Source organism: Heliconius melpomene, chromosome 13, assembly GCF_056956725.1.
Source record: "Heliconius melpomene rosina isolate 202511_hmr_F chromosome 13, ASM5695672v1, whole genome shotgun sequence".
NCBI lineage: Eukaryota > Metazoa > Arthropoda > Insecta > Lepidoptera > Nymphalidae > Heliconius > Heliconius melpomene.
In genome coordinates, this window is record NC_140401.1 from 7,877,595 (window position 1) to 7,949,683 (window position 72,089).

The 72,089-nt window shown below is 31.6% G+C and overlaps 2 protein-coding genes across 4 annotated transcripts in view; both read right to left on the reverse strand.

The window, feature by feature from the left end:
• Window positions 1-13,106: 13,106 nt before the first annotated feature.
• On the reverse strand, window positions 13,107-53,944 carry LOC146532804 (uncharacterized). Of its 3 annotated transcripts, none has more exons than XM_085195703.1 (11): window positions 53,591-53,944; window positions 39,989-40,244; window positions 38,142-38,343; window positions 22,439-22,577; window positions 19,104-19,220; window positions 18,556-18,804; window positions 17,980-18,084; window positions 17,280-17,510; window positions 16,050-16,209; window positions 15,291-15,421; window positions 13,107-14,712 (listed from the first exon to the last, which is right to left on the reverse strand). In XM_085195703.1, exons 2-11 carry the CDS (start codon window positions 39,996-39,998, stop codon window positions 14,638-14,640), a joined length of 1,419 nt encoding a protein of 472 aa, XP_085051829.1. In that variant the 5' UTR covers window positions 39,999-40,244; window positions 53,591-53,944; the 3' UTR covers window positions 13,107-14,637. The 3 variants fall into 3 exon arrangements, with proteins under 3 accessions (XP_085051829.1, XP_085051828.1, XP_085051830.1); XM_085195702.1 differs by having other exon boundaries at window positions 13,107-14,766; XM_085195704.1 differs by lacking the exon at window positions 17,980-18,084 and having other exon boundaries at window positions 13,107-14,766.
• Window positions 53,945-69,969: 16,025 nt separating this feature from the next.
• LOC146532805 (uncharacterized) overlaps window positions 69,970-72,089 on the reverse strand; it is a 3,023-nt gene continuing 903 nt past the window's right edge. Inside the window, exons 2-4 of the mRNA XM_085196581.1 lie at window positions 71,291-72,089; window positions 70,814-71,020; window positions 69,970-70,672 (exon numbers count right to left, since the gene is read on the reverse strand). The exon at window positions 71,291-72,089 is cut by the window's right edge and continues 362 nt beyond it. Of these exons, the coding sequence (XP_085052707.1) occupies window positions 70,605-70,672; window positions 70,814-71,020; window positions 71,291-72,089 (1,074 nt within the window). The 3' untranslated portion in view covers window positions 69,970-70,604. The remainder of the gene's footprint in view (window positions 70,673-70,813; window positions 71,021-71,290) is intronic.

Genomic DNA, 72,089 nt, shown 5'->3' on the forward strand with positions numbered 1-72,089 from the left:
ACACGACGCTACTTCTTGTGACATACTCGTACCTCTTCGTGACACTCGTAAGCGATAAAAACTTTGCAACAAGTATAATTGGTGTAACTTTCTCATTTAAGAGTTCAAAAGTAAGTAATAAAATATAATATTGTACAAATATTTCTTTTTAGGTTATTTATGATTGAAGGAATTTCATACTTATTTTGGATACCTGAAAAACGAATATAATTCTAGATTCATTTCGTCTTCTCTCCTATGCGGGATAAAAGCGTGAAGCTATGTATATAGCATTGGTAGTAATCTCAATAAAAAATATCGAGTAAAAAAAGAAAACAAGAATTAAATGAAAATTAAAAGTATACAAATTGTATATTTTTTATTGAAATTACTACCAAAATCGATTTAGAACACCTCAGATTCGTCAAGTTTAGACAACTTAACAAGACTTTCAACTCTGGCAGTTTTTCCGACGGCTTTTGTTTAACATTTGAAGCATAAAAAATATTTGAATACACACCAAGACTGAACGTCTGGAAAGTTTCCACAAAACGAAATGAGCCTGAACTTTTTATTTCCTCTTAAAATAAACGGACGGGCTCCTTTTTATTTCGTGCACAAAATAAAGTTAAATAGAAAAGTTTAGGCTCTTACTTCTTTCAGCACATTGCTGGAATTATAACTGCTAAGCTAAGCTTATATCAGGCCTTACGTAACACTGTTTATTTTTAAAATAGTCGATTTACTGTAATCTATTTAGTACTACATAATATATATTTCGTTTTGGAATTAGACAGTCTGAGTATCTTAAAAATAAATAACATTCTGAAGATGAAACTTGTTTCATGTCAAATCTTTTCTCATTTTTAATCTACCACATTGATTTATTTATTCTTTGTGTATTTAAATGGTACCGCCCTACAAATGATACTGATAAATTCTCTACAGGCATTATCTAAGGGTGCTACACGTTACCCCATTGAGGATATATAGGCTTGAATTCCGGGGAACTAAATACTTCTACATACATTAAGAGTAATTTGTTTTTAAACCACTAAGTAGGGAGATTTTTTATTAAAATTAACGCTATATGAATACATTGATTGACTATTAATAAAACACATGCATACATACATACAATATGTACATCTTTAATTTCAAACCGCGTTAAATGACAAAGTAACTTTATTTTAAACGGTGTGCTAGTTTAGATTTCGTTTAAAATTGAGCGGAACTATTTAAAGTGTGAAAAGGAACCGAGGGAGGTATGAAGGGGAAACCCTAATTGTGTGGGAATAGGGGAATCCCGTGGAGAACTAGTTTCCGGCGCAACGTGGTGTGAGGGTAAACGGCATTAAGTTTATTTTGCTTTGGCAACTTTACACGTTCTTGAAACGACACGGTCATTTAATAAGAACTTGGATAATATTATTTTTATATGTAACATATAAAGTACAGAATAATATAAAGTAGAAGTAGAGTCATGTTTAGCGCATTAAATGTATGTCTGACCTCTGAATGTTTAAATATTTTAAGACTTTACTTTTTATTTAATTTATTTATTGAAACTAATTTCTTTTTACTAAGCTGTTATGACTCTGGTCATTCAACATAGTGACATTCATCTATAATATTTTCTTCATCACTAGCTTCTTACAGCTTCACTTTTCTCATATAGCATGGGAGGGAGAGAGAAGATACTGTTTTCTGCTTTCTGCCTAAATTCGAGATATTACAATACATTGAAAAGTGGAATTCGATGCCACAAACAGTCGTTTCTCTTCTTTATTTTCATAATTTTTTATATTAGTTACTTCATTTTCCAAATAGAAACTCCAAAACCTAAAGATAAATTCAGTATTTGTTCAATAGGTATCATCCATCACAAAGCCGTTTAAATTTGTTGAGCTATTCAGTGGCAATAGTAGTAAAAAGCATAGATGTGAAGAGAACAGTAAATCCACCTTTTTCACGTTTAAGCCATATTTTATAGGAGTAATAAAATATGTTATATTACAGAAACACTTCTCATGTTCTCGTCGGCTTGTCTTCAACGTAATGTGAGCTCTATAAAATATAAACATTCAGGGCTACCATAGTGTTTATCTGACGCTAAAATTACATAGTATTGTAGTTATATAACCTTAAATAATTATAACCGGGTCAACAAGCCATGCAACCGATATATGGTGGCTTAATTAAAATAAACATATGGAGTTATCATTATACGAGGGATTTCCCAGAACGCTACCCCTCCAAGTTTAGTAACTGTTATACATATACTTACTTATAAATCACACACGGCTTTGCCCGCCTAAACATACATATACCTAACCTAGGTGACCTAGGTTCCCTCTGCCTACCCTACTATGCGCAGAATACCGCGTGAAGCTAATATAATTTGATTTGATTTGCCGCATAGTACAGGATTTAAATAAAAAAAAAATCTATTATATACATAGACATATGTATGTATAAACCTTATTTACATTTATATATTTATACACACGTATTAAGAAGATTGTTATAAATTATTTCATTTTTGTAAATAATATAAAAGAGTAATGTCGCAATGCAGACTTGATCAACCAATGATTTATAAAACGTTACACGTACTGGGCGTCCGTACTTTTACTGAAGAAAAACCGTTTTCAAAGAGTAAATAATTAAGCTAACCTCAATAGTAATTAATGTGAAGAATAATAGAAGTATTACTTTCTATTTCTAGAATTGTTTATTTAAACAAAGTAAATAAAAACTAAAAAAATCTTTGTATTTGTAAATTCAAGATTTAAAAGATTGTAATATGTAGAAATTACTCTAACAGAGTCTATAAATATTTTTAAATATATTAGTAAAGTGACGACATAAGTTAGCTACTATTGTCCACTTAACTATTAGATTACTACTTAATATTTATTAACGTGAAAAAGAAGGAAATAAATATTCTTTTGTAAACTTTTTTTCAGTCAAAGTCTTTTTCATAGAAATAATTAAAATTTCACATTATAAATACGAGAATATAATAGTAACTGACAACCCTGTTATAAGCACTCTCATTTAAGGTGCTATTGTACATATGGCACCCGTTCATAAAACCCGTCGTGGCTTTTTGTGCTAGCAGATCTTAATGGAACCAGTTAAATATTTGACTTAGCTGTTTCATTAAAGTTAAAGAAATAATTTTAAATTATTTATTTCAATTCAATATTTTTTTTAATCATGATTACTTTCTAGGGAGATTGTACTAAATAATTTAATTAATGTCAAATACTTTTTTAGAAAGCTATTTTCAAGACATTCTTTTCTGCGCAGAACTTAATCGCTTTGATAGAAATGTTTTTTTTTTAATTTATTTTCATGATGACCATACTTATGTTAAGACCACGTATCTTATACATAATTGTTAAAAATAATGGAGAACAGAATGCCTTATTTGCCTTATATTTTACTTTCACTTCTTTACTGCATTAATGTGGAAGAAGCGCCAAGATATAAAAGTTTAATTAATTCTGAGGTAATTAAACCTGCTTCTCTCATTGTTCACTTGTTCAACTTTGGAACTATTCTAAGAGTCTAGCAACTTCCTGAGAGAAAAAATTATAGTGCCAAAGTTTCATTCAGCTAGATAAAAAGGATAACAAAAGATTTAGTTTCAAATATTTAATTAAATTATACGTATCATCTTTATTTAATTTTTCTGATGAAACAAAAGAAACAGATTTTAATCGCAAAATTTATTTATGTAAGTACTTATTTTATGTGAGGTAATCCAACTGTTCATATATGTATGTATGTATATTTGATACATACCTATATCTACATTTAACTAAATTATAACAGATCGTTTTTTATCGATCGATTAGTTGTAATATAATTAAAAAAAATTATAAATTAAATCAGAACACAGCACGGCAGGCAGAGGGAACCTAGTGTTAAGACACTCCGTTCCCCACTTTCTGCTGAATTCTGGAGGCACTGCGTGTTGAGTGGCAGAAATAACTAAACTAATATAGGTAATTTTAATAATATGAAAGAATATTGTATGTTAATACAGCATCATGTCAATGCTAACAATAGTCCTCCTTTTATTATATTAAATAACCGCCAGTGCAGAGTGCAGGCGCGCAGACGAGGGCCGTCTGCGACCGGCTCTTGAACTCTTTGTAGGTCACCTATTTTATCACTTGAATTTTACATAACAGTTGCATTTTAGCCAATATTTACAAAGCGTTTCTATTCTAAATATAAATTATAAAGTTTCTTTGTATTCTTCCTTTTTTTAGCGTCTCGCTTGTATCCCGCACAGAGCTGTCCGCCCTATTTTTGACAAATTAGGTGTTGAGTGAAGGAACTCAACGCCTGTCTCTCTTTGTTTTGTTACTAGAGCGAGAAAATGAAAATAATTTATTATTTTCATTTTATTTAATCTATCTGTATTTTATTTAATCTATCTGTATTTTATTTAATCTAATTGTGCACTATAACGTTATTCCCACTTCTTTATTTTTAGTCCTTTATTTTACAAGGGTTGCCTGGAAGAGATTGCTTGTAGCAATAAGGCCGCCTTTGCATACATTTTATAAAAATATATTGTTTCTTTCTCTTTTATATGTATTTTTGTGTGCAATAAAGTTTTTTCTATTCTATTCTATAATTCATACGTGTTAAGTGAAAATCGATATCTTTCCTCGTGCAAGAATTTTAAAGAAATAGAGTTATCAAAAATAAACTTAATGTTTTTACTTACATTTTACCTACTAAAATATCTATTATTCATGTAAAATGTTTATAATTAATGTATGATTTATTGCTTATAATAATTATAAACTATATTTCTCAATCAACGCGTGAACAAAGTCTCACAAAAGTCAAACAAAGAAAGGTTCTAATCGCATTTATAAAATTGTATTTTTGCCTGTGTCATCTATTGTATTTGATTCAATAATTCAAAAGGATATTTCTGGGTACGTAATACAAAAATAATATATCTAATTTAAATGAAAAAAATATGCTTACTCCCAAATATCTTTTATAAGCATTTATTATTATGGAAGGTCATGGTGCAGGTGCACAAGCACGTGACTTTAAAGGTCACCTCCAGAATTCGGCAGAAAGTGGAGAACAGAAGTGTCATTAGAGGAATAGAGTGTCTTAACACTGGTTTCCCAGGTTCCCTACTGCCTATTATGCTGTGTGCGTGAAGGTACAAGATGAAATATTTTAAATAGATCCGTTCTCTATATATAAAAAACTTTCCCCAATAACTTCCAAGAACAACAGCAAGTTGTACAAAGAGAATACTCGTATAGAATCTTTAAGTGAGCCGTGAATAAACGTGAATAAACCTTTTGTACTTATCTACAAATAATCCACCAAAGTCGTAGAAATAAAATTTACATTCAACTTTCAAACTATCTTTCGCTACAATCATATTCAGTTCTAGTGACTTTTGTTTTTGAAGAACATTAAAATAAATGCTTCAGTTATAAAGTCGGTTATTTCTAAAAAAAGCTGGTATTTTTGGGCGTTGTTTATTAAGATTTAGGGCTTGTTAAAATTATATAAAATATCTTTATAAAAATAATATCTTAGGTTTTATTCTGTTACTAAAAATCCTAAAATATGTTTGCTTACTTTTAAGTTTCACATAGTCACGTAAGTAGGTACTTGAACGTAATAAAGAGGAGACTACTATTGGATCAACACCCTGGACTTGGACCTTCTTTCCCTTTCTGTTGGCTTCCAATTCAAATTTTGGATTAAAATGTTTCTGATATATGTATGCAGGTTGCAACATCAAAGTCAATGGGGTGTTATGTTTTAAACTCAATGTTTTATATTTAGTGCAATAACAAAAACGTTTTCCGCCGATTTGTTCCAGACATTTCGTGTTGAGTGGCGAAACTCAACGCCGGGCTTTGCCTTGGTGTCAAAGCGGAGACATGAAAATATTAATAAATAATAATTCTTTCCCCCAAGTTTGGTACAAAACCACAACCGTCGCGTTACAGTCAAACCGTTGTGCCTCCGCGCTACGACGTTCGCAAATAAAAAAAAAATGTGCTTCACACACAGCAACCCGCTACAGTTGTTAACGTAACAACATATTTCCAACAGGTATTTTTTTATTTGCAAGCGATCATTTTTTCTCATAAAGCTATAGTTTCCGCTTTCGCCGACATTTTCCATTTTCTGGCGTCACGTCTGCCGGAAACGCCGGCAAAAATGTAGCTCTCAGATGTGCTTAAATTCCGCTCAAATATTTGTGCAATGAATATGGTTCTCTATTACGTTTTAGCTTTAATTTTTTACTAGCAAATAGTAGGGTACACAGAGAGATCCTGGTTTCAAGATTAGAAGAAGAAGATTAGAAGAGAGAAGGTATCCACTTCCAGCCCGAATTTGACACATTGCGTAAAGGAACTCAACGCTTATTAACTTATTTCGACGCTTGTTTAAGTTTCTTATCTTCTCGTTTATTGTATATATTTTACAATAATATGCGATTAAGAACAAAACCTTTTCAAATTCAGATCTTCACGAATATAGAACCGTGATAAGTTTTTTTCCCTTCATGTTATTTAAAAATATTTTCATAAATGATGTAATTGACAAAACAGTGAATATTTATATAATAATTATATATATCAACAAATAAACATTTAATACATTCGTTATAACAAGCACTCTTGGAATGCAGAAGGATAATCGCGCAAAGCGAACTTTTCGTTCCGCCATAGTTTCGAAGTAAATTTTACAAACGGGTATAATTGTTTTTTTTATTTTCACGTGGCAATTCAAAGCTATTGATAAAACTCTACTATTTTTGTTAAAATTGTCTGAAAATGAATTTCAAGTGTCAATGCTCTATTTAGATATTGAAAATTTGCATTAAGTATATAAATTATATTTAATATAGTAAATCTTGGTCTCATTTCTTAATTTATCTTTAAAAGATGTATAAAAGGTATTTCTGGCATTACACGGATGGCGGTAATGGTAACACGAGGTAACGTTGTCTCTATTTATTCGTTATATAAGAAAAATAATAACATTATAAAAGATAGGCTAGAAACAATCATAAAATTGCGTTCATAAAAGAGCAGCTACATTCTTGGTCTCATATAGCACAGACAGAAGGAACCTGTAGTTAAGACATTACGTGCTGAGTGGTGGAACTCAAATGGTGCTTAGTCTACCAGAGCTGGGAAATGAAATTATGTTCTTTTACTCATTCCCCAAGAAATATATGTATTAACTTACCTATATTAAAGTAGTTATCGAGGTAACCGGAGATTATTAAAAAAAGAAAATATGGATACTAGTACTAGTATAATATAGTACTATATTGTCGTTATAGGTAATTAAAAAAAACTAAAGGATCTATATAATTGTACAGAAAATTTGAGCAAAAATTTATATTACTGAATTCAAATTAAGTAGCTAAGTACCCTATTAGGAAGCTAATGAGCCGAATTATTCTTTATTTACAGTCTGCGCTAACGACAGCCGGTAATTTAAGAGCCTTTATAACTTATTTGTAAGTAGTGCTTACTAAGATTTACTTCATTCGATCTAATTGTAAGTTATGTGGGATTATAAAAACAAGTTCCAAGATTTTAGAATAATAATACGAATAGCAACGTATGCTCATAAATTATACAAGTTATACTATTTTAAATTTTAATATCCACTCTGAATGTCTGAATGGAATTAAAAATTTACATAAAAAATATTTCGTTATAGGTACATATACGTACATAGGTAGTTTTCTTATTGAGATATAAACCAAAATGAAAAACCAACTTGGCACTCTTACCCCGAAATTTACATTCATACGGCCACTCCACAATTTCATTATATTTTGTATGGATAAGTGTTCACTCAACCATAATATTGTTCCATTAGCAGTGGTTGTTGAGATGTTAATGTGTAGAATCTTCATATCAGGTATACATCGGTTTTTGCTTCTGTATGAATTCTGATGAATTTAAATTTATAACTTTTTTCTTGCGAATACGCAAAAAAAAAATATAGAGATCAGAATGGCGTAGTGACACAAACGTGCTTCTGTAAAACAGGTCGTGGGTTCGATTCCCATTTGAAGAATTAAAATATTTAATATTTCATTTTCTCGACGCAAAGTGCCGCTACCCAACTTCTCAATTCGGTAAAAAGTGGGGAATGGAATGGTCTTAATGGGAACGGAGTGTCTTAACTTAACTAGGTTCCCCCTGCTTACCCTGATATGTAAAAACAGCGTGAATGTAAAAAAAGAGTCACTCTCTTATCCATTTTTGCTTATTCACTTAAATCAATCCCCTATGTGGACCTCATTGTCATCGTACTTGTACTAAAGCACGTCAGGACTGTGCCATAAAGGCATTCGTGTATACGAAATAAAAATTGAAACAGGTACACTGAAAACCTTTCTGCATGTTAAAGAGATTGGGCAATGGTTTAATAAAATTGGAATTTACAAAATTTTGCTGCTTAACGTTTGCCTACTTAATTCTCTTTGAAAAGGTTTCACGGTTAATCAGCTTTCACTCGTATTCTCTAAGTAGAGCGTGAAAGCTGTTTTTGTTGGTTTGTAAAGGTAAGGTACTCCGTATTTACCTTCAATTTAATAATTATAATGGAACTCCGACGTGGAGCAGGTCATAAGGTGTGACTGTAAGGTGTTGTGGATTCGATTACCACTCGGGGGAAAGAAATATTTAATATTTTTATTTCTGCGCTCTGGTGACGAGCCACAGCGTGCGCTTTAAGTTAAGTAAGGAACGAAAGTATCCTAATGAGAACGGAGTGTCTTAACACTAGGTTCTTCTATCTAAAAAAATATATTTGAAGAAGATCACAAAGAAATTAGTGATCTTCATCGTAATACGATATCAGAAAAAAATGTTTATTGATTGCATTTTTTTAGTTTCTATTTTAAGTAATTATGTCGAAAGATAATATGTAAATATTACATTGAAAAATAGTTAAGCAAAAAATTGTTCTTTGTACCACAATAAATCTGAACAGTCTTTTCTATTTCGTTTATGGCTAGATTGAATGAATAAAACAACAGGAAAGTAAACAAGGACGACCTTTAGGCAAGAATATGTGGACTTAAACGTTTTCCAAATAGGGATCCTAATGGAAGAGCATCACATTCTACATTATATTGTATTTCTTAGATAGTGATTTTACAAAACAAACATTTAAATCAATGTATTCAAGATTTACGCTATGATTGTTTGTAAGCTAAGTCTAGAGTAATATCTTTTGTATTTTGGTACAGTATTTGTATGGAGCTAATATTAGTCTAGAGGCAGAGGTTCCCAAACTTTTTTACTCATAGACCCCCTTGCAAAATATACCTGGTTCCGATGGACCTCAAAACTAAATAAAAAATTGAAGTGACTAGACCTAACAATGAAAATTTACTTTGGCTACCTTTAATACTCAGGTACAACAAATTTACAATTTTATTTAATTTTATTTATTTAGGTAATATCAATTTTTATTCTAACAGCTTTTAGACACTAAGACTTGTAACAGTCTCTCTATAAATGTTCCCGCCAGATCGATGCGGTAGTCTATTTCCTTTACATATTGTAGTAGATGGTTGCACGTGTAAGAATAAATTCTATTGTAATACACCCCTTTGTAGTACTATTCTTAGAGAAATGGTAATTTATATGAGGTAATTTTGTTCGAAAAAAGTCAATTTTATAACCAAGTATCGTTTTCAATACTCGCCAAGATGATATTTATTAAGATAAGAATACTATAACTTTTTTGTAATAATATTAACAAAAGCGAACTTAATCGCATTAAGAGACTATATGACAGCGTTAAACTACCATTGATTTGACACCAAAGCATATTTCAAACATGACAGAATAAAACAAAAAATCAGCTTACCGCTGTATACCGTATGTACCAGCATAGGCAGAGGGAATCTAGTGTTAAGACACTTCGTCCTCCACTCTCCGCTGAATGTTATAAAAACTAATATAAATAATTTGCTAACGCAACGTTTCACCGGTATTAATCAAATTAATTTCTATTACTGAAATAGGCAATTACCAAGAAAATGTATTTTAGATAATTAATATACGCAAACATTAACACTCTCTCACTCTCCGCTTATTTGCAGAATAAACAATACGCTAATATATCAAATATTACGTGGCCGTAACTTTACCCCTTTGTACTTAACGTTTATTTTAGTCGATTTTAACTTACATATTTGGATATGTTATCTTCATGCAAATGATAGCTGAAGTTTTAGTTCGTAATAATAATTGTATTATCATATTAACGACATTTCTGAATAGTATCTGACTCTACAAGGTTATGACTTACAAGCGCTATGAATATTAACATTATTATGCTTCCCATTATGTATATGTATTATTTATCACAAATTATATTATTTTATTACAAAGCTTTTTCTGTAATAGACAATTGAATAGATTTCTTTTTGAGATTTTGAGAATCCGGTGGAAATTGGGGGACGGAGTGTCTTAACATTAGGTTTCCTCTGCTTACCCAAGAGAGTAAACATTCCATAAAATTGGATTTGAATCCACAATAATAAAGAAGAAGTAGGTAGAGCAAGAATAAGATTCCTTTAATTGCAAGGTTGTAAGTATACTGAAGAAGTTAAGATATAAACGAATAATAATTTAATGAACAAATAAGAATTTTTTAATTGAAATTTTATCATAATTTAATTTAAAAAAAATTAAAAAACCTAAAAGCAAATTAGTAGAAATAAATTATAAAATATATTATGTAAAGCTAAGCATCGATTTAGTATTTGGTATCTACACTACACTACACTAGAAGTATAATTCCAACAATACCCATTATTTAAGTCGAACCGAGCTCATTATTCGCATTTACTGATGAACTATCTCCGGTACTTGACAAGCTTTGTTTGTATCAGACTATTAAATTGCTCGAGGTCTGTTGTTAGTTTAAAATACTAGAAATATTAACATATTGACACGCAGTACATATTATATAAAGAAATATAGAAGCATTTTATTGAAGAGAATCAGAATATTCTTTAATAAGTTATAGAAGATCCCATAACAATTAAAATAATAAGTAGGAATTATATAAGAGGCGACAAACTTAGAAAAAAAAACATATTTCCTAATTATATAAATGTCTACTTAATTTTAGTAGAGTCACCACTACATAGACAGACATCGTAAAATTAATTATACAAACACAGATGAGATGAGAGCAGACATAGCAAAAACACATTTCGTTAAGTCGATACGTTATACCGTTAACGAGTTATCCTGATAATAAAACGGGACTGTAGGAAATTCAATTAGGCGATGCCGAATTCCGAGTTAAGCGCTGTATCGTTCACATGCCACTTTTTGCCGAGACCACACTGGTTGATGTAATTAAGCGGTATTGCTTTTACGACGTTTCTATCCTATCACACCAGCACACGCATGTGAGTTATGTCCTTGAGTCCATAATTTTTTGATGAAATCATCAAGTTGAGTCGAGGAAAATGTTTTTGTGTAAATAAATTGGAATTGTATATGATCTTTTTTTTCTCAGCTTCACGCTCTGTTCACACATAGTTCAGTTCAAGTTCAGCAGGATAGGCAGAGGGAACCTGGGAATGTAAGATACTCTACCTATTAAGATATTTTCGTCCTTTACTTTCCGCCGAATCTTGGTGGCATTGCGTGATGAGTGTTGAAAATCAACGCCGCGCTCTTGCCTGGTTACCAGAACGAAGAAATATAAATATTAAATATTCTGTTTCCTCGAGTAAATGAAAATATAAATGTAAATCAATATTTCATTTTCTCAAGTGGGGATCGAACCCACAACCAATTGGTGTACAGGCACACTTGCTGCCCCTGTGTCACGACTGGACTATTAAATAGAAATTAATCACTAATAAAAACACTACCTAGATTTTAAGTGAATTGAAAGACACGTACGAAAACAAATTGAATTACCAATTGTGAAATTGTTGTCTCCACTATCTACGGACGGAGCATCGTCGGACAAACCGAGTTACACAAACAATATTAGCTCTACCTACTTTGTCTTCGTATACGATTGAAAGGGGTTTATTTAGCTAATAAATATATGGCGAATACTATAATTTTGTAGGTATGAGTAAAAGGATGTTTATTTATTAGGCGTTTATTTATTGTATACAGCATGTGCCAGATTATGCAAGGAGAACTTACTTTCGTCACACTCTGTTCTTCACTTTCCACACGAAGTTGAGATATTGCATATTGTATGGTGGATCTCAACGCCGTGTTTTATTTTGCAAGAGCGAGAAAATCTAAATAATTAATTTCCGCTAGTAGGAATCGAACTTACAACCATTTTGTACATTCGTCTAGATATTTAGTATTATGAGCATTAAAATAACATTTAATACGTAACGAAACACACTAATTATGAATGTATTTTTTTATTTATTTTTTATAATCTGTATCCCACTCATCAGCAGGATAGGTAAAGGGTATCTAGTGTTAAGACCCTCCGTTCCCAATAAGACTGGTAATAAAGCAAAGCGTAACAGTGGGTTCCGCCACTCAACACGCTATCTCGAAAATGGAACTGACAGTGGAAAGAGAAGTATCCTAACACTACATTACCTCTGCTGACCCAGCTGTATGCGTGAAACTAAAAAAGAAAGAAAATGTAATCGTATTTTTTGGGCAGATTTCTGATTAAATATTATTGTTTTAAATTTTGCAGCATCATTTTCCACGTCTCGTTCGTTCTCGTTCTCTCGTTCATTCTGCGTTTTTCTAATACATATATGTGCGTGTATTATCTTATATAGTGCGTTTTAAGCGAAGAAACTAATCTTTGCATTTTGTCAAATAGATCAGGAAGATGCCTATAAGTATAGAAATTAGTAAACCGCCAAATAAAAAATATTTTAACAGCCTCACTTCCCCGGAATTCCCCTCATTTCATACATTTGATCCAGCAGTTTCTGAGATTAGTACGACCAACCAAACATACTCTTCAATATTATAATATTAGGTTATTTTCATATTCTTGAGGTTACTCTTAATATTATCGGAACTAACTTTGGTGTACTAACAATTAAACAAAAGCAATTATATTATATTCTTTATTTGTATATTTTAACATTGTTATTTAATATATTTTATTATTAGAACACATATATTTTTTTTATATATTTGTATTATTTTTTGTTAATATTTTATATAAATATTTTTATTTACAACCCTTTTAATACTTTAATGTATGTACATTAATTATTTATATGAATAATTGTAACCTATATAATATAATAAAATGTATAGCACAATATAAAAAAAATGCAAAGAAAATTTTATCTAGATTTAGTACTGATTTGGCACTTCATTGCTGCAGTTGCTGTGTTGAGGTGAAAAGTTTCTATATTATAAACGTACAGATAAAAAGAGTATTACCGTCACTTAACTTTCATACTAAATTAAATTTACTTTTTATATAAGAAATTACCTTAACAATATTCATAGTTTAAATAGTATTATATATCTAACTATTTATAATTAAAATTGTAAAAAGTCATAAGACTTAACTATATAAGAGTACTTACATAGAAAAGATAAAAAGTTACGATTAAGTTTAAGAGTAGAACTTTGGGACGACTTTACCCTTATTTTTTTTATAAGAAATAGTTTAACACATCGTAAGAAAATCAAATCAGTCTTGGAAGATACTTAATTAAAATTTATTTTAAAAGTTATATCTCCATATGTAATGGGAGAAAGGGGGACAAATAAATGGAATAAAATTCACTAAGAATTTTAAGAAGTATATACTCGTTGATTAACAATAACGTGTATAGTTTAATTAAGATATTAAAGATACTATATATAGATATTTTTTCATAAGAAAGAAGTAGACGGAGCACGTTTGACAATAAAATGTGATATAAAGTTAAGCATTGTTATAGAACAAAATGTGGATGCCAATTTCAGAAACAATATAAGAAGTCTCTATAGGTTTTCATTTGTACCAATAATTATATTTTTTACTCTCGAATATAAGTTCCGTCTACAGTTTTCTTAAAATTGACGTTAATTATAACATTATTTCTATATCTAAGCGTTTACTTTATATAAAATAAGTAACTACGGAAACAAGTATTTACAAAAGAATTACGAAAAGGATATTTGCTTCTAAGAAAATATACGTATAAGCTGATATTTTTAAAATAGTTTATTTTAAATCTATACTTAACGAGATTACCTGTTATTTGGTGTTACAATTTATAATATTTATTTTAATATTTTTTAAATATTCATTATACGCCACAAAAATATTTTATGGTTATCTATATAAATGATTCTGTATGTGGTCAATGCTTTTATTGCTACTTTAATTGTTTAGAATTGAGCTTTCCGTTTAGTCCTTTATAATATAATAATAATAATAATCTATCTATAAATAGGGACATTTATTTATCTAATACAATATGAATTAAAACACGTTTAGTTTACAAACATTCATAAGACAGATGCTATACTACGTAAAACAGTGTTCCGTAGCGTCCGAGCGGTGCGTCGGTAGCTGGTATAGAGTGGGCACGGAAGGCGGGCAGGATATGTGGCGTGCGGCGTGGCGGGCGCGGCCGCTTCATATGGTGGGTATGAGCGGGCTCGGCGACCGCGGCCTCCGCACACTACTCCACTCCATCATATCCTCGTCTCCCTGCACACGCGCACTCGACATACTCTCAGCATCACACTCGTCAACCTCCCAACTCTGAGATCGAGATTTTGAGATCATTTTACCAGGAGTAGGACTATCACGCTACCATTGACAGCCAATTTTTACGCCACTGACACGCGCATGCAACTTTATTTTGAAGCCAATTACGCCGAAAGCATACACATAGAGTTCCAAAATCTGATCAGTTGGGAGTTATATAAAAAACATGGACATACATAACGTTTAACATGAATCTTTGCTGGGTTTACACCGAGCGAGCGAATGCTGGTGCATCCTGGACATGGCACCTCTTGTCGGTACATTCTAACACCCGAGCATTCCGTCGCTGCTCGACCACGTTCGCACTCAGTTCATTAAACAATACGGGGAGGGAATAAGCGGTCAACAATTGTAACACACCGTCACTCGTAGCGAGTCTACGGGGCTCTAATCGTGTGCTCTCTAATATGCAAGGGCCAGTATAACTCGCTAGGGTAGAGGGTAGAAGGGTGCGTGCGGGTCGTGCGAGTATAAACCACGTATTACGGTGTCAACACTTACATATAAGAGGTAATTACCATCATCGTGTGAGGCGCGGGCGCGGAGGGGTGCGGCGGGGCGGGCGGCGCCATGGGCGGCGGCGGCGCGGGGGGCGGCTCGGGCGACGCCGCCGCGGGGGAAAAAGATGACGGTGCGAGAGGAGACTGGGCTATAAGTCAACTTATTGGTCACCTTTACCTTATAAGAGACTCTACGTATACACAGAATTAATTGGCAAAGATCTTATTGAAACCCCAATTTTCGATTACATCATTAAAAACGTAGAAAATTAACATTTCATCCAATTATTTTTCTCATCAGTAACTCTTATGACGCGCGTACAATTTAAAATATGTGAAGCATTTACGTGATCAAAAATAATTACTCGTGTGATTCCCAGTTTTACAGATTACTACAAATATAAGTAATATTTTATATAACATATCTTATTTCAGAGTTGCATATATGTATAATAAAATTCTTTATATGCTACGTCATAAGAGAATTTAACCTCAATTTACCTTAATTATAAAAGGCAATTATCTCGTACTGTATTTACGCATTAGGCATCGTAGAGCGGGTACTTAATACAAATATGTAAGTATATACAAAACCTACGTTTATCTTTCCAACTACTTTGAAATACCATAACCACTATTCTTGATATTTAAAAAAATATTCTTTGTTCTTACCTTTACAGCTCAATAGGAAAAAGTTTTTTACTCTTATATTTAGAACAAAAAACTGAACTGTACTGTAAATTAGACATATTTTATTCAGTGCATTAACTAACTTACCAGCTGCAGTGAGAGCCAGGACAAACTGACTCCAGTGAACGCAGCAACCGCAGCATAGTTGCAAGGCCGCCCGGCGCAGCGCGCGGTGCAGCGCCAGGAACAGGAGAGGGTTCACGGCGGCGTGCACGTACGATATATGTAGTGTGATTTGGAAGTATAACTGTTGATCGAATTGTTTAAATTATATTTTTTACATTTTGAAATTGTTATTCTCATTTAGAAATAAAATGTTTTTTTTAGAAAACGTATAAATATTGAAAGTCACGGATTTACAAGAGCCAAGGTCGTAAACGCGACCGTAGGTTTGATTCCCATTCGGGAGAACGAACCAAAGCGCGGCGGTGAGTTCCACTGCTCAAAACCACAAAAATTAATATAGAACCACATGTGACAGTTTCACTCTATCTTAAACAGAATACATTGCATTGGGCCCCTAAAGTTGTATTTACTTAGTTAATTAGACAGATGGTCCCAGATTTCACAAGTGTATCATAATGTTCTTGGTCTTAATTAATACAATATATTAATTCATTCATAATATTAAAATTCAATCATTCAATAAAATCTAAATTAAATCAAGTTCACGTTGTATCCCGCACACGACAGGATAGGTAGAGGGAACTTAGTGTTAAGACACTCCGTTCCCCTCTTTCCGCCGTATTCTGGAGGCATTGCGTGATGAGTGGCGAAATTTAACGCCGCCCTTTGCCTCGACACCAGAGCGAAGAAATATTTCATTTCCTACAGCGAGGATCGAACCCACAACTAGTCACATTTAAGGGCACCTACGCCACGAATGGCCCCTTCATTCATTCATTCATTTCATTTTTTAACTTTTATACTTGCTGTTTTAACATATGAATTCAAGACATATACGGCTTATACGGCTAAAAGCGGTATTATAATACAAAAAGTTAACGTTAACTATAAATTTAATTATCTTAATGTCTGTGAAGCAAAATTATTAGGGCTGTAGTTTATGTTCTTAAACAAGTCAGTAACTATGTCATATCTTAGGAATTGTCATGAGCCATGCGTAAATAACATTTTCCTCGTATTTTGCTTACATTTTGAAAATGAATTAGCATAATTATGCATTCTGAGTATGATTATGCGGGGTAGAATATGCTTTCTATGAACTAATTATATTCATATAAAAACTAATTAAAAAGAATAATAGGTACCTCCTAGAAACTTCTAAGTAAAACAATGCTTCTTAATCAAGCTTACCTCATAAGCTACGTGCGACGTCAAAGCTGGATGATGAAGTAGAGTTATAATAAATAGTGGGCCCCAGAATAGGACGTAGGCTGCAGTAATAACTAGGAACATTCGTACACGTCGTACTCCTTCACGTTCTACTCTTGCTAAATATCCTCTTAACCTTCGACCTCCTCCGAGAGGTAAATTAGCACTTCCAGTTGGACGGCATTGACCATCAGCCAAAGCGCCATCAACTGTCTGTAAGAAAATCTTAATTAGTTTTATAAACTTAGATTATACATATAAGATTAGCAAAGGAAAAATATAATATAAAAGAATTGGAAATAAAATACGTAAAAGTCATCTATAGGTGTTCAAGACAAAATTAAAACGAAATTTAAATATACAAAAAGTATTATTTTATTGATAGAGGAGTGCTATATACTACGAGTTACAAGAGTACATTTAAAGAACTCGCAATGTATATATATTTCATAAATAAAACGTAGAAGAGTAATTTAAAGATAAAAAAAGCTAAAGGTTTTAAAGTTTAGATCTAAACTTTGAAACAATTCATTGTGACTTGGAAGTACAAAGGAAAGTGTATATTAGTAAGTGTTTGCACTTTCAGGAGCTTTGGATGGTCTGGAGAGTCCATGCTTGCAAGTGTTGGAGAGAGATGACAGATCTACTAGTATACATGCAGTGCATGCATTACGTTACATACCCTCGGTCCAACGCTGTTGGGAAGCGAGTCCATACGCCTATTGTCTCCGGCCATACTCACGAGCGTGGTCACTAAACCGGCTACTCGAACAGCTTCTACGTTAGCCTGCATGCGATAAGATTTAAATTTTATCCAAATTCCAACATTCATGAACCAATTTTGTGAAATATACCAATTATAGGAATGCACGTGCATGCTATTCCATACGGCTGAGTAATTCGTGCGCGAAAATTTAAATCTTATACATTAAGTTACGTGAATTCTGGCGATAGACCAACTGTCTGATCAATACGTATACGGAATCAACGTTGCGAGTGGAACGACATCAGTACAGCTTTTAGGAAAACTTGGAACTGTCATAACCGTAAATACCGCCGTACGCCACTCCACGTCGTTATCGCTGGCTTTAACGTTTAATTGGCTATTAAGCGATGAGTGATATGCATTATATCTAAATATGGAGAAGTGAAACGAACTATAACAGTTAATACAGTGAATGAATATGCAACAGTGGAAGCGTCCAAGTTAGTTAAACTTCTCCGGGCTTGTGGCGTAAGTGTCTGCATAACTACGAACCTTGGTGAGGTCCCGATGGAGCTTCTTCAAATGGAATAATGTCAATCCAACGCAGACCGCATTAACGCCTATCCAGAGGGCGTTGAGGACGTAATGTCTAAACGGCCCTCGCACTAAGGGACAAGACGGAGAAGGGCCATAAGAACCATAAGACCCGGCGCTTGCTGCCAATGCTCCCGATAAGAAGGTAGGTCCAAGGTTTATTGTGATTGATGCAAACCATATCATGAATGTACCGAAAAGTACACACTGAAACAAACCGTGGCATTAAATTTTATTTGTTTTTGTAGTTCCATACTGTATACTTCATATATATATTTTAGCCCAATTTTCAAATTTTATACCGCGTTTCATATCGTTACCAAATCAGATATCATTTATTTCCCTCAAGTGGGAGTCGAACCCACAAGCGTCGCATTTACTGTTAGACGTTTGCCGTTACTGCTCGAATAGTTTTTTTTTTCGTACAAATATTTATTGCTAATATATGTCCATAAAAAAAACATTAAGTTTTTTTTTTACAAAGCTTTTGTGGAAACCAAAATTACCTGAGGACTGTCCATTAGCAAGGGTGCCGATAAATCGGCTTGCTCCTCTTCATTTTCAGGAAATATGGGGCTGTCGTTAAGTACCGTCGTCAGCATATTTACAGTGGATACTGTTACCTATTATGAATCGTAAAAAAATATTGATGTAGGTATAAGACAAATATATTGATGAATAAAGTAAGGTAGAATAAAATTATGAATAATAAAATTTATTTTATATGAATTTGACAAGATTCTGTTCTCAGTTATCACCTAAGATTATAAAACAAAAAGAAAAACAAATTTAACCAACAAATATCTAACTACAGAGATTTATAGAAAGTTTATTATTTTTTCATCGTCATAAACAGGTACTTAAATAGAGTTAAGTGTAGCGCCAAGCGCAAGCAAACGAGCGGACTCATAAAGTAATAAAAGTTTCGATTAATTAACCGCAGACCAAGCTTATTTACTATTTACCTTTTAAATAAACAATGCAAAACTTTCCCGTTGTATATAAAAATAAAAGTTTACTTTCCCTCAAGAGATCTCAATCCGTTTGCTCTTTTACACTTATATTGACACTGAAACGTCTCAAAGTTTATAGTCGTTTTACGAGGATTTAAGTTACAATTTTGGAAGACATACGAAGACGAGCATAAAAATGTAATCTTATTCGGTTGGAACGTCGATATACCTAAGTTGTGGAGAGACAAGAGGGTTTTTGTGCTATTTTAGAACAATGGCCGTTATCAGCCGCGCCTCCTATCAGATGGGATGCCTTTGATTTTGCGTCATGTATAGGTTCCTGACAATCTGCCATAAACAAAAATAGCTAAAATAATTTTTGGATATCTAACTTTGGGTACGTTTTATATTTATTTCTTTGAAAATACTTGAATTAATATACTCTATTATATATATATAACAAGTTATTTATTGACATGTTTTCTTAAATGTTCTACATTAAGAGCTACTCCTTATCCAGGGTTACGATCGTGTACCGCCAAGTTTCTCAGTCATACGAGTATAACTTAGGGACTTTAACAAGGTCTCCCACAAGCCAGACTGCGGTACGAACTTTTAGTAATCAAACAATTACTTTAACTACCCAATTTCCTTTGAAAATAATCTTTTCTTAGGGTTTACCCGTGTTTTAGTAATGTAGTAGAAATAAAAGCAAAGAACCGTTAAGTGCATTTTTTTTAAGAAAATTATAAAGACATACTTCTTTATCTGCCAGTATTTGAAACCTTTCTAATGGTTCTAATATAATAAACGAGAAATGCTGCAGAAATAAAAGTAAAAAAAATAAATGAAATAAAAACACCCTATTTGAAGAACACTTTTAGTAATATCAATAAAAAATGTATAAACACTTTAACGCTCTCTTACAACCTCTTTACGTACCTAGATAGACGTAGAAATATTAAAATTATATAAATTCAAGAAATATTGAAACAGTCAGATGAAGTGTAATATCGAGAGAAGATATTAAATGCTAGCAATGGACGGACTTAATATTATACAAGGACATTTCGAAAGATTTGACTTGTTCAATGAAACTCTTTTCCAATTTTTATTCATGATATTTTTAAACGAACAAAAGATCTTCTTTATATTTAAAATAAATACTCATACTTTATAACTTTATGCAATTGTAATGTATTTGTATTTAAGTTTTGTTTATTACTTTTAAATGAATCATCTCGTAGCAATTTTCATAGGAACTGTATCCAAATTTATAATTTTAAATGTAGAGTGCATTATTTAAAATGTCCTAATTAATAAAGTCATAATTAATTACTTCCTCTCGTTAATTTAGAACATATAGTAAGCCTAAATAACCTATGTAAATTTATTAATTCGTAGGCGTGGGTGTTAACAACGAAATATTCCGTAATTACAATATACGACTACCCTCATCGTGTTTCTCAAACCAGTATAGCAACAGTACATACTCGTACATTATTAACACTGCTCTATGAAGTATACTTAGAATCCCTATGGCACCTATGAATATTCAACAACCATCGACAGAATTGTTTATCTACGCCTGTAGATACCTACAAGTTTGCGGAATCGTTGATGGAACGTGGGTTTTAATTGCTCGCTACTTTTAGTAACAGAATTGAATTTATATGTTAATGGTTTAATGGAACTGCAATAAAGTTCGTAATTAATCAACCATATGATGGTTAAATTCATCACGTTAATTAAAAAGTAAGCTTAATTATTTATAGAATTTAAATTTAAATTCGTCGAAACAAAGATATATGTTGTTACAAATGAACTGTACAGAAAATACGAGAATTTATATATAGTATATATTTTCAACATTTTTTTTCTGCACCTATTTTATACGGGAAACGCAAGTAGGGAAAAATTATAAAGCTCTCCTAATCTATTTCTTATTTAATTTTATGTAGGAAAATATATCTGGTCAATTATCAAAGTAACTTATTATATTACAAAACAGATCAGCCACTCAATTAACAAATAAACGTATAAGAAGTTCGACTTGACATGAGAACGCATAGCATTTGGCATTGGCAAAAAGGCAAGGGTATAAAAAACTCCACAAATATTTCCATTTCTGCTATAGCAAGGTAGCTCACGTTTACACTTATAAGCATTTCTGGACTAAAAGATATGATTCAAAGGTATAAGTTGGCTGTGGTCCAAAAAACTAATTGGATATTTGCATAATAAAAACGCATATGTAGAGTACGGCGTGTTTTTACGAGCTGTTTCATATTTTACCGCGCGGTGCCTTTGTGAGCTTATTCAGGAAACATTAAGGACGGGAAGGAAATTATTTCTTAACATGTTTTTATTTTATTATAGGTACATATGTTCTTTTACCACCTTTTCCCATAAAATATTGTTTATATCCACGTTTTGAGGAAAATGTTCCATAATTTTCTTATGGTAAATTAAGGTTGTCATATAATAAACAAAGAAATAGGTGTTTGAATAGGTTAATTTTTAAATACAAGCATTAAAGCGGCTAATTAACTAAGCGGCCAAGGCTGTACACCGAGTATAATCTGAGAAAACTGGGTCTTTATGAAGCAGAAGCCAATAATTATTTTTGAAATTTTTGTCTGTTTGTTGTTCGCCTCTCACGCAAAAACTACTAGACAGATTTAGATGATAATAGCTATTATAATTTTTCGACGCAAGGGTGCGGTGACTAACTTATAATCAAATGGACCATTCATTTATTAAAGCCACTACATTAAAAAAAAAGACTGGCAGATAAAACCTTCATATGATGATAAATTATAAGAATAACATTTTTAAAACCTATTTCTGTAAAATTCAACATGTTATCTAAAGTTAATTAAACTTACAAGTAAAAGGAAGGCGGTCTCGACCAGGGAACATTTGTATACAGGCTGACACCGGAGTACGGCGATGCCAATCGGCAGGAGGATGGCTGCGCGCGCACAGTCCACGATCGCTTGATGGAACAGAAGTCCGTGTGACCACCTGTGTAATTAATATTATAGTCTAGTAAACTGAATATTATATAATTTACAAATAAATTATCCTTATAAATACAATAAGAAAATAAATTAAAATAAGAGTTGATTGATTTATTATTTCAACATCATGTAACTTACTAATATTTGTAGTTAACAAAAGAAAACATATATATAAAATAAGAACAAAACCCAGATTTTTAATAGTGGATAACTTTGAATGGAAAGCTAAATATTTTCAGGAGTCACGAGTACCTGAAAATATAGTCTGAAAAATCGAGAATTTCCATGGTTCCGTTCAGCTGCCGGTCAAAAATCATATTATCGAAGAAATTCCCGTTAGAAATCACAGAAAGACATTTCAATTTTATTTGCATAAAGTTTCTGATATTTTGAATGTATGCGGGTATTACATAATTTCAGCCATATTACGTGTATTTTAAATGTGTACTACATTTTATTTATGCCTACTTAATAATATAATATGATCTGTGATGATAATAATAATAATGTTAGTAACGTTGAAGGTGAATATGAAAATAGGATAAAATAAAATCTTTTTAGAAAACTTTTTTTTTTCAGCTTTATGTTGTTATCCGCACATTGACCCTGCTAAGCGTGATAGAGCGTGTATCTGAAAAAAAAATCTTTCACGCAGAGGGAACCTAGTATTAAAACACTTCGTTCTCCATTTACGTGTTGAGCGGCGGAGCTTAACGCAGCGCTTTGCCTCGACACCAAAATGAAGAAGAAATCAAAACATAACATATTTCATTTCTTCGAGTGGGGAACAGCTTACATAATAAGAATTTTTACATTTATATTTTAAATCTTAAGAATACATAATGTTGCGGTACAGGCGCGTTTCTTTCATAAGTATCTTCTCAAGGTGGGGTTATCTTTTAAAAAAAATCACATTCTATGTCTAGTGATGTGAGTTCTTATAAATATGAATACAAATGCTTCTTGTTGTAAAATACAGAAAGAAAAATAATGGGAAAAAATATTTTTATTAAAATATGTTGTTATTTTTTAACCGACTTCTGTAAGAAAAGGAGGTATTTTTTTTTGTTTGTTGCCTCATAACTTTTGACCGGGTGTTTTTCTTTTTGTTAAAAATTAATTAATTTATAACATTCATTTGCAATATGATTAATGGTTTTATGAGTATAAATAAAAAAGTACATATTTCATTATTTATATCTAACACGATAAATCAAATAGGCGGGTAATCAAACTGTCAAAGAATCGATTTATGAAATATACGAATCGAAGAAAAATTATATCTTCAACTTCTTTCTTATTCTTGTTATAAAGTTAAAAAGACTTAGTGCAAGCCGACTTTTTTGTTAAGAATAATGAATGAAATTTCAATACCGCTTAACAAAAAGTTCTCCAGCATCGTTATCTTAGAAAATACCTATCTTTTTAAAAGGCCACCCTTTCTTTTGTAATAAAAACAAGTGGTTCGTAAAGCAAATATTTTCCACATAAACGTTAAGCGCTCGGGAAAGGCAAAGGAAAATACATTTTAACGATTTTTACTTAGTAAAATGTATTCTATTGTTTTCGCTACCTAGCTACTAGTACATATTTTGCGTCTATCAAAAAATAAAACTTGTAAAAAGAACGTTGACAAGTTATCTTACATTCTTCTTTGCCGTCATTTAAGTGTCGTTTAATATAAGCTTTTAGTTTGTCGAACACAGAGTCCATTTAAAAAAAAAACATTTTCACGCTGCATCTCGTATAATAACAAAGCAAAGGGCACCTAGTATTAAAACAACCCGTTCCCCGCGTTTCTAATAATTTTCGTGACATTATGTGTTAAGTGGCGGACTTCAACGCCGCGCTCTGTCTTGTTACCAAAGCAAAAAAAAAAAAAATTTTAACAATGTACATGTCGGTCTATATAAACTTTATTATTACAATAAATTAACGAAGTTTAAAGCAACATTCCTTGTATGAGTAACTTTTATGTCGTACCTAAATAAGTCCAAAATTGTACCTGTATTGAAATTGGTATGTACATATGTTACATAGACGGAGATTGTACTTCAATAACTTTAGTATTTTAGCGCGCTTGTTTCACAAAGTTGCAAAGATCAAGAGCGCTTACTACTCGTGCAATGTTCAACTTTTTACCGCCAGACGAACTGTGTTGAAACAATCTTAACATAATAAAAACAAAGCTAATCTTCCAGGAAATACATATTTCATTAAATTTAAATAATAAATATTTTGTTTTTACTCAACATGCAATGTCTCCAGTGGAGAAAAGGAGGGAAAGTGGGGAACGGAGTACCTTAACACTAGGTACCCTCTGCCTACCCTGCTGTGTGCAAGATACAGCTTAAAGCTAACCTTTTGTTTGATTCTATAACAAAAAAAAAATGTTTATATTCAAATAAATAAAAAAAAATGAATACATAATAAAAATTTGAAATCATATTTATTTTCATCTTATATCGGATTATATAAGCTTTTATGGTGACATAATTATATTAGCAACAACACTAACTCTGTAACGGTAATGGTATGAAATCTGAGAGTCTTCGCAACCCTCTTTGTCAAACGAAACTTTTACTTGTCCGATATCATATACCACTTGTAAGTGTGCACACTTCTCTTACTATGTATGTTTATGAAATACAATATTCACTTTTCATTATTTTTTTTTATCTAAATCTATTTTAACTCATTTTTTATGTTAAATTACTTATTTAACGTTTAGCTATATGTAATTTTAACAATGTTTAAAGTTAAAAATAATATTTATATTTGGTAGTAATATTTATTTATATACTATTATTCCAACTTTCTTATTCTAAATACTTAAACATAAATACTGTTACAATTAAAAACAAACAAATATTACTGTTAAATTTAGAATCTGTAATTTTTATACGATTGTTCATTTATTATTTTTGCGCCAATATATTGTATTGGGATATTAAATTGCAGAGCACCGAGAACTGACTCACTGTGATTGCATTACATTTATAAAATTAATTTAATTACTTAAAATTACTCCAAAGTAACTTTTGCTATCATCCCAAGAAGCATGATAAATGTTGCTTGTTAAAGGAACTGTCGCCATCTATCGCGCGTTGACAATGATTGATACATTAGTTCCTCGATGCACTCTGATGTTGCAGGATATAAATACATAATATGCAGCTTATAAAGGAAGCCTTGGCGTAGGGGCTCAGCGTGTAGCTGTGAACGCGACGGTTGTGAATTCGATTTCCACTCAGGGCAATTAATTATTGAATATTTTCAATATTTCGCTCTGGTAACAAAACAAAGCGCAGCATTGAGTTTCGCCAATTAACACGCATTATCTCGAAAATTTGGCGGGTTAATAATAGATCAGGGTTGCCTACCCTGCTACAAACGGGATACAGCGTGAACCTAAAAAAATAGATGAATACAGGGAATATACTTTTTATTCAGATATAAATATTCGCAATACTTTTGTAAGCGAAAGCCGCATTCTGTTTCTAAATCTGTATAAAATATTCACCCCATCTGGTTGCGAGGTCGTTCGTTTATAATCCTCGTCTTATCTTGTCCTGAGTTCGGGCATCTCGAGATTTACGTCGTTTTAGATTTATTCTAAAACAGCGGGTTTTGATGCTCTTATTATAATTTGGGTTCATGTTCACTTTATACACGAATGCACGCCCTATATCAAATTATGGTCTCAGATTACGCCCTAATGCAATGGAAGTGATATCCACTTTGAATTTGTATATGATTCAATTGAATAGTTGGATCCTTTTTTTTTTATGGAAAAACGACAAGGCAAACGAGCGTTCGGGTCACCTGATGATGATCACCGCCGCCCACGACTCCGTGCAGCACCAGAGGAGCTACAGGTGCATTGCCCCCCCCCCCCCCCCCCCCCCTGAGCGTTCGGACAACGAATACGTGTTTCAAGAAGCTCCGTCAAAATCAACTGTTTAAAAATGTCAAAAGTGCAAAATTCTACGTGATTTTTTGTATATTTAAACTTTAATAACAAATCAACAAAGTGCTAAAAAAATTATAAGCAAAACTTTTATAAATTAAGTGCTTAAAGTGAATATTGTGCTACTGGAAGTTCTTTGTCTATAAAAGTGACAGTGAGCCGTTGGACGAGTCAAAGCTTGACCTTTGAACATAACTATTCTGTAGTGTGAGCCTTACTACCTACAGACCCGTATTTACACCTCTGCTCTCAAAGCAGCCGTAGCGCAACGGCTTCATATCGAGACTTAACGACCAGTTAGACACCTGATGTGCGTTCCAATCCCACTTCAAACTGTTCATGAGTTATAGATTATTATAATTTTTTATTTTATTTTATTTATTATTATTATTTTTTTTTTATTATATTATTATTTTCACTTTTGTCTGATTTAATATATAAGTTCTATCGCCAAAATGCCACTGAAAAGAACTCCGCCTAAATCTTCCTTGTCGTCACCACCTTCGCTTGATATCCCGGAAGCAGAAGCAAGCAAAGCAAGCAAGATGACTAACGTTCAATCCGATGTAGTTACCCCGATTATGAAACTTCGACAAAAACGTAGGCGTTCGCCTTCAGACGAAATTGGTGAAAAACTATCCTCCTTTATTAGTGAATTTAAAGAACTTCTTGAAAATCTTAAAACTGAACAAAATCATAAACTGGAAAATTTATCTGCAGCGGTTGACGAAATAAAACGCCAAAACCGCGAAATACAAACATCAGTTGAGTTCCTATCACAAAAATACGACTCCGTCATCACACAGTTGGACAAATTAGAGAAGGAAAGACAACAGAATCTTCTTCAGATACAATTGCTGGAAACCAGAATAGAAAATTACGAGCGTTTGTCGAGGTCTACCTGCATAGAAATAAAAAATATTCCTACAGTGCCTTCTGAAACGAAAGACAAATTGCTTAATACTGTTATCTCGGTAGGTAACAGTTTGAATGTTCCCATTAAGCCACATGAAATTAAGGACGTATTTCGTGTCAATTCACGTGACGCAGCAAATCGCACTGTCTTAGTTGATTTCATGGGGGTAATTATGAAGGAGAAGATCATCCAAATGTTCAGAAAGAGCAACCGAGAGAACAACAGATTAACAACTGACAAATTGAAGTTACCAGGACCTTCCAAACCAGTGTTTATATCGGAGAGTCTGACACCAAAAATGAAAAGGCTTTTCTTTCTTGCACGAGACTTTGCCAAGTTGAATAACTACACCCATTGCTGGATTTCTAATGGCAAGATATTATTAAGGAAAAAAGAAGGAGAGAGATATATAATTGTTAAGAATGAAACTGATCTACCAAATATACCAAAACAATGACTAGATAATTGTGAAATATATAATGTTTACTGTATAGTTTTTTTCAATTTATTTTTATATAATTTAATGCTCGTTGATTTTAATTATGTATATTATATCTGTTTAATTTATTGTAAGCGACTCGTGCTGTTCAACAACAATTTACATAACTATATTATTACAAATACACGACATACACATATATCGTTAATTTATAGTCTCGAAAGCTTCAGGGTCTTAGCTAGTTTGTGTTGCGATAATTTACCAGTAAATATTAGACTATTGTTAATTACTCCTACTAACATAATGAGGAGCAGCAGAAGTATGACCAGAAACTCTAAGATGTGTTATATTGAACCTGTGTTTATGCCAAATTAAACAATGGTGGTCGAAAATATTATTGATGATTTTGAGGAAACTTTAACATCTCACTCTCAGCTTTGTTCCCCTGAGCAATGTGACCAATTTTTACAATATACAAATGGAATAAAGATCTTTCACGTTAACATACGTAGCATAAGCTGTAACTTTGACTCACTCTTGCTTTTGCTAAAGAGAATTAGTTTCCAAGTTGATATCTTGGTGCTTTCTGAGTGTTGGTTGAGTAAGGTTTCCGTGTTACCAGCACTGCCAGGCTTCAATTTCTTTATGACAGGTCATACTAATCAAAATGACGGTGTTGTTGTATATATTAGAAATAATGTGTATTGCGAAGTTACTGAACCTAATATTAGGGAGGCAAATTGCCTTCAAATTGTTCTTTCTTCGACATTTGTTATTGTTGCTCTATATCGTCCTCCTTCGTATAAGTGTATTAATACTTTTTTACATAGCTTGGACAACATTTTGACTTCATTAACCAAATTTAAAACATTGGTTATTATAGGTGATATCAATATTAATATACGTAGTCCAATATCTGACTCACGTACGGACGAGTACTTAAACCTTTGTGCAATACATGGTCTGGTACCAGCTCACTCTTTTCCCACTAGAAATGATAACTGTCTAGATCATATAATCTTCAGAAGTCATAAAAGTTCAGCTACATATGTATTGGACGCTCCATTTACTGACCATTGTCCTATTTGCATTTGCTGTGAAAATACGGACAAAACTTTATGTACTGATGTGACAGCAAACTCCGTCACATATGTAGATGAACCTGCTGTTATTAGTACTATCGAAAAGCTCGAATTTACTGATATTTTAAACAGCAATGATCCAGAAGAAGCGGCTGAGAGACTGGTGTCCACTTTGTCCTCCATCATTCAAAATAATACATGCACCAGGCTGTCTTCATGTAGGAAGCGAATTCTAAAACCATGGATAACCCCCGGTTTACTCCGTTGTATTCGAAACCGAGATAAACTTTACAAGAAAACAAAGAAAGAGCCTAATAACGCCATTGCCAAAATAACTTATACACGCTACAAAAATTTCTGTAATAATCTATTAAAGAAAATAAAAACTAATTACGAGAGGAATGAATTTTACAAGGCTAACAAAAATACGAAAAGAACTTGGAATGTTATTAAAAAAATAACGAACCTAACTAATGATAACACTAAGGCTTCAAATAGTCTGTTAAATATTGCTAACAATCCAATTAACGCAGTGAATAACGTAAATGATTATTTTGCAAGTATAGGCGAAAAACTGGCTTCCGGTGTTCGTATTAGGGATATTTCAGAGCAACATCTGCCTTTCGTGATATCCCAGAGAACGCCGAATTCGATGTTTATTAATTGTACTAATGATTCTGAAATAAAATCTATTATATACGGTCTCAAAAGCCATTGTGCAGTGGGGTGGGATAAAATACCGTCTTCTATCCTTAAAGCTACTGCAGAAATTCTTACTCCTTCAATAACTTGGGTTTGTAATCTGTGCCTTTCTCAGGGCAAATTCCCTAAAGTCTTTAAAAAAGCTGTAGTTCACCCAATCCACAAAAAAGGGAGTAAAGATAGTCTTAATAATTACAGACCCATATCTGTGTTGAGCACACTTTCCAAAATTCTCGAAAAACTTATCAACAAAAGACTAGTCTCTTATTTAAATAAATATGATTTGCTTGCGGCTAACCAATATGGCTTTAGAGCTGGTAAATCTACAGAGGATGCAGTCATGAGTTTGGTGGATAACGTAGTACAAAAACTTGACAGCAAAAAGAGGGCTCTTGGTATATTCTTAGATCTTTCAAAAGCCTTCGATACGGTGTCTCTGCCTCTACTCTTCAAAAAATTGGAAAGTATCGGTATCAGAGGTATTGCCTTAGACCTCTTTAAGAGCTATCTGACTGACAGAACGCAATTCGTTGTTATAAATGGAAATATCAGCGACGATGCAAATCTTTCATATGGAGTACCCCAGGGTAGCGTACTGGGACCCACTCTCTTTTTAATATATATTAATGAGCTCTGTAATTTAGTAATACCCAACTGCAAAATCATCTCATACGCAGACGACACCGCTATGCTTATTTACGGTAGTAATTGGGCTGACACACTTATGTATAGTGAAAAGGCTTTTTCCATTGTTAGTAGCTGGTTATCACGTAATATGCTAACATTAAATTTAGATAAAACTCAATTTATAACATTTGGTTATAAGCTTTCCTTACCCTCTGAATCGTTCTCCATTACTGCTCATACATGTTCCTATGAATTATATCAAGCCTGTAATTGCTCTAAAATAACCCGATCTTGTTGTATTAAGTATCTTGGTGTCCTTATCGATGAAAGCCTTTCTTGGAAGAACCATATACAAGCTCTAGCTTCTCGTATACGAAAGTTAACATTCATCTTTAAGCAACTTAGATCTAGCGCTCGCTTAGAAGTACTAAAAATGATTTATTACGCCCTTGTGCAATCATTACTAACTTATTGCATACCGGCATGGGGCGGAGCTATCAAAACAACTCTGCTTTCACTTGAAAGAGTCCAAAGATGTGTACTTAAAGTTATACTATCCAAACCTGTTCGTTTCCCAACAGAAGATTTATATAAATCATGTAAGGTGTTAACAGTCCGACAATTGTTTGTTCTTTGCTCTGTTTTACGAAAGCATCGAGCTACCTCCTTTGATGCTCAGTATATGCTCAATGAACCTAGATCTAATAAAATTTGTCAAATAGAATTGCGTCATAAAGCCTCTTCAAATCGACATCATTATTATCTCAGTCCCACATTATACAATGCTATCAATAATAAAATAACCATATATCCCTTAAACTCTCACCAATGTAAAATGAAACTCTCTAACTGGTTATTAAATTTAAACTACGACCAAACAGAAGATCTCCTAGCCACCTAAATGAAGTTAATTGTACATATCCTTAACCTTAAGCATACTTATCCAAGCAAGGTCTCATACATACATACATACATACATACATACATACATACATGCATACATACGTACATACATACATACACACACACTCGCACACAAACATGCATACATATATACACATACACACACACACACACACACATATAAGCACATATAAACATTACACACATTCTAAATTTACCTAAATATTCTAATTCTTTATTATTATTATTTTATTTTATTTTATTTTATTTTATTTTTTTATGGTCATGGTTTATAATTTTTATTTTTCTTATATGTATAATTATGCAATTAAATTTGATCTATCTTTTGAAACGACGCTTATGAGGCGGGCGTTAATAACTGCGACACAGTGTCATACTACTGTAGTTATTACCGTCATAAACTGTTTTTGTGTATGAACTACAATTTTTTTGAAATAAATGAATATTATTATTATTATTATTATTATTGCCGGCCTTTGAGGTGGAGATAGACGCGCTTTTTGAAGGTACCCATATCGTCCTGGACCATCCCATATCGACCTGGAAACACTGCCGCGGGTAGGCTAACAGTTCGGTGGCGCGTGGACGGAAATTTCTACGAAACCGCACAGTAGTGGAGTGCCACGCATCCAGATGGTGTGGATGATATTTAAGTTTGTGACGTGCTGTGCGGTTAGAAAATTCGGCGGCAGGTAACAGGCATCCTATACCAGCATCACGCTGTATCCCGCACACAGCAGGGTAGGCAGAGGGCACCTAATGTTAAGACACTCCGTTCCTCACTTTCTGCAGAATTCTGGAGGCTTTGCGTGTGCTCAACACCAGAGCGAAGAAATGGAAATATATACGTAAATAAATATTTCACTTCCTCGAGTGTCGAACCCACAACCGTCGCGTTACAGTCACACCTTTGAACTCTGCGCCACGTCGGCCTCAATTATTTTGTAAATAATTGAGTGTAATAATAGCTAGATCCTAATTATTTTGTAATTAATTTATCGCATTAGAAAATAATCTTCGTGAGAGAGATCGCTCGAATCGAAATCGAATCACGATCGAAAATGTACAGAATAGATATGAATAAAAAAAAACAATTTAATTATAATATATAATTCATATTCAATTATAATATATGTTCTATAACGTCAGATAATTACATTCTGTGCCCTTTCTAATAGGCTAGATGTTCTCGGCACTAAACTCAATTTGGACAATTCTCCACCCTGTTCAAGGTTAGATATTTAAACTGAACCCTCACGTAGGAATATTGAATTATTCGAGCCCCAACGTGCTCGTATATGGGAACATAATTTAATCTTACGCACAATGAAACGTGCATATTAAGCACGTAATAGGTTTATAGAATTAATGATAATTAAATAATAAATAATACATATATGATTGTTATCATAAATAATGTTTTGTAATTGACATTTGACACTTGTCATTGATTTGGCGCTTAAAATATCCGTCTATGATTTGGTAGTTAAGTAATGGATTACTATAGAATTATGATTATATTTAATAGATTAATAAAGGTAATAGTAATTAAATAATAAATAATACATATATGATGATTACAATAAATAATATATTATAATTGATAATTGACACTTGTCTAGGATTTGTAATTTGATACATCTGCCTATGATTTGCAGGCTGGTGAGAGAAAACAATGGAATTACGATAATATTTGACTTATAGTATTATTGTAAATGTATTATATATCCTCGGCTATCTTAGATATAAATGTTAATAGATTTATCATCAATATAATCAACTATTACTGTGATTGCAAATGTGGTAAGTATAGTATAGGTAAGTTATATGTAATTACACTGGGCTGGAGCAGTGAAAGGCGAGTGTTAGTACTAGTAAAGGGATCCCTTAAGCCTACAGATGTGGTCACAAGTCCACGGCACTGCTCCAAGCTTCAGATCATTTAAAAGGTAGATAACATTACAAGGGCGCAGGACCGGACGGAGTGGCGAGCATTGGGGGAGGCCTATGTCCAGCAGTGGACCTTAAAAGGCTGATGGATGGAACATTACTTACAGCTACCAACCGCTTCTGATGTTTGATCGATACGACAATCCTCTTATTCATTTAGACAATTATTCTAATTTATCTTTATTTATATTATATCTACTATCATGATTCTAACACACGCATATTTAATTATTTGTAATATTTAGAATATTTTTTAATAGTTATTATTATGAAAATTATAAAAAATGCAATTCAAAGAATACTAAGTTATAATATGTTTTATATTAATAACAATTGTATATAACACGAGTAAACAATTTTTTTTTTCAACCTTGCGATAATTTTAAAACCAACTGAACTGAGCCAGTTGGCTCAGCTTGCAGTAAATGTAACTATGTTCCCATACTTTATGACATTCGATATTTTGCATGAATTTTACTATGAAATTAACCAAAACTTTCTACTATTCATTTGTAGCAATAATACAAATCTTTGCACAAAGTAAAAATTTTATAGCTTAAGTACAAAAAACTCATATGATATAAGTAGGTACATTGTGAAAACAAATTATAAAATATATATTTTTTTAATAATTTTCATAGATTTTTGAAAACGTAAAATTTTAAGTTAATAAAAAAATATTTGGTTTTCTATCAAAGTCAAGTTAATAGATAAATGTGCTAGTATACAGCAACGCAGGTCATAGTTGCTTTTACTTGATTCTATGCAACGAGTTGATATAAAATGTACTAATCTCACAATTCAACTTTTACCACTGTAATTAAAATGTTTACACATGTTGGTCATAAACATACATAATTTGAAAAATATGCCTAAAATATAGTTTAAATATAGCTAGCTATTCCCAGCCCACATAAACAAAGCAGCCTAAAGCCTAAACCTTGACATACATTTTTCACTACAATCTCAAGATGCAAGATGAACTACAAACCCTTATTATGATCTTCATTCATATTTTACAAACATACCGTTTCTATAGTTTTATTAAATATACTCGTACAATTCATTCAATATCCCGCACATATCAGGGTTGGCAAATGGAACCTGGGAACCTAGTGGTAAGACGCTCAGTTCCCTTTTTTAATTACGTCTTTACCGGAGCGAAGAAATTAAAATATTGAATATTTCATTTCCTCGAGTTGAAATCGAATCCATAACCTGCCTTTTACACCTCGCGCCATGTTTGACATCGATAAAGTGCAAAGTTATTGCGTATTCGTATATTTTTATAAAAAAATAAATATTTATTTTATTATAACTGTTTCGTACGTGGACTTTCATAAGTCATTTTTAGATTTATCTATATATTTGCATACTAGCTATCCAATAGGCTTACCTAGCCAAATATGAAAATCTATATATGAATTCAGTGAATACAAAAAAATATAAACTACACAGATTTACTCGGAAATAAAAAAAATGGAACATTTTTTACACACGTATTGTTTCACGTAACAATCTATGTTTGTATTTGACTAACAATGGGTCTACATTTGTGGACTAAAAAAGACCTTACAAAACTTTTAGGATATAGATCGATGTTATAATTGGTTAGAATTATGTATTTAGGTGATAGCAGCAAATCATATTATGAGCATTTCATTTTTTATATCGACAATAATAGGTTAAAAGCTAATAATTAAAATTTTATATAATTAAAATTTTTCCATAAAGCTTTGTAATAAACGATAGAAAAAGAATATTGGCATATTGAGACCGTGGTAGCGCAGCGTCCGTCTGTGAACTCGACGTTTGTGGGTACGATTTCCACTGAGGGGAACAAATAATTTGATTTCCTCGCTCTAGTGGCAAAACGAAGTGCACCTTTGAGTTCCGCCCTCAAAACATGTTATCCCAAAAATTAGACAGAAAATTGTCTAATAGTTTTCCGTGACCCTGCTGTGATAGGAAAACAGCGTGACGCTAAAAATACTAAAATAATATTAAATTAATATAAGACAATAGTAAATTAATTTTCTAAAATACACGTTTATGTTGCCTTTTTTGTTGCATTTAAAAACTTTGAAAAATCATTATATTATATTGCTGATTTCAATTGGTCGTTCAGGTCGGAGAGCTTTTCTATAAGTCAAAAGTGAGAGTTACCTTATACATAAGACTTATAAGGTAGCTCCTTTGATATCTTTGCAATTTATATGAATACTACTATAATAAAGATAATAGAGGAGAAAAGATCTATTCAGGGCAAGTGAACTTGATTCATATCGGATTATATGAAAGTTTCATATAGCTTAAAGGTAAAACCTCACCGTTGTATACGAGTATATGTTTTAGGGTAGACTGATTTCAAATTTCGCTCTATATTTGTGCAAACCAACCCAAGCATATACGAGTATTTGGTAGCCACGAATAGTATTTGCGCAGATGGTATTTTAATTTTATGTTTTGTACAAAAACGATACTATAATAAAATATTTATACTTAAATATATTACCTGTCTACTCGTGCTATCAATACAAATCGGTTCAATGATTTATCAATTACAAGGGAACAAAAAAACAGACACATACATATGCGTTAAAACATAACTCTCTTTTTGGGCTTCGCCGCACTCGGGTAAAATATATAGTTATACAAATTTTCATTCTTCATATTTTTTAATTTGTATAATATTTTATTAATTTTAATATTATGATAATACGATACCAGAACAAATGTAATAATAAGTAGTTAAGAGTATGTACCTATATTAAATATTAATATTTTGAAATTTCCAAGCATGTTAGATTTAATGGACATTTCGTAAACGGATAGGAGCGGATCAATGGTTATAGCTTTCTGGCTTTCCTTAATCTGATTGGGTTTCGGCAGGATTATCCTATAAACCTACTACGTTGCAATGCTACGGAGAGTATAACTGCATTGTTACATTTTCAATTTTTAAATCGTTTTGTTTTAAGTTTCTTTTGTTTGATTTTTATTGAAAACAAAATAAAAATATATATTTATTGTATTTCGAGGCCAATATAAAAAATTAAAAGTCACAATGTACTGAGATCTATTTAAAGTAATTGCGTTAATTAAGCCTTCAGGATCGTAAGATATACGTAGAGAAATATATTTAAAAAACATAGATATTTGTCAATAAATACTCGTATACTAATAATTGTTTACTTCTCAAACCAATTTTTAATTCGTATGTATTCTTGAAAACCCTCGTGCTTCACAGAATAAGTAGTCCTATTATATAAAGCAGCAGATGGTTTGGTTCGATAGGTGCTGTACTATTTTCAACCAGGTGGTGATCCAGGTCAACTGTTCTCGGCTATAATAAATCGTGTATTGTTGCAACAGTTGTAGCCTAAAACTGATAGAAAAATATATTTCACATTTCCCTTATATGAGATAAGCTTACAGCTTAGATATTAGAACACATTTTTGCCCAAAAGCGATAAGATCAGGTAGTTGATATATTATTGTTAATAATCTATATCGTAGTCCAAGAAGGATAGATAACAGAAAATGTATAGTCTATGGTACTAGTATCTACCATAGACTATACATACAAAGAAATTGAGATTGCTAATTTACGGAGATTCTCCTTAGCGATGTCATATGTCATTGATTGATAATATCGTTTTACAGGTCACCTCTGTTACTTATACTATATATCGGTACTTGACTTTGTGGTATTTATAAGGTCGAAAACAAAAAAGTTCTAATTTATCAATAAATAAATATTACTGTAGACGGTCTGGTCATTAACCCTTTTAAACTTTTATAATGGACAAAGATTTTTTGTAACTAATTAATTATTTAGCTAAAACCGTTAACAATAGTGTGTGTAAGTTTAGTATTTGTAATAGTTTTTTAATAAAAATGAAATTTTCCACTAATAGACATTTTAAATGAGGTGCAATGTTGTTTTTCCAATCAGTTGTCATCCAAAATGCATAAAAATGTTTATTAGTCTTACATAAATTCTCATTACAATTTATATCTGTATAACTTCATAGATCCCTTTTTTTTTAAAGTTTTATATACTTAAAATTAAAATATATATCACGTAATATATTTTATGTGTGAACTTTTCTACGACAAAATGATAGAATGCCTCGTAAAACTCCCCACGGTTAGTAACTTTCAAGTTTTCAAGAATATCCTTGACATGGGTGCAGCTAGAAAATAGGTGAATGCTGAAAATATAGCTCCATGTGTCAAAACTACACGGGCTGCCCCGAAAATTCTGGAAGATATTAAATTTTCGATGTATAACCTCACATACATCATTTTAAAATATTTCTGCGCTACATTACAAAAGGTATTTCTATATTTAGTATGTCTGTTTTCAATTATGGTGAAAAATTATGATTTCGGTAGTGAAATAAAAATACAATACGTAAATAGATAAGTTTCTATTGAAATTAACAAGCAAACTTAAATTTCTATTTAAATTTGATAATTTAATTCCTTGTTTTAAGTTTAAGTAGACGCAGAGAACCAAGCTTGAGGCACTCTGTTCTCCACTTTCTACCTATCTAGAGACAGATCGTTCTACCAGGTTGCAGAATAGAAAATAATTTTAATATAATTTCTCCGACCACCATTCACGTGTACCACGTGTACAATCAGACTTTATTTGATTGAGCTACGAGGCTACGAATGCTTAGAATTAATAGGTTTATACTGTAACGTATTTAAATAACATATGGATATCTACATAAAACAGCCCGTCATGGTCCAATGGCATAGCGTATAACCGTAAACGCGGAGACAAAAGCACGGCGTCGAGTTCCCCCACTCAACACGTGATGTCTCGAACATTCGACGGAAGGAAACGGAGTGTTTTGACAATAGGTTCCCTTTGCCTCATAACGCTAAAAAAATCTACATATATACAATGTCACATTAAATACAAACAATATAATTTTATTTACCTTCGCAGCTGTTTCTTGGTAAGTATAACAACCATCAGTGCTATATTCGCGGACATCCCAAGTCCAGAGAGCGCCAGGAGGGCTGCTGCGCTGGCAGCGCCGCCGGGGGGACAGTGCTTTGTATTGTTGACCAGTGAAGAATTAGTAGCACCGGCAGACCCGAAGCGCAGGTTGGTGCTTATCATAGCAACCGCTGATCCCGCTGCAAAATGGTTTATATTTAGTAAAAGTATATGTATCTAAGTACTTTATTATTCATGTGTAAATGTTGCTAAGCTACTTATATTTTTTTTTAAGAAAATATGTATGACACAACGAATAGAATTCAGAACTAATGTTACATAATATTAAAATGCAAGTTAAAAAGAGATCCAGTTAAAAATGGTTTTACCTATTAAAAAAATATATTAATAAAGTAATATAATATCCACATTTATCTTTATTGTCTCTCGGTAATATTATGCAATTATATAATACATACTAAATTATTTAAAAAAAAACTCTAGAATATTTCCAAATAATTACCATACCGTATTACTAGTATGCTATACAAGTAGTAGTACAAGAGAAGTATCGATTTATTCTTCAACTAATTAAAATGTATTAATAATATGAAACTTGGCTCACGGCTCACAGTGAGGTAGGATTAAGTGTAAATTACTTCGAAAATATGTTAAGTGTGCTAACTTGTCTAATTACGGAGTCTGACAGGTTTTAAGTTGCTAGCTATTTGAATAATAATGAATTATGTATATGTTATATATTATAATAAATCAGCTTCATCCTGTATAATAATCCAGCACACAGCACCAGGGTAGGCAGAAGAAAGCTACAAGGTGATGCGATAAGTTCCACCTCAACAATGCCTCGAGGATTCAGCCGAAAATGGAAAATGGAGTGTTTTAACACTAGGTTCCTTCTGCCTTCCCTGATATGAGCAGGATACAGCGTGAAGCTGATTTATTTATTTTTTTACCAGCATCAGCAAGCAATTAAAATTATCTTAATGAAAATTTACATTATAAACATAATTCAAAATTATGAACAACATTCCCCTAACTCTTAAATCAATTAGGTAACTTAAGTTTCAGTGTAATTAGCCGGCAATTTCTTCGTAGCCTTATATCAAAGCTTTACGTATCTTGGAAAATTTAAATCATGTTTAGCGACATTGAAATTAAAGTGTTTATTAGAATTTTATGCTGAAAAACTCGTAACGAAATTAAGTTTAAGAGCTTTCTGCTTCCGTTGTAAAAATGGACTAAAATTGAGAAAAATGTTATTATTATTTTTTTCGTGGCCCCTAGATGACAAGATTCATATTTTAAAGGAACTTTTTTTAGCTTCACTCCGTTTCCAATTTTATGATGAATTCTGGAAGCATTTATTGGCGTGTTGAGTAGTTGAACTCAAAGCCGCTTTGCCTCGATACCAGAGCGAATAAATGAAAATATTTAATATTTTATTTCCTCAAGTGGGAATCAAACCCACAACGTGTCGCGCTTACAATCTGACGCTTATACCTCTGCACCATGACTGGTCTCAAAGTCATCTACTTTGCAACAATATAATGCAAATCGAAAGATGTACTAGACATAAATACAAGCTTTTAATTTTTAGTAGCAGGCCTGGTAAATAGAGACGAGCTAAGTGTCAAGACACTACTGTATCTCGGTTGCGCCTGTGTTCGAGGCATTGATTGTTAATATTGTAAATCATCAATATTAAACATTTATACTTGTAGTATTTGAACCCACCCATTTTTTTATACCCAATTATATAAAAAAATATATTTTTAGTTTTGACATCCTTATGGTAAAGGTAAAAAAAGATAATTAAATGCTTACCTGCCGACATGTCTTCTTTTTATGTTGACGATTTTAAAAATGATTTATGATGAACGAATTGTGGCTACCACAAGCTATTTCACCCGCCCCTCCACCGGCCCATTGCATTTTCGCGCATATCACATTACTTATCGACATTACTTTCATAAAAAAACACGTCACTTAAAGTTTGGCACTATAGTCAATTGACATTTATAATTAATTAAATTATTTTATTTATTTATTATCATGACGATTATTTTAAATTAAAACCATTCTAAAAGAAACAAAAAATAGTTGTTAATGTCATGTTATTATGATGAAGAATGTTTTATCAAAAGTCTTTTAAAATAAAATATTAAAAAGTAAACAAACTTAAATAATGAATTCCTAAATTTTATTATAATTTCCATTGGCTAGAGGTGTTATGATGTGAAATCAACACCAGCTACTCTCAGTGATGGTGTAAAGCATCACCTCCTCCTAAACCTGACCTCCTACCACCTCCCACCATCTCCTAAATCATCAGAGTTAAATCTTTATTTATCTACACTCAAGAATGTTTATTCTGATATTCGATGAGATTTTCCTGGTATATTTTTTGTAGGTTTTAGCAGAAAATGGATATTGTTCATAATCCATTAAAAGATATAGATAGATCTTTGACAAACAAATATAGTGTACTCTTTGTTCTCTACGTAGGAATACTTAACAACAAGAAAACTTTATTTGATTGCGAAAGTGATTACATTATGATCGCGCATCGATGACGTAAAACTACCTTTTTTATTTTCACGCTGTATGCCGCATACAGGAGGGATACAGCGTGAAGGCAGAGGGTATCTAGTGTTATAACGTACCGTTCCCCACTTTCCGCCGAAATCGAATCCACAACTTGTCGCGTTTAGAGTCATACGCTTGCACCCTTGCCACGATACTATTTACTAATTGAAAATAACATAACATTATTAATATTCAAATTCATAGAGATAACTACGTCTGCATCAAATAGTTCAAGAACACAAATGAAAAAATCACGAAGCAATAAATCAAACGATTTATACAAACAACAAGAGATACGATAATTTAAGGCAAAAACAAAAACAACGTTCTCCCTATTTTCGAATTTCTCCTTTACATTTCCGAAGATTAATGGCCCGTGTGTTTTTATAGGATAGGATAGCTTTTTAACATTCAAACGTAATGGTGACTTTTATGGCTACATAATGGATATATTTCCTTTGTTAATGTTAATATAGTTGTTTTGTGGAGTTGCTTGAGGACTACTTACTATATTACTAACATATTTGAATGAGATAATTTGGATAGTTTCAAACATTTTGGCCTGAAATGTTTAATATTGTAATGTTAAAGTTGGTAGCTCTTTAAGTATATAAAGTTTAAAGACATAAGTGGCGTGCCATCAAATCTGAATCCCATACTCGACTGTCCAACGAGATGGAATTCCACACATGAAATGATTGGATTTGGATTAAAAGTGAGAACTAAGAACATTGGAACTTAAAATTAAAAAAGAGAGATTCGTTTAATGATTTTTAAATGACACATGGATAGTGAATGGCAAATATTCAAAAAAATATATAATAAATATTTAGTAGTTAAATATGGTGAAAATATTATGCAACTAAAAAAGGAACACCCGAATGAATGCGCCAAAATGCAAAAAATTGTATCATTCAGCCACCGAAACCAAAGTAAATACATTAAGTTAAAAACAAACAAGACTTCACGCTGATAGCAAAATATTGATTTTACGTTTTTTTAAATTCACTGACACTGATAAACTACAAACATGCTTCACAAATTCTTGTGAAAAAAAAAACCATTTTAATCAAGCTTTCTATTGAAATTGTAAAATAACATGTAAATTGTAAAACATTTCAATGTGCATTTAATGCGGTTGGCTGCGAGTTCTCCTGTCAACGTATGTACTTAAAATTATTAAAATATTTAATCTCCTCACGCAATATTATTTTAACTTGCTAATGGGGTCGTGTTCAAAGATTATTGTTCTTTTTTAATTTTGAATATTTAAAATACTTCACAAATATGGTTTATATATTGGGCCCCATATAATTTTGTCTTTAGGTAATTTTGAAGAACTTACAAAAAAAACACATTTTTATTTCATTTATAGCAGGAAATAGATATTTAATTATTATTTTGTATATCTATCACCTCTTTACCAGTATTTATATTATCTAATTATTATATATTGTAATTATTTTATCTTATAGAATTTAGTTTCAAACGTAAATTACATTGCCTGTAATAAATTAATACTAACAATGTTCAACGTCTCTGCTGTAAATCAGTCACTGAGTTAGAAACTCTGTTCAATAAATAATTAATACTGACAAGTTTCAAAGTAAGACAACTTAAGGCATGATAAAAATAGTAATTAAATTAAAATTTTCACAATATAATACCGACCAGTCTATGCTCGAGACTACGTTTTAGTTTTTAATTTAGGATTCCTCCTTATTTTTTTTAAGACATGTATTTTAATAAAAAAATAAATTTTTTTATAGTATTGAAATGGAGAGGAGTGATAGAGAGAACCGAATAGCTGTGATTTCATTACATAAAAGATATACATATCTAATACAATTTTTTTAAATCCTCCATATGCTTGCTATTAGTCGAGTGTTTGTGCACCGAGCTATTGATACTTATAATGAAACCTCCCCTGTTTGAGACGCACTGGTCATTTCGTAAATGATAATTTACTACTACTTAAACAACACGCAAAGGGAGGTCACAGAAAAAAAAATGTTTACAGATGAGAAAAATTTTACAATCGAGCAATGTTTTAACAAACAAAATTACTGTGATAACTTGAAGTCTCTTTTTTTCTTTGTAATAATATTTATTGCAACACTACAGTATACACAGCATTAATAAACACAGCACTAATACCATTAATAACTAAAAATATATGTACCTATATGTTGGTACATATTGTGAATAAAAAATAAGTAGATATCCGTGATCTAGTACGACACTGACACTGTGCTTGACATACAAGTCCTGACCTGATTAAAAGAAACTGCGACGTGGAGCACCCCTTCACCATACAGCTTCAGGGAACGTAAATTGATGATATTGAATTATCAACAGAATTTGATTTCTATCGTCCTTTACTTTGTCCTGTACTTTATGAGAAAATTACATAAACAAGTTGAAAATAATCGTATTTTAATTAGCAAGTACTGATTAAAATCAAATATCATAATTATGTGACAAGAAACAAAATCATATAGCACCATACAGAGAATATAATGTTTTTGTTTTGAAATTTAGAAATCCCCAAAAAGTAAGCAATAACAATGCATTTTTTTAGCATTTTCCTGAGAACTATGTATGCTATAGCTATTAAATTTCATCATAAATAGTTATTAAATTTCATCAGCATTCACAAACATACATACATATAAACATATTCGTGCATTCGAGTTAAACTCCAAAACGACATTAGGACATAACTTCCAACTAAAAGCCGGGAACAAAGCAAGTGTAGAGTTGACGTCGCTGTAAAGGAAACCTCGTTAACACATGTCATTGGACTGCATTAGACCTAGCAAACGTCCTTTGTGTTTCATTCAAATAAACTAACTTTCTCATTATATATTTTTTCGTTTTCCGTTTATAGCAGAGTACCAATAGGGAGCTTAATGTTAAGACACTTCGTTCTCCACTCTCCGCTAACATTTTCGAGACGTTGAGTGTTGAATTGCGTAACTCAACGCATACAGTGTGGTTCCAAAAAAGTACTATTGTACATATTTAATAATAAAAAAAATATTTGTTAAAATTTGACCGCAGACCACGCATCATTCGATGAAATATTATATCTAACATACGGCAGTTAGATTACGCTTAATATACGGGTGTCACGTATTTGACGTGATTAATGACCACGAGGACATCGCTATAGTCCTTTCATACAAAGGCAGCTAATCGACCACCTTAATATCTTGAATAACAGGAAATTACTAAGGTAGAGCGAATCCTTAGATGTATTATGAATGTATTAGTAGGTACCAAATCTAGAAGCAGCGAAAACTTTAGGTAAAGTAGTTGAAATATCATTCCCCCAAATGGGAATCGAACCAGCTGTCATCACGTGTACAAAGAGTGTAACAGAAAGAGAAGAGAAAAAGAAACCAAAATTGTAATTACTTTTTATTAGTTAAATTAAAAAAAAATCCAATAGAATAGTAAAGCAGGAAACGTGTCAAGGTGTGAACAAATCTCTCTGCCGCAAGTTCCTTCCGAAGGGGATTTACGATGCCTCTTATTGCCGAGAGATTCCCACGGGTATGACCACTGCCTGAGATAACATTAAGTCTTTCAAGACAGCGAATATTTTCTTTCTGGAACGTTGATAATAATGAATGAACGGGTGAGGTCGAAATTGATAGTTTTTTTTATGTCCACAAGGGGCTGGTAGGAGAAGCTACATGTAAAAATCTAAATATAGTATGTATATAGTATAATCTATATATATAAAATCGAAAGGTCACTCACTCATCACGAAATCTCAGAAACTACAAGTGCTAGGATTCTGAAATTTTGCATAGGAGTTACTTATAGGACGTAGATGCTCCTTAAGACGAGAATTTGCAATATTCGACTTCTAAGGGGATGTTTTTGGGGTTGAAAGTTTGTATGAAACTTCGTTACTACAAATGCTAGGAGTCTCAAATTTTGCATGGACGTCACTTATAGGACGTAGGTACTCATGGATTAATAATAACGTAGTTCACGCAGGCGAAGCCGCGGACGGGCCGCTAGTATACCATATATGCTTATGCTAATTGCAAAAAACAACTCTATTTTGCACATATTTCCTTTTTCATGCGTATTTTTCGCATATAACAGCGTAAGCAGAGAGAATTTAGTGAAAGAAAATAAAGTGTCTTAACATTCCGTTCACCATGTAAATAATAAGAGATTAATACATTGATTTTAATGCAATATTAGTTTTTACTAATCCTCAAAGAATAAAAAAAACTATTTTAATTTTTACCTAATTATGCTTCCGTAGCCGCAATGTACAATTAAGCGACACGGAGCTTTACTATTCATTACATTTAAACATTACATATCGAATATCTCTATATTATTCATATAATAAAAGCGAGAAATAACCATTACTTTAAAATAAAAAATAAAATTATTCAACTTATCGAAATGTTAACATAAAATATCTATATCAGCCAGATGCCACCAGTGAAGATTTATAGCATTCCTTATTGCCACTCCCTCCTCGTGGTAGCGACTAACGGCTCAGATAACAGTAAATCGTTTAGTCTTTACTTGGGTTAAGTGCGTACATCTTCATCCGATTTGACACATAAAAATATTGTAATATTTATATTCTGACTATCTTGCAGTTAAATTTGTATCTAAAAAAATCAGTTAACGCTGTATTTCAGGCAGAGGGAACCTAACGTTAAGACACTCCGTTCCCCACTTTCCGCCAAGCTTTGGAGGCATTGACGGGTTGAGTGGCGGAACTGAACTCCGCTCTTTGCCTCAACATCAGAGCCGAGAAATGAAAATATAAATTTAAATAATCCCGCCGCTTGAACTACATAATTATTAATTTATTTATCTATATTACTTTCGTTTTCAAGTAATAATATCACTTTAAAAACAATATCTATAATATTCTTAAAAAATGGTATAACTTTTTTATTTATGAACCGATTGAAATAAAACAAAACTGTCAAAATATAATAGTGAAAACTGTAATTAAATCGGTACAGCCGTTTTCGAGATTAGCGTAAGCAAACCCACAAATATTTAATAGCATTGTTTCTGATTCAAATTAAATGCCATAATAATATTTTTTCTTCTACCTTCTTCTTCTACCTTCATATGTTCTACTCTGAAACACCATATGCCAAGTTTAATGAATATACGAGTACATCTCGGCGTAGCCGAAATGACGAGCAGTCATCTTGCAATATGCAGAAGGAACCTAGTGTTAAAACACTCCGTTCCTCACTTTCCGCCTAATTTTCTAGGCATTGTATGTTGAGTGGCGGAACTCGACGCCGCGCTTGGCCTTGTTACTAAAGCGAAGAAATGAAAATATTAACAAATAATCATTAATTTCCTCCAGAGGGAATGGAATCTACAACCTGCCGCGTTTCACGGCTGGTCCTGATTGGCCTCAAATGTAATTTTATAAAACAACATACTAACATAGTATAGATTAAATGGAATAGACTCTTACAATATAATTAGCTTAACCAATATTCGGATAAAGTGCCCTTTCAGCTTTACAATCATAATAAAATGTTAATGGGACCACGGTACTGAATAAATTGGGTACAATACAGAATAATTACGGTTTACAATTATAGAAATCTTATTATATATAGATTATTTATATGATGTCATATACATTTTTTGTTTTTATTTTAGAGTCACATTGTACACACATTACAGGGGAGACAGAGAGAACCTAGAGTTAAGACACTCCGTTTACCGTTTTCAGCCGAATTCTGGAAGCATTGTGTAATCAGTGGCGTAACTCAACGCCGCGCTGTACCAGATTACCGGTGAGCGAAGAAATGAAAACATCAACAGCGCTGCGTTAAGTTACGCCACTCGACACGCAAGAATTTTGCGGAAAGTAGAGAACAGTAATGTAGGTAATATTAACACTAAGTTCCCAGGTTCCCTGTACCCACCCAATTATGTGCAGGATACAGCGTGATTCTATAAAATAGTTTAATATAGGTACTCGCCAACCAGCTTTAGCCTCTAAGCTTTTACAAAAAAAAATTACAAATATTTGTTTTCCCTCAAATGAGTCTAAGATTAAATGTCATCTGCAAACTTCCCCTAAACACCCTAATGATTTTCAAGACGCTGAATCACATTGTACACACACAGGGGTGTTCTCAGAGGTGTTCTGAAATGAAGCACTGAGAAATAAGGAAAATTTTAACGGTAAATACTAGATATTAAAAAACTCCAATTCTTTTAAATAAACAGAGAGGGTAAATCTCCGAAATGAAAAAAATGAAAGGCCTTTTAAGATTTTTTTTATTAGCTTCACGCTATATTTTGCACATAGCAGGGTAGGCAGAGGAAGTGTAGGACCTGGGATCTCATTGTTAAGACAGTCTGTTCCTATTAAGACACTTCCACTCCCCACTTGGTTGGTAATTATATGATTTAAGGGAAAAAAAATTAAAATTTACTTTTATCCTTAAGAACAGAATTTTTAAAGGCCAGCAAGGGCACAAGCGTGTAACTATAATCGCAACAGGTAGGGGGCTCGATTCTTCGCTCTGGTGTTGAGGCCAAGCGCGGTGTTAAGATCCGCCACTCAACACGCAATGCCTCTAGATTTCGGCGGAAAGTAGGAAAGTAGGGAGCGGAGTGTCTTAACATTAGGCTACTTCTGCTTACTCAGCTACGCGAGACACAGCATGAAGCTAAAAAAACACTTGTTAATACGTAAGTATATTTTTTCTACATTTTTTCATGATATATGTCTTAATTGTGTGCCTACCATTATTACAGTAATTTCTAGTCTGCATCATACACTAAAATCTATCAACTTTTTATTAAAATATAAAAGACAATAAATAAAATATATATAATAATAACATACGTATATCTACAAAGATAAAATAAACAGTCGATTTAAAATGACAAACTACACAATTTAACTCAGAATAGTACAATATACCCATCTTATTATTTCTTTGTTCCAGCTGCCGCCATTACAGCGTGTATGAGTTTCGTTTCAGCGTAGAGTGCCCTCCTACGAATTACTATGAACACAAGCGCTCCCCATTTCGAAACTAACAACGCTTTGTAATAGTTCTCATTGTTATTGTCCTGCTGGAACTTTTAACCGACAGCAAAGGAAACTTTAGAATGAACCGGACGCAAAAAAAGCATGGCTACGCGAAGTCGTATATTATTCTCGGATACAATGCATGCCATCTTATCGATTTTATGCTTTAATCTACTTCCTACTGTTTCGTAACCACGAAAGTTATTTATGGAAAATGGAAAGCTTATGGTTTGTTTTTTTTTTAATATATAAAAAAAATACAAAAATATCAAAATTATTATTATAGAGCTGTTTATTTGATTCAACGCCCTAATCTCAAGAACGACTTATTCCAATTGAACAACTCTTTTTGTTTTAGATAGTCTATTTATCGAGGAAGACTATAGACCTAAAGATTCCATCCCGTTAGAGTAACCTCGGAAACTGAAAAGCTAACATGTGTGTTAGCTTTACGTAACACAATTCTTAGTTAGTTAGAATCATTAGTTAGTATCATTAGAATAGCGGACGCAGGTGAAGCCGCACGCAAAAGCTAGCTAACTATAATTATGAAAGTTTTATAGTAAAAAATAACGTACAAATGAAATGAAATTACACCAACGTCTCTTGAGCTTTTACTTAATAAACTTACCAGCAATAGATCATTAAGATTTATCGGGGGCGCAAGACAACCACTTTGCCTTATCTGTAACGTAATCTACTCCTGAGAGAGTGATCTATCGATAGTTTGTTTAACAAACAAGTATTTAAGCTAGAATATTATGTTTAATATTATTAAATAATAAGAAATTATTAATAATTACTAAATAAGAAGAAATAATATTCATTTAATTTATAGCTATTCGTATCTAGAGAACCTAGGTTTTAGATTATTTTATGTTTATTTATGAATCAAGAGAATTTTTGTTAATAATATATTTAATAGATTTTTTTCAGAAAATTTATATATTACAATTTTAATTTTCCATTGCAAATAGGAATAGTAACGTATAAATGAAGGCACATATTGATTACTCAAATATGCGCGGTGTGGGAGGCGATCATTCCGTATGCTGTAGGAAACCGAGAACGCGAGTGGAGGAATAAAAAAACTGATTTTATAACGAACGCGAAGAGGGCACGCAAAACAGACTAGGATATAATAAGCTATTATTACATTTTTAAATAATACTAATATACACCGCCTTTACACCGTTTTTCATTTGTCTCTTTGTTTTCTGTTTTTTTTTGTTTAGGTTAATTTATGTTTGTTTTTCGTTTTGTGTTTAGGTTAATTAATTTTAATTTATTATGGTGTTAAAATAAATAAATAAATAATATATATATTCACGCGGTTTGGTTCGCCTAAGCTTCTTGTTAAATTATAGGCAAATTATACAAAATCTTTACATAAATTATGGCGTTTGTTTATTGTGATGTATTAGCTATATTATTGTAAAGTTCGGTAAATAAACTTTCCTTTCATTTAGATTTTTTCAACTCTTTTATATATTTTCAATACTTATACTATCTAATTAGCTTTGATGTTTGATTATGTCTAAATGCACTTCACGAAATGGTTACAATGAAATTGTTTAAAATTCAACATGAAAAAGCAATTACAGTTTAACTGTAATAAAAGGAATTGGGATCGCTTAAATGGTAATTTATTCGGCCACAGAGATTCAGGTGAATATTTGAATTGAATATTTAAGCAGAGCTAAATATTGAACAAATAGTATCACGCTGTATCCCTCACATATCAGTGTAGGCAGAGGGAACCTGGGAACCTACTTCCCTCCCACTTTCCCCTCAATTCTGGAGGCATTGTGTGTTGAGTGATTGAACGCACCGAACCGAAGAAGAAGAAGAAACCGCGAATAGCCCCAGAAAGTACTAATTAACTAGAAATATTAACTCAAGTGTACCATAAAATAATGTGGTATTTCTGTAGCTGTATTTATCTTTATCACGTCAAGCCTTAATTAATGGCGGAAGCTTAAAATTGCAAGACGTTATTAATGGTTTGCCTTGTCAAAAATAATTATTACTTAGTATTATACTTTACATATTATAAAGTAGTTATGGCGTCTGTCTAATCTTGGTCCTGGTGGAACCCACTGAGTTGATTAGCGGTTCAAAGTTCCATGGAGGTAATAAAAATAAGATAATATTTTATTACTTTTATAATATGTTTAAAACTTAGGTATTTCTTTATTTACTTAGGTTCACGCTATATCCCTAGCAGGGTAGCTAGAGAGAACGGAGCGTACATAATAGCTCTATCGCGTAGTCCACCGTCATCAACATCATCATATATGCCCTACGTAGGTTCCTCGTGCTTTTAACGTGACCTCCCTTCAGTATATTTATTCTATGTTTACAAAAGTCAACCAATGCCCCATCTCTTTTACCACTCACTTTTCCTTCATATTTTTTTTTACCATTCATTCATCATTAATTCGTTCGACGTGCCCAAACCATCGGCAAAGCGCGGCGTTGAGTTCCGCCATTCAACAAGGAAATGCCTCAAGAATTTGGCAGAAAGTAGAGAGAACCTAGTATTAATACAACAGACCGTTTCGAATTTTCCGGAAAAACTTCGAGATATGTTGTTTTGAGTGGCGAATCTTAAACCGCGCTTTCTATATTAGATGTAAGGAAATGAAAATAGTTGAAATATAATTATTCTCACTAGTGGGAATAGAACTCACAACCATCGGGCGTACAGACAGACGTTGCCCACGGCCCCGACGAAATGCGAGAAGAAAAATTTTAAGTAGGGGTCGAGTTCATCTAGCAACGACATCATCTGTAACAGGGTGTTATATGCATAATACCCATTTCATATTACGGTCACGTAATTTCAACGTAAGCACTCCTATTTCCACTTTCTTTTCGTTCAATATATTTTAATATTATGCTCGCCCAACAGATACCTTGAGTTTATGTAATAAAAATAATCTATGACTTCTCCATTTTAGAACTAACTCAGTTTAAGTAAGTAAGGTAGAGGGAACCTGATGTTATGTCCGAAATCGAGGAGGAAGGTTTTTCCCAAATTCACGACATTTTGAATAGCGTATCTCAACGCTGAACGCCGAGCCAAATAAGTATATCTTGTAACAGAATAAAAAAAACATTTTCTTAAATAAATTTTGAAACCAGTGCCACCGCGCTTACAGACACATGCACCACTTTCTTTCTTTCTGCACCACTACAACTTTAATAATTTAAAACTTAAAATTAAATTAAAGAACAACATTATAAAGCAGGACCAGTGCAATTTGGATTTAACAGCTAAAGCATTAATTTCTAGTTTTAAAGTTTGCGGGCGAACACTCATTCTGTTCTGATTTCCTATTGTTGTAGATTTCCGGAAGTTTATATCAAGTGAGAAAATCTTCAATAACGTAGCGCACTCTTAGAAAATAGAGAAATTCTGAAAAGTTCATTAAGAGCTTGAAAACTGAATTATTCATTTGGGAATTGTTTTACAGTAATAAATAAAAACAATATATTTCAATTGTCGTTTATTTGAGTAATAATGATTATTTATGAACTTCATTCTTAGAAGTAAGCAGCTTAAAGGGATTGTAAATGAAAAAAATATAAACTAAAATGTATAAAAACAATAACCTAAATATATGTTTACATAAGTAAATAGTAATAATTTACATAAGTAAATAGTAGTACTAAATATATATTTACATACATAACGATTTCAATAACAAACACAAATTTGGCCCTACTAATACTATTCATCGATTCCTAGCACTTCTCCTGAATAAAACATGAGAAAACTATCAGTTTTTAGTGCTTTTAGAGGCTTACAGTTAGTAAGACACGTTTTTATTAATCGTTGGAACGCGTAGTTAGGTGTTATATACACGTAAATATATATATACATACACATACAATTTTCGATTCACGAAATTTTAACGAGAAGAAGAAAAAACTAAATTTTACGCAAACAGAATTGCGATCTGCAACTTCTATCTGATAAGCCTAAATATATCCCATAATAACATATATATAAAGTAAGAAACATATGTCCTTATATAATAACTAGTGGACCCGAACGCGGCTACGCCCGCTTGAACTATACGAATATTTATTAAATATATTTATGAAATTATTTTCAATTTTCAATAGCGTATGCGTTTTATGCGTTAAGCAAGCTCATTTTGGGTGACGTTTTCTAACAACAAATTTTGCAAATCGTTGCTTAGCAGTGGCGGTTTTTATCAACATGGCGGAATAAATTGCATGTGAAATTAATAAATTGGTATATATCGAAAATATTACAAATATGAGAAAAAAAGTATCCTATGTTCATCCCGAGACCCTCAAGTATCTCTTTATGAGTATTTTATCACAATAAAATTAGCGGTTTAGCCCTGATTGCGTAAAAGACAGACAGACAGACAGACAGAGTTACTTTCGAATTTATAATATAGGTATGGATTAACAGTTAATTACGTTTCTTCGGAACCCTGTCGCATTCATAAATAGAGCTCATATATGTATTTTATAATTGCAGTGTGCCGTATAGCATATTATACTTGTATACCTAATTAAATTTCTTGTCTTAATGCTTCATCGAATAGAACTTTTACCTAAGAATATCATATGAATTGGTGTATATAATTGAAAGAAAAAGACCTAAAAAGTGTATATAATTGAAAGAAATTGAAATTAATGAAACTTGAGATAATCTATTGCTTAACTAAAGTAAATTAGTTAAGCAATGTAATGTAATTTTCATCTTCATGCATGTTCTTTATTTGTAAAGTAGTCGGTAGGATTCAACAATGTATGTATAACACTGTTTTTGATTTATTTTCAATAACATACCATGTAGGTAGAATGTATGAATGCTTAATATCTTTAACACTAAAATGACCTGACCGTATATAATTTTTAAAGAGACTCTTCCAGTACTACAAAAGCCCTAAATAATATAGTCCTAAAAACAACAAGACTCGGTGTCAAAGGGAAGGCTCTTCTAGCCCTCCTTCTTGTATACTTTCTTGTATACTTGTAACGAGTTGGTGGAACTCAACGCCGCGCTTTACCTCGTTCTGTCTGTAATTGTATTTCCTCTTCAGAATTAATGTTGAATAGAAACTCAATGTTCTTATTCAGATGCGTTCAATTAACGATACGAAGCTATTCATTTATTAATAATTTACAAATATACAAAATATTTCCCTCGCCGTGTTTGAACTTAAAATAACAGTGTTGCTATTTTCTCCGAAACATTACTAAAACGATAATTAATAATCGAAATTGTTAATTATGGTCAAGTTTTATTTATATTCACGAATTATATACGTACACAATAGATGATATTATTTTTGTATTATTAATAGAATACACTAAAATATTAAATGCAATTATAAATTAATTTCGGAATGTTATATTCTTTATACCTGGAAAAATCAGGACATAACACTATCTCATTATGAATTGAAACTACACGATATCTTTTTTTTTTAAATTCACTTATGTCGACATTCTTAAATATTAATATATGTATAGTTATTTATATATGTCCTAGGTTAGCATCATTAAAAATCTCTTGAGAATTAAATGAGATACTCATTAAAATATATACGAAAAAAAACTTATTTGAAATAAGAGGATATTTAAGCGTTATTGCAAGATAAAATAGTATACTTGTGTAAACGTTGAAGTAGTATTCAAATTATACTGAGATAAATGTAATTAATGTGAATAAAATCTAATATTTTACAAAATGAGAAATATTATAATTAAAAAATATTTGTTACCTTATCATCGAACCATTTTCTATTTTAATATTGTAATTAAAAATAAAACAAAAGTAAAACATAAATAAAAAATAAAACAATTATATTCAAACTAACAATCCAAAATCTGTCGTCCCTTAGTTGATGTTTTACGCTCTCCAACTTTTTTAATTAATCGAAATTTGACAGTCGCGTGCTAATTGGTATTCAGCCAGTTTGCAGATTAAAAATTATCAAAATATTTTTTAGCGAATGTTGATAAGATAAAAAATAAATTATAATTCACTAAAAATAAAAAAAAATGTATTTATGATTTGAATTTCGTGGTCTCGATGTTCGATATCAGCGCGCAACGGATGCGGGCAAGCGCGTCGGCTGCTGGGCGGATACTGGCTTTGCCGCAGGAGCCTGCGTCACAGCTACTGGACCTCGACACCTTTTGCGGGACCCTAATTAATTACGCAGTGTCACAAAGACAGGCTCTATGTCAAATCTGGCCAATGAAGTTTCTGTTCCCAATTTCGATGGAGGATCCTTTTAACATCTGTGTATTGACTTTTATAATTATATACCGGTCGTAATGGAAAAGGACTAAACTGATTTCTTAAAATTCTTGTGCAACTTTTTAAATAAGTGATGTATGAATAACATAGTAATTGTTTTTTCTTTAATATATATATTTGCTCAAAAATATAAGAAAGAAAGATATATATTATTTAATAAAGTTCGTCCATTTGTAAAAATATCCCTTGATACTATATATAAAACAGCAACGCTACGACGTAGACGTGCTACGAGCTACGAGACAATACAAATGTAGACTATTTATAAGAAGACAGCCAGTTAAGACATTTGAGATACCTAGAGGGAGAAGAGATAACAATATAAAATGTACAATATATTTAATATTAAGAGTAAATTTTGGAAGCTTAGTACAGAAAGTAAGTGATTATACGAGGCGATATTATTATGATGATGAATTCGATTTTTACCAAAAGTTTACCGGTTCTATTCTGACAAAGTAAGGCCTATCTTATTAACTATGTAAATAATTAAAAATTAAATTAAATCAGCTTCACGCTGTATCGCGCACATAGCAGGGTAGGCAGAGGGAACCTAGTGGCTAGACACTCCGTTCCCCATTAAGAATTATAATTTAAAAAACAAGTTTCATAACATCTCAAGATAATATAAAAATTACAATTTTATTTTCTAGCTCCAAAGAATTTAGCATAATAATTTGCATTTGCTGTAGTAGAAGAAAAAGAAAACCTCATCTCCCTCGCAATTGGCCTCTCATAAAACGTCGTCTTGTAACGTACTTAAAGTAACACGAACGTAACACAAGTGTCGTATAAGTATTAAATCGACTTCTAACTTAGCAGCATTTCTTCACTAGTTAAACGTCTTTGATAAAAATTGTATTAACTTTATTGCTGCAACCATATTACCATATATTTTACCTAATGTTTACATTTTTATGTTAACTTTATATTTACATTTTATTTTTACCAAATATTTACATTTTTTATGTTAACTTTATATTTACATTTTATTTTTACCAAATATTTACAGTTTTATGTTAACTTTATATTTACATTTTATTTTTACTATCAGCTTTGTTCACTAATGCCTTTTATATTATATAATATTTCTTTTATTTAATTTCTCATGTAAATGACATCGTCGTAATGAGAATAAAGATCTTTAAACAGAACCATAATACACGGTTGTAGGCAACTCGTAAAATGTATTTGATATATCGTGGATTCCACGAGTCTGGCGTTTACGTAATTTCCAACGTTCAAGCTATTTTGGCATCTGCTCCTCATAATTTTGAATGATATTTGTAGATCAGGTTACAGTTAGGGCATTCTATTTTGATACAAGTAATAAGCAAAGATGTATTGCAAAATATTAAGGTTGTCATATTGTTTGTACTAGAATATATAAAGTACTAATTGCCCTTAAGTTCCTTTATGTGGATTTTATGAGGTAAGACGTAAAAATTAGCTTTTTTTCCGTTCTCATCGGAATTTTCAAAAAACTTCTATAGGATTTATTTTGAAAAAGTCTTAAACTATTAAAATTCAATTCAAGGTGATTTCTAGTGTAGCTCCGGAATATTATTTGCTATGCACCCCGTATACTACTGTATATTTTTATAAAATCCCTTATTTATTTGTAGACTTTTAGAACACAGTTCTTAGAGAATGAACCGTTCTTCATTGAGGTCAGGATAAAAGTATATACATTTAATACAAAAATAAAATTTTAAACTTATTAATTTAAAGTAATGTATATGTATTAAAAATAATTATATAATATTATGAAACTTTATAACTAATTATAGCAGAAAATGTCTTAATAAACAATATCTTCCACACAGATTATTAGGTCTAACAACTACAACTACTACTACCGCTCGACCCGCGCCATGATTGCTTTATTGATTAAACATAAAGCTTCTATTTCATTACATAGATTACTTAACCACAAATAGATTTTATATCAAAGGAACATCATATACACGCATTATCCTTTTAATAAAAATATATTTAATATCTCTAATACCATTAATTAAATATGAAAATTGATATTATGGCTTCTTTATAAATCTAGTTGTAGAAATATTTTTAAGCATCTTTAAAATAAAGCTTGTTTTTTAATAATTTCGACTTGTAATAAGCGATTTTCTCTTCACATTCGCTTTTCCAATAAAATTTCCAAAAGTCACACTGCTCACACTATGAAGATGTTCACTACAATTTCACATTATTCAAGACCGAAGTAAGCATTGCTTAATCAAATCTGACAGTACAGCTTCCGTCTTTCATGGATATTAGATCACTAGATTACATATCTGCCCTCGCATTGAAATTCAGGAGATATGATAATATTAACTTATTTTATTATTTAAACTTATTTCCATTTCTTCATTCTGGTGGCGAGGCAAAACCCCGGCGTTGAGTTCCGCCACTCCAGATGCAATATCTCCAGAATTCGGCGGATTGTGGGGAACGGAGTGACTTAACACTACGGTCCCTTTGCCTACCCTGCCATGTGTGGGATACTATGTGGAACTGATTTTATTTAATAATATCAACCCGCTTTTATTATAGGCTAGTGCAATATTACAATACTGAGATCAGTTTATAGCTTCACGCTTTTCCTGCAGAACAGGATACACAAATAGAACCTAATACTAAAACACTACATCTTTTTCTTCAATAATATAATAAAACTTATTTCAATTTATTATCATATTGAATTCCACAAAAACAAAATTATCAAACTTTGTTCCAAAATAGCTTATCTATAAAAACACATAGAGAGCTACATAAATATATATAAACTTCATCCATTAGGACGAAGTTTCGTAAGTAGTAGCATTTATGTTTGCCAATAACCACGCTCTATAAGGCTTACTAGTATATACGTACTTAATTTAGATCTAATTTAGTATAAAGGATTAATTTATTATATAAATATACTGCCGCCATATTTTTAGTACTTGTTGTTATGTTACATATATTATGCTTTTAGTACAAATTTAAATATAAATACAAAAGACTAAAGACTACAATCAGAACCTGAGTATGTAAAGATATTTTGGTATTTTTAAATCTAGATTATAAATATATCCTAAAGTAAAGTTAAGTTAAGTAAAGTTAAGTTATTTTTTTAATATGAAAATAAATAAATGTAAATTATATATCGAATTTTAGCATTTCCAAAAAATAGAGGCTAATATAAATATTCAGAAATATAAAGGAAATGTTACTGGGCATATATAAAAGGCCTAAGAAATTATGAAAGTATACACGAAAAAAGATAAATCTCGTTTCGTAATAGAATAAAATACCTTTAAAAAAAAGTATTCGTGTATTGAATATTTTATAAGCAATAAACAACAATTTCGATATCAGCAAAGTCACGTTCAATGTTTTTACGGCTTTTAATATTTATGGTCATCTTGTTATACCTGCCTAAATAAATATTGCTCGTTCCACTTTACTTTTATGAAAAAGTATGTATATACACCCATTGATTTATTTGACGGCATTTGATTATTATATAGTGAGTTCAATCACAACTCGTTTCTCTCCTCAGCTCTGGAAGATAGAGCTGAGTGATGCATGGAATGTGTTAACTCTAAGTTCCCTCTGCCCTGCGTGAAAGATGTGTGATTTATTTTATTAAATATTATTTACAAATTATTATCATCTGATCATTTTACTTAAATATCGCCAATAAAATATATAAATGAATTTACTATCTCATTGCAATTATTCCTACCTAATACTTGCCGGAAACAGATCTAAATAGAACTATCGTCAATACAAAACTTTCGTTCCAAAGCTCTAAATGGGCAAGTTGTAAACCTCAAATGGCCTAAGCTACATTTCCCAATAATTACGGTAACATTTATCGTACCTACACTGGATGAATATGGGAACAGCGATTGAAATGTTCTTTAGGTATCTGTTAAATAATGTTTATTTTGAATACATTTTTTAAACCAGTCGTGAAGTTTTTATTTTCTGGTTTCGTGAAAGACAGACTTGCTCTGCGGAATTTCTAGGAAGTGGGGAACTGCTGACTGCCGATACCTAAAGTCGCGTTTTTTATTTATTTACAGTATTTTTTTGTGGTTTATAATATGTGTATTTTACAAAGCTACCCTCAAAGATGACTAATGTAACTAGTAACTGAATAAAACAAAAAAGACCTTTATTTTTTTCCGTAACATATAGTAAAAATGTACAACATATATAACAATCGCGTGAAATCGTGAGATAAGTGAATATAAATCTTTACTATCCTTTTCAATCTCTTACAATACTACCTTTGACGTGTTTACCGTTTCTATTCCCTCAAGGGAACCTTACAACCATTTGTAATACGTCTATTTTCATGTTAAAGATATAATGTATTCTTTTACTTTGTTATGAATGATCCTGATCTTTTGTTTTATGTTTTTGTATTATATGTCAGATATTTCACTTTTTTCCCACTGAGGCTATCTTGAGGCAACTGGAATGAGGTCGACTGAAAAGGTTATTGCGAGCGTAAATCTTGTTTGATATTTTTTTAGACAAGGAAACCCAAACCCAAAGGATGACGAAAGTTATCCATTTCTCATCGATTCAGTGGAATTATAAATGAAATAAATTATCTTAACATGCGAGAGAAATTTAAAAAAAACTCAAAAAGTATTTCTTTTCACCATATGATAAATATATATTAAAAATTAAAATAAATCAATGTATTTTTTTATATCTAAGTACATATTATATACATACATTTATTAAGTGCAGTCGTTATAAATAGTAATAATAGTAGACATATGTATCAATGAACTGAACTAATATCATTTAATAGCGTAGTATTTTTACATGATTCTATAAATATTTATAACACCACAGTTACCGTGAAATTACGTTGTTTCTTCTCATTCTCAACGTAATAAAGTCTTAACTTGCTGACTACAAGCACCATTATAGTTTTTATTTCTTTAGAACTAATAACAATTTGTTTTTGTTAAGAATTATAAGTTAATAATATATCTTTTACGTAGGTACTTCCAACGTAGCTCGTTCGTTTCCTTCAAAGATTTTTTTTTTAATTTTACGACTCTAGTATACTAGATTTACGTGATATTGAATTAGAAATGTCGGCGCATTGTTCAACAAAAGAATAGAATGTTTTGACGTGAAGCTGTAGAAGTCGTATTATTACAGGTTCAAATATTCCTCGGGAAAATGTTCAAAATAATATTTGTTCAGATTATTTACCCAACTCATTCCTAAAATGGACGAAAACAGAAAAGTCTAGTTTACTTTTTTTTATTCTTTTAATTAAATTTAATTCAAAATTCTTTTAATTTAATTCTCTTATTCAATTACTGTAAAGTCGAGTAAAGGCCAGTTAATATTTTCATTTATTCGATCTGGTAACAAAGCAAAGCAAGGTGTGGAGTTCCACCACTAAACACGCAACGCCTCCAGAATTCGAGAATGGAAGCATCTTAAGGAGAACAGGCTGTCTTATCACTAGATTCCCTCTGCCTACCCTATGTACCGAATACTGCGTGAAGATAAAAAAATCTGTGTAAAAAGACCTTACCCCAGCGCCAACTTAGCGTAGCAAACATCTATAAAATAACAAAACTTTTCTTGTAATATGATTAAGAAGTTATGTTCTTTAGTTTCACCGAAAGTTGAAGGCATAAGTATTCAATTTATCAAATTATAAGACCATCTTTTTCTATTACAGATATTATTATTTCTAGTTAGTAATGGCACCTTTACGAACTCTTCAATAGTTTCGGGGTTAACATAATACATTATTTTTATTCGTTTCTAGATAATAAGAAATGATTCATTGTGAATATCATGTTCATAATAAATAGAAGCCAAAAAGAAAAATACAAAATTTTGACAATTGAGGCACAGAAACCATTTAAGATCTCACTTAAGGCAATAAACAGAAAATGGGAGATCTCTGTGTTTTCCTAATAGCAATAGAAACTTATATTAACTTTTAATTTTCTATACATCTTGAAATTACACTAAATCGACCTTTATTCTAATATTAATAACCTTAGTAAGATACTTCTAATATAGGTTTAAAGACGAACTAAATTGCCAGCAGCTAGTAAAATAAATTGAACTATTTTGATCTCGCACAACATCGAATAGGGATTCGTATTGAACTGTCGATGTCGGGGCGATACTAAAGTTTATGTTATGCCCGTGGCCACAATCTAAATAGCCAAGTTTAGAACTTTGAACTAATAAGTTTGAGAAGCGCCCCCAGCAACAAGTCGATAATAAACTTCATTATGAGTTTTACACCTTTTTTGCACGGTGTATCTCGCATATAGCAGGGTAGGCAGAGGGAACCTGGGTTAAGACACTCTATTCCCATTAAGAAACTTCCGTTTCCAACTTTTCGGAAAATTCTGGAGACATTGTGTGTTTAGTGGCGTAATTCAACGCCGTGCTTTGCCATGTTACCAGATCGAGGAAATTAAAAGTTCTTTTACATTTCTGCTCGAAAAACTAATTATGCCCAAAATTGTTTTATACTAAGATCTTCCCTATGCTCATTGTCTGCGGGTGTCCCACAAGGCGGTGTCCTTTCCCCACTCCTGTTCTCTATTTTTATTAATACTGTTTCCCAAACCCTATCCTCTTCCTTCCATCTATATGCTGACGACTTACAGATTTACTTAGCGACTCTCCAGTGATATGGATGTGGCTATTTGTAAATTTAACGAGAATTTACATAATATATCTGTGTGGAGTACATCTTATGGACTTACTATTAATCCTAGTAAGTCCCAGTTAAGCATTACAGGCAGCACTAAGCAATTAAAAAAACTTGAGGGTATAAAACTTCCCTCAGTACAGCTTAATGGTGTCGTTTTAAGTGTTAATGCGTCTATAAGGAACCTTGGGATTATTTTAGACAACTCGCTATCTTGGTCAGCGCAGATAGCGGTGGTCAGCCGAAAATTATTTGCTAGTATTGGATCCCTCAAACGATATAAACATTTCCTACCGGTTAAAATCAAAACTACTCTAGCTCACTCACTACTGCTACCGATTTTAGATTATGCTGACTCATGTTTACTCAGACTTATCTGAGGAATAATTAAACAAACTGGAGCGGTTACAAAACCTATGTATTCGATTTATCTATGGTCTTCGTAAATTTGATCATGTCTCAGATCATCGTCGTCAGCTTGGATGGCTTCCTATCAGACATCGCCGTAACTTCCGGATGCTTACTCTCCTCTATTCAATCCTTTATAATCCTCTCTATCCTGCTTATTTAAAAGATCGTTTCTGCTTCCGCGGCTCCGATTCTAGCCTACGCCTTGAACTTAGGTCCAGGAGCGATAATCTTCTTAAATTTCCAACTTGTCGTACCCAATTCTATTCCAATTCCTTCACTGTAAAATCTGCTATCCTCTGGAATGAACTTCCTTCCGAAATACGTCATTCTAAATCACTTAATATTTTTAAAAATCGTTTAAAAGACTATCTTTTCCAAATATAACTGTAGTTTATCTTTAGTCGTTTATATATATTTATATTATGTAGAATTATGTATTATATTTATAGGATTATATGTAGATATTATATTATTATTATGTAAATATGTATATATATATATATATATATATATATATATATATATATATATATATATATATATATATATATATATATATGTATGTGTGTATATTCATTATTATTTTATTACTGTATTTTATTTAATCTAATTGTGCACTGTAAAGTTATTCCCACTTCTTTATTTTTAGTCCTTTATTTTACAAGGGTTGCCTGGAAGAGATTGCTTGAAGCAATAAGGCCGCCTTTGCATACATTTTATAAAAATATATTGTTTCTTTCTCTTTTATAAGTATTTTTGTGTGCAATAAAGTTTTTTCTATTCTATTCTAAGATCTTGTAGGGCATACAATGATTGCTTTAGTGATATAGACATATTTCATAACAATTTGAAACAATTTTCGTGTAAAATTATCGACAAAATTCAACTGTAAATCTTAACCTAATGTAAATGTTAACCTTTTCCTTTGTAAATTTTTTTTTTTTTTTTAATTTCTTTTTGGACCGTAAATTTAATTTTTAATTGTTAATTAGCAACATATTTACTCCATGTTTCATGTATAAGTGGAAACTTCATTGGCAGGTGGAATATGGATATGTGTTATACTAAAAAGTATTGTAAATGCTGTTTGTTTCCCAATTTAAAATAAATAAAAAAAAAATATTAAATATCATCTTCTATTTTATAGTTCATGAAAACAAAGATGCGGACGGCACCAGAAGTTACATTTACATGATATAATTAAGATTTTCTCTATATTGCCGTAAGTGGGCGAGAAATTCAGTGACCGACAAGACGTCTAATATATAAATATGCCGACCGATTTAACAAAAGGTCACATCTATTCACAACCCCGCTCTTTATAAAAATATTACATATTATAGTGATGTGCTGATATCACGTATGACTTATATATAGAATGACGGTAGCATGTGGAACAACTACTCCGCTTTCGTATTACCTTTATTATTCTTTAGAACATGGCGCATCACTCCGATCTCCAGTTTCTCTAGCCTTAGAAACGCGAAATCCGATGCAGCTTTGACTTCAAGCAAACATGACAGAAGATTGATCTTTATTATTTTAGCTTCATGTTGTATCCTGCACATAGCAGCGTAGGCAGAGTGACTGAGAGAGACCTAGTGTTTCTTAACACTAGGTTCTCTCTGCCTACGCTACTGCACTCCGTTGCACACTTTCTACTGAACTTTTCGAAGCATTGCGTGTTGAGTGGCAGTACTCAAAGCCGGGCTTTTGCCTTGATGCCAGAGCAAAGACATGAAAATATTGATAAATAATAATTCATTACAGCCCCTGCGCCACAACAACGCCCTCAAATATTTAAGGATTTACAAATATAAATCTTATTTTTTTCATAAAAAAAAACATTGCTAAATATCGTAATACTAAAAAAATCAGTTTTTTGAGGGAAGGGTAGACAGGGACAACCTACTGCTAAAACCACTCCGTTCCCCACTTTCAGTCTAACGAGGCTGTAACATTTCTTTCTACAGTCAAACGCTGCCCCACGGCGACCGAAGTAAATATATACTAACAGTAAATTTTACTGTATGTAAGTAAGCTTAGAATTACCCATAGGTTTAGAAATCCTGTACTAACCTAAATGGGTCGAGTAATATTAAAAATCAAGAGTTCTTTGAAGTGTAAAGTTGTATCTTGATAAAGAAACTTTTAGAGTTAACTATTTATGGGATAAAATTTACATTTATGCTTGAAACAGTTTCAGAACAGAGAATGTTTCAAAGCAAGTTTCCACGTTCTTTTGAAATATGCTGCGGCCACAAGTTGGATTCACCCAATGCATAAATTGTATTTAAGAATAAATTGTTAAAACCATAGCCCAAAATCATTTTTCCTTTTTTTTACGTTACGTTTTAACCTTTGGTCACGGATCCCTAAAAATACATATTATGAATACCTACTAATACGTCTAGGATTACTAGTTTAAAATTTACACGCGTATAACACTTTAAACATTGGAGCGACTTAGTTTTACTATGAACAGATTTTATCCAGAATTTTTGCTAAATAGATAAAGAAATAAAATTACTAAAATAATTCCGAAACAAGTCCTCATACCTTATTACGGCACATATTTTTATTTTCTCGTTCCATTTTAAAGTTACATAAAAAGGAAAAATCGTTTTAAAATGTAGGTGCAGACGGATTTGGCATCACCGAGTGTGCACGCTTTGAATACGCCTCATAAGCAAAAAAAAATTTACAACATTCGCTTTACAAAATTCTTGTACATTCCCGTTGAAATTAAAACTAATTTTGGTTTTACTTTTTTATCTTGATTAATTAACAATTGATTATTTTTATATTATGTTAAGAGGTTTTCCGATTGGTAAAAGATATTGTATATCTTTCTTTTTTTTTCTTTTTTATTTTAAGCATTTTTAAATGTTATTCTGCTCTTAAGAAAAAAAATACATTTTAAGTTTTTTAAAATGTATTTTTTTTCTTATAAAATATTACTTACTACAATATTTTTTAAACTGAATATAAAATATGACGATATTGATGCTTCATCTTTAGCAAGTAATTGTGAGTCAATTATATCCTATCCTATATCTTATAAAACAAAGTCGCTTTTCGTGTCTGTCTGTTGTTTCTAACTCTTCTTCTTCTAAACCACCCAACGGATTTTATTGCGGTTTTCACCATTAGGACGAGTATTTTTCGTAGAAGGTTTATATATAGTTTATTATTTGTACATTCTTATGTAAATTAACATAAATACGAAAAATATGAATAAAGTCCTACCCGCTGAGACACTTTCGCGCATGCGCTGCTTTAATGGTAAGTACTACATGAAAAAAATGTACTGGAGTATTGTTCCTCTCAATGAGATCTACAAAAAAGTCCGCGAGAGCATATTTTTATCTTTTAAGGATAACGTGTAGTGATCATATTTCTGTCTAAAAATAATAATTTCAATATATTTTTTATTGTGAGGGATATTTTTCCATAATGGTATTAATCCTTATCCTTTAAAATACTTTATTAATTTTCTACATTAAACGAAGATAAAATTTGCTTTTTACACAATTTCGAAATTGCGAATAGTTTAAGAGAAAAACGCATTTAATTGTTGACACATCACGTCGTTGACACTTCAGCAGTATCGACTCAAGTTTTACTTATCCCTTACTCTCAGCATATAAATAAGTATATTAGTTACGTTGGCCATTTAATGTAGATCAAAACTGTCTTTACTGTTTTTCATTTTAATAAGTACTTTAGAAGTAGTTACAATATCAAAAAACGGGCGGCCCGTGTTTGATTCCCGGCCGATGCATTCTATTTAATTTTCCTCACAGGCAGCCACGTAGTGCTTGCTTTTCATCAGGGACAGAATACCCTCTTCAGCATTAACCACAAGCAAAAAAAAAACCCGCCTGCCTTTATAGCAACGAAGATTTAGATGCGTTTGCACGTATTGGATACGTCGTAATTAGAGTTGAATGTATTATTTCAGCGCGATATATTTTTTGTAGTAGTTATTAGTAGGTAGGCTTTTGTTTATAATTTCTTCCGTTTAAAAATAGTCATTTAACTATCTAAAAATAGTCATTTAAATATATTTTAATAAGTACTTGAAAAGATTAGTAGCACAGATTTAAAATTACGGTACCTACTAAAAAATCCTTGCTGTATAAAACAATTGGAAAATCCTTATTGAAACTACGAAAATGCGGGTTGCATTAGGGTTTAATTAATTTTCACATTGTATTAAGTGCTTTGCAAACATACATTATATGAATAATCCAGTAGTAAAAGCGGGCGAAGCCGCAAGGGGGTCGCTAGTTATACTATAAATGTATTAATTCTATAAACAACATCTCAAGGGAAATAAATTCATATAATCCATGTTTTTATTCAGAATTATTGAAAAGCAGTCGGTCATATATAGTGGATTTGAATATTATCAATTTCTACGTAGCTGCTGTTAGCATTTAACAAATTTCAATACTCTTACAATAATTCAATTCAGTGAAATAATTTTCCGAGAACCGTAGCCGTACTATAATTTCAATTGCAATTTCAATTGCACAGTGTTAATAAGCAACACGAAGTGGTAATATTTTGTTACTGTTTTATGTATATATTTAATAATTAAATAACCGAGTTCCAGCTCGAAACTTTGAGCACAACAGCTTCGATCGGTGAATCTGACTCGCGTTTTTTTGGTTTTACTTATTGTATAAAACTTGAGCTTTAATTTGTATATGAATCTTTAAATAAATTTCACGATTATCTCAACACTTGGAAGCCAATAGATCTCAATTCAGTTGCGGAAGACCAGAAGTGCATATTGATATAGAACTTAGCTACCATTTTTAAAAAAAATTATGAAACCGATAGTTTTGGTTCATAATACTAATTGTAGGTAAGTTAAAATCAATTTCTATATTTTAAAGTCATTCTTTCATTTTATATTATGTTTTATATTTCTTTCTCTTTTTTATTCGTTTCAGTTTTAGCAGTAGGTAGGTAGCATTTTATAATGAATGAAATGAAATTTTGAATTATAATACAAAAATTTATTATAGCTGAAATGCTTTTAAATACGGATGAAAGTGCCTATTTGCGCTCTGATGGAAACAAAGGGATTTTAATGATGGCTATACTCGGTATAACGACACCGATGCGGGCCGTTATTTTTCTAAATGATATACAAGAGGCCATTAGACCCGTTATTTTAGTGAATACAATGAAGACTTGTTGCAATTTAGTGAGTATACAAGGTACTTAGAGAGAGCATAGTGTTAAGACCTTCTGTTCTCCGTTTTCCGCCCAATTTACAGATACTGCCTTGTTATGCCAGTTGTCGCTATTAATATATATAGAAGTAAAAATTAAAATTTTATAATGTATTAGAGCACAACTATAAACAAATAAACGGATAATACAGCAAACAAGCAATTAAGCAGGAATGATGAATGAAATAATGAGCGAAACTGTAAATGCTTTATGTAACAAAGGAAAGGAACGAACGTTACTAATGCATATAATCAACAATAGCTATTATTTCAAAATTTAAACAATAAGATAAATATTTTTATTAGATAAATATTCCAATTTTTATTAGCACACTAGCTTATATTTTTTATTTAAACCTCTTATTATATGAAAATCTATATTAATATTATAATGCTAAGAAGTTTGTCAAGTTAAAAACACTTTTTTGCTTTTTTTTGATGATGATCCAATACTGAGGAAGGCTAAAGGAACCATGTTACCCACTATACTTGCAGCCAGAGCTACCTCTACCTCTACGATATATTATAAATTTAAACAAATACAATGTATCAGACGAAAATCAAAATACAGCCAGACTTTTTCATATAGGTATTTGAGTGAAACGAATATTTCTTTAATTTTCATTATTGGCTTGTGCCGTTTCATTTAACAGAATATTTTTTACCGTAAGTTTTAATATTTTTCACCGTCCACAATTGAATTATCACCAGTGAATGGAAAATGTAAGAGAATTTTATCGTTTGTCGGAAACAGGGTTCACCAACAGCGATAGTTAAACAAAAACAAAGGCCTTCGTGACGTTTCCATAAATCAAAGAATTATGTGAATTTATTTTCCGATATGATTTGTAATATTTTCCATAGAATTTATAGAATATAAGTATAGGTATATGAATACTAAATATTTTATTGTAAATAAGGCTTTTTATAATGCTGAATAGAAAGAACACTGTTGTGGAATACAAACTGATAGCAATCAACAAATCTTAAAACTTCTGAAAACTCGCTTTTTCATCATTTTAATAATTAGTTTATTAAAAAAAAATATTTAAAACTTTTACTTCATAAATTAAATTATAGTTTCGGTTCAAAATTTCTGAAGTAGTTCTCTTTCTGAAGTATTTAATATCAAATTTCAAAACAATTAATGATTAAAACTTTGTAGTATCAGAAACATTTTAGGTAATGCGCTATTATAACAATAAATAAACATTTTGCTAAGTCAAAACATACGCTGGATACAAAAGAATATAAGATTAGAGTGCCCGTAGCAAACACTCGTAGCCATACGAAACATTTTCCTAATAACGTGGACAAATGAGATCCCATTCAACTTCGGTCCTAACGTATGTTAGAATTATTTTTTACTTTATTGTTTATTCTTTTTTACATTGTTTTTCATTTAACAAAAGTTTCAAAAGCATTTTGTAATTAAAAATGGTTTCGATTTGCTCACTAAGTCAAGACTGCGTCATAAGCGCTCTGAGGGCATGGAAGATAGAGAATTAATGGTTTCTAATTAGGTTCCTTTTACATGAACCACAAAATGTATGAAATTATGCCCAAAAATCACAAAAATTCCATAAAATATTGATTTTAAGCCAATCGTTAAGTATTTAAATTGAACGTGATAACAATATATTCCATTCCATTTGGCACCATAACTATACGAAATGCCTCTTAATTAAATGTCGGTTGTCAGTCGCATTTCTGCACGGTATTCGAAGTACGGTTTACCTTTTCCTTTTCATGATAAATGTTGCTAAAACCGTGCTAGAATTTACGGCACCCATGAATTACCTATACTTAAATAAATGCTTTAAGTACTTTTTTTATCTCCCTTATTTTTCGTATTGTTTTCCATAATACTTCACTTTTCACTCAAACATGAGATATTACATAGGTGGCAAAACCTTTCTCCACCTTTTAGTGAACAAGATCAATGATAATCCATAATTATTGTAAATATTAATACCTATTCCCCCAGTATGACTTCAACTCACAATTAATGATTAGGCAATATTAAAATAAATGCTTACATAGTTAGATATACCTATATAAAAAAATAATATATGTAAACGAAGTGGAAGACATCAACCAAAGCATAATAAACTTACAAAATCGCAGAATCTCAAAAATGTCACGTAAAATAATCTGTCCAATATGTTACTAAGTCTTTTAAGGATCTTAGAAAATGATACAGTACTTTTAATAAAATTTATAAAAAAAATATTTAAATATACCGTAATATTTACTCATATTAAACGATATCGAACTTATTATTGTAAAAACACAGATTTAATCCAATTTCCAATTTATATAATTAATATTTTTTTCGTTTCTTACAAATTCGGTGCTAAAAGAAACATTCCCGACTGATTATCGCATGACACCGCAATATGAGCGACCCGCCTTCTCCTTGTTACCTAGACAGCTATTCAACAAGCACAAGCCATATAATTTATCGTCAGACCTTCACTAACATATTTTATCTTAGAAAGGATTTTGCCAAGTTGTCTTACATTTTCCTTCGGCCTCAGTTCCATTAATTTGAGAAATGTTTCTATTCAAAATATATATGCATCTTAAAACGTTTTGCATTTCTGAATATTGGATTTTTCAATTATAAAAAAAAATCAGCTTTACGCTGTATTCTGTACACAGCAGGGTAGGCAGAGGGAACATAGTGCTAAGACACTCCGTTCTCCGTTTTTCAATTATAAATAGAGTAAAAGGCGATGTAACTTAGACAGGCGTTGACAATGTTGGTTGATCAGTAATGTCTATTAAATATTTTTGCCGATCATTGTCAGTCCAGTTTTTTCCTTTACATTGTTTATTTGTCAAATAGTTTATATCAATTTGACAAATAAAGAGGTCTAACGCTATCAAGAAAGATAGTTACTTTTTTATGAAATTGATGTTTGCGTTTGTCCGATCCGCTTGCGTTATTATATGGGAATTTACAGTTATAAGTGAATGCGTAAAAAAATACTAGAATGAACAACATTCGGCTTAGTCCGAAAATCTTATTTCAGTCACTTTTAATTATTAAAAGTAATAGAAAATTCAAAGAAAAGTACAATGTCAATAAGTGATACTAAGTACACAAGTACGAAAATATTCATTGTCTTTCCTATTGTCAATATAAAATGTCTGTTACAATTCTTTTGTTTCAACAAGTGTTTAGCTTGACAATAATAAAATACAAATACGTATTAACTTAAAGCAATAGATATTATTGTATTAAATATTTAAATCGTGTTACACTTTGAGCTGTGCTAATAAATGTAAAGAAAGATAGATTTTCGAAATGCGTAAAGAGAAAATAAACAGTAAAATATTTAACTTATTTAATAGTTTATCTTACAGCTAAACATTCGTGGAATTTTTAACGTACATAATATATCTTACTAAACACGTTCAATAATGTCTATTTATGGTAACTATCACTTAATACTGTTTTTTCCTAATTTTGTTAAGGATATATAAAGTAAATTAAATGGAAGTATATAGGCATTTAGTTGAGTGTTCACAATTTAAGAAATTTTAATATAAATTATTTATATATAATATTATAAATTATTACATAGTTACAAAAGTTTGACTATTGGTGGTTTATTTGACGAGCACAAATTATTTATTACCCTACTAGTCTACAAAATTTAAATAACACTGCAAAATTAAATTGTTTTAAATAATATCAATAAAAAAATGTTAACCTATAAAGATTTTCGTCCTCTCCCTTTAGACTATAAATTAATCATAAATCAGCTTCATCTGCCTGCACACAGCTGGGTAGGCAAAGAGAACTTATTGTTAAAACACTCCGTTCCGCGTTTTCCGCCGAATTCTGGAGTTATTGCGTGTTGATTGGCGGAACTCACACGTTTCTCTTCTACACCAGAACGAAGAAATGAAGATATAAATTAAAATTTTATCTTTGTCGTCCGTTAAATACTCACTGTGTATATTGTAGAAAAAAAAATAACTTGATATTCTATTATGATTAAATAAAATAACAAGCTAATATTTTCTATTTTTCTTAATATAATTATTGTAATAGATAAAATATTTCAAATTAATTAGAAAATTGTTTGCTATACATCTATGACAGTATTATTAACATGGGAGACTTTAACAGTTCGTTCTACAGTTGGTACACCATCTGAAATCAAAATTATATAATTAATACGAAAAAAAATATTTATCTAAGAATTATAACCGAATTCATACTAAACATAATTAATCTTTATACCACTAACATTTTTATCAATACCTATTTATATTTATGATATATTTTTCTTACCCAAGTCTCTAGTTTCGCTGATTTCTTCTACGGTTGTGCCATTAGCATATATCGTTGTTTTTGTCTCTTTCTCGATAACACTTGGTTTCGGTGGAACAAACAAGAAATAAAACTTTTGAGCATCATCACTATTCTTAATATTCTCCCAGAAAAGATCATCAGGTTGAAACAAAAACCCACCGCCGTTCGACGTATTTACTGAGGACGCTGCAAATATTAATATATTTATAAAGTTATATTTATATTGACTTCACTTCATTAAATTTTCATTTCATTTTCATATGTTCACTCATCTTAATTTCACACCATTTTAATTCAAAGTTTATGCTGTATTTTTTTGTTATACTTATAAAACATTTTTGAATAAATTATGAAAATAATTAAGATTGTAATTGCTAACTCATGTTGATATATTTGACATTTAAAATGTTTATAATATTAAAACAAAAATATGTTATGAGTCAGAGCAATACTTACTAGTTATATTTTCTCCTTCTGATGAAATTTCTCTTCTCGTAGAACTTGTATTTGTGCTCAATTGTTCATTAATTGGTACTTCGGTTTCATTAAGAAAAGATATTAATGGAGCTGTTGCTTCAGTTAAGTTAGTTGTAGACTCATTATTATTTATATTCTGTGATATCTCATGATTTATATATAAATCTGGAAGAATATTTGTTTCACCAATACCGAATTCAATACTATTATCTGGCTGGGTAAGAGGTTCAATGTTGTTAATAACATTTTCGCTACTGTGACTAGGAGTAGAGTTTTCTGACATTGTGACATCAAAAATATCGCCATTAACTTGATTTACGCTGCTTATTTCAGAAACAGGGGAACTACTTGAATCGTATTCTCTACTCTCTTCGCTACTCTCTTCGCTAGTGCAAATTTCTTCTTCATATTGAGGTTGTGTTGATATACCATCTGTGCCACTTTTATTGCTTTCAGCACGTAAAGCAACATCTAAGGCAATTTGTTGCTGATTCTGCGTAGGAAAATTATCAGTAGAATTTTCAGATGCACGTTGGATATTTGAAATTTTTTGTACTTTAATAATTGGCAAAGAATGTGTTATAGTCAATTCACTGGGTAACGCACTTGTAATGTTTTGACTTATTTCTTTACTCAGGGGGTTATTTACTTTTTGTTGACTATTATTACTTGGTTGACTAATGGCTTTTTTGCTAGTTACATCTACTGGAAGAGGAATTTTACTTACTACCACATTCGTTTTGTTTGGCACTATTGATGTTTCTGCTTCCGTGTCCTC

What these genes read in the sequence shown, in the direction of transcription:
- LOC146532804 (XM_085195702.1), bottom strand. An exon ending in TGCTAATGGACAGTCCTCAG is followed by an intron (nt 18,805 to 19,103) that starts GTAATTTTGGTT and finishes GGTTTGTTTCAG; the next exon opens with TGTGTACTTTTCGGTACATT. An exon ending in TCCATCGGGACCTCACCAAG is followed by an intron (nt 18,085 to 18,555) that starts GTTCGTAGTTAT and finishes TATCGCATGCAG; the next exon opens with GCTAACGTAGAAGCTGTTCG.